The 62,777-nt window shown below is 39.7% G+C and overlaps 1 protein-coding gene across 1 annotated transcript; it reads right to left on the reverse strand.

Moving 5' to 3' along the window:
• Nucleotides 1-36,048: 36,048 nt before the first annotated feature.
• LOC137622224 (transketolase-like protein 2) lies at nucleotides 36,049-59,942 on the reverse strand. Its single transcript, XM_068352715.1, has 9 exons — nucleotides 59,791-59,942; nucleotides 55,149-55,338; nucleotides 54,038-54,272; nucleotides 52,154-52,424; nucleotides 48,054-48,192; nucleotides 41,493-41,640; nucleotides 40,804-41,046; nucleotides 39,991-40,222; nucleotides 36,049-36,621 (listed from the first exon to the last, which is right to left on the reverse strand). The coding sequence occupies exons 1-9, from the start codon at nucleotides 59,912-59,914 to the stop codon at nucleotides 36,449-36,451; spliced, it is 1,755 nt and encodes a 584-aa protein (XP_068208816.1). The 5' UTR covers nucleotides 59,915-59,942; the 3' UTR covers nucleotides 36,049-36,448.
• Nucleotides 59,943-62,777: the final 2,835 nt, after the last annotated feature.

Consider the following 62,777-nt stretch of genomic DNA (forward strand, 5'->3'; position numbering starts at 1 on the left):
AGGACACTGTTTAAACCCAATTTGCACTGTTGTGAAAAGGACACTGTTCAAACCCAATTTGCACTGTTATGAAAAGGACACTGTTTAAACCCAATTTGCATTGTTGTGAAAAGGACACTGTTTAAACCCAATTTGCATTGTTGTGAAAAGGAAACCGTTTAAACCCAATTTGCACTGTTGTGAAAAGGACACTGTTTAAACCCAATTTGCACTGTTGTGAAAAGGACACTGTTTAAACCCAATTTGCATTGTTGTGAAAAGGACACCGTTTAAACCCAATTTGCATTGATGTGAAATGAAACTGTTTAAACCCAATTTGCACTGTTGTGAAAAGGACACTGTTTAAACCCAATTTGCATTGTTGTGAAAAGGACACCGTTTAAACCCAATTTGCATTGATGTGAAATGAAACTGTTTAAACCCAATTTGCACTGTTATGAAAAGGACACTGTTTAAACCCAATTTGCATTGATGTGAAATGAAACTGTTTAAACCCAATTTGCACTGTTGTGAAAAGGACACTGTTTAAACCCAATTTGCACTGTTGTGAAAAGGACACTGTTTAAACCCAATTTGCACTGTTGTGAAAAGGACACTGTTTAAACCCAATTTGCACTGTTGTGAAAAGGACACTGTTTAAACCCAATTTGCACTGTTGTGAAAAGGACACTGTTTAAACCCAATTTGCATTGTTGTGAAAAGGACACCGTTTAAACCCAATTTGCATTGATGTGAAATGAAACTGTTTAAACCCAATTTGCACTGTTGTGAAAAGGACACTGTTTAAACCCAATTTGCACTGTTGTGAAAAGGACACTGTTTAAACCCAATTTGCACTGTTGTGAAAAGGACACTGTTTAAACCCAATTTGCATTGATGTGAAATGAAACTGTTTAAACCCAATTTGCACTGTTATGAAAAGGACACTGTTTAAACCCAATTTGCATTGATGTGAAATGAAACTGTTTAAACCCAATTTGCACTGTTATGAAAAGGACACTGTTTAAACCCAATTTGCACTGTTGTGAAAAGGACACTGTTTAAACCCAATTTGCACTGTTGTGAAAAGGACACTGTTTAAACCCAATTTGCATTGTTGTGAAAAGGACACCGTTTAAACCCAATTTGCATTGATGTGAAATGAAACTGTTTAAACCCAATTTGCACTGTTGTGAAAAGGACACTGTTTAAACCCAATTTGCATTGTTGTGAAAAGGACACCGTTTAAACCCAATTTGCATTGATGTGAAATGAAACTGTTTAAACCCAATTTGCACTGTTATGAAAAGGACACTGTTTAAACCCAATTTGCATTGATGTGAAATGAAACTGTTTAAACCCAATTTGCATTGTTGTGAAAAGGACACCGTTTAAACCCAATTTGCATTGTTGTGAAAAGGACACTGTTTAAACCCAATTTGCACTGTTGTGAAAAGGACACTGTTTAAACCCAATTTGCACTGTTGTGAAAAGGACACTGTTTAAACCCAATTTGCACTGTTGTGAAAAGGACACTGTTTAAACCCAATTTGCATTGTTGTGAAAAGGACACTGTTTAAACCCAATTTGCATTGTTGTGAAAAGGAAACTGTTTAAACCCAATTTGCATTGTTGTGAAAAGGAAACTGTTTAAACCCAATTTGCGTTGATGTGAAATGAAACTGTTTAAACCCAATTTGCGTTGATGTGAAATGAAACTGTTTAAACCTAATTTGCATTGTTGTGAAAAGGAAACTGTTTAAACCCAATTTGCATTGATGTGAAATGAAACTGTTTAAACCCAATTTGCACTGTTGTGAAAAGGACACTGTTTAAACCCAATTTGCATTGATGTGAAATGAAACTGTTTAAACCCAATTTGCATTGATGTGAAATGAAACTGTTTAAACCCAATTTGCACTGTTGTGAAAAGGACACTGTTTAAACCCAATTTGCACTGTTGTGAAAAGGACACTGTTTAAACCCAATTTGCACTGTTGTGAAAAGGACACTGTTTAAACCCAATTTGCATTGTTGTGAAAAGGAAACTGTTTAAACCCAATTTGCATTGTTGTGAAAAGGAAACTGTTTAAACCCAATTTGCGTTGATGTGAAATGAAACTGTTTAAACCTAATTTGCATTGTTGTGAAAAGGAAACTGTTTAAACCCAATTTGCATTGATGTGAAATGAAACTGTTTAAACCCAATTTGCACTGTTGTGAAAAGGACACTGTTTAAACCCAATTTGCATTGATGTGAAATTAAACTGTTTAAACCCAATTTGCATTGTTGTGAAAAGGAAACTGTTTAAACCCAATTTGCATTGATGTGAAATCAAACTGTTCAAACCCAATTTGCAATGATGTGAAAAACTGTTTAAACCCAATTTGCAGATGTGAAAAACTGTTCAAACCCAATTTGCAATGATGTGAAAAACTGTTTAAACCCAATTTGCACTGTTGTGAAAAGGAAACTGTTTAAACCCAATTTGCATTGTTGTGAAAAAGAAACTATTTAAACCCAATTTGCATTGTTGTGAAAAGGAAACTTTAAACCCAAAATAACATTGACATTAAAATGAAACTAGGTCTAGAAAACAGAACTGTTTATTAAACCACATCTCCATTGACTTGAAAATAAAACTTTAAACCAATTGAAAATAAAACTCGCTCTAAACCAAACACTCGACATTTGAAAAAAAAGAAATGAAACTAAGTCTATCATGCACCACCCAAAAGGATTCGAATAATTAAAACACGTAAGACTTACACAAGCAGTAGTAATTATGTTCAAGGTTAAGGCTATATAATTGCAGTCTCCATATATCTGCAGTCACGTGACCTAACTATGTATGTGAGAGACGATAAGATAATCACAAAAAGAGTTTGATAATAAGTATATTAAGGTCCAGTCACACATGCATGTTTAGGCCAGCCGTATTATCACGTATCAAAAAGTGCACGTATAACGTCAGTACAACGCAGTTCGCTGGTTCGTGCAACGCAGTAATTGTGGAAACGTCCCAGCAACCTAGGACGTACCTTGCCGTATGAACGGTACCTCGTGGATACCTAGCGGTACGGTGAGGGCCACGTATATTGTGGTCAGCTCACAATATACGTGGGTCGTCACGTATCCGTGATTGTACTTGACTATACGTTGGGCGCACGGGAGGCCAACCTAGGGGCAACCGGAACATACGTGAACATACGTAATGTATAACGTCAGTGCTAAGGAAGCCCAACGCCATCTTCACGTATTGTGGCTGTTTCCCCGCCAAACACGCCAACCCACACCACCGCCAGGTAGCGTTAAGGCAGCGGCGCGGCAACGTGGCTTCAGTGTGACAGAGAGAGCCGTACGGCTGGCCTAAACATGCATAAAAAAAACCCTAAAACACGAAGAAACAAAGGAGCTACCAAATATAGTAAAACCAGAGCAAGTGTGAAACTTCATCCCGATAATAACCATTCGATTTCGGTTATTATTATTATTATTATTATTATTATTATTATTATTATTATTATTATTATTAAATGCTAAGCTACAACCCTAGTTGGAAAAGCAGGATGCTATAAGCCCAGGGGCCCCAACAGGGAAAATAGCCCAGTGCGGAAAGGAAATAAGGAAAAATAAAATATTTTAAAAATAGTAGTTGGATGGTGAATGACTGTCAGGTACCGCCCAGCACCCTTTTTATACCTGGGAGTATAGAGGAGGCATGCCTGGCACCAACCTCGCGCTGATATACCTCTGACGTAGCTCTGACGGCACTTGACGTACCACCTACGTCACCATACCTAGTAAAGACGTTATGCTTGCGTGACCCTTCACGTACTACCTGGAAGTATGTCCATACAGTAGGTCCACATAACGTATGCACAACGTAAGTACAACGCACAACGGCTGCCACTCACGCACTACGTCACACTAACGCAGTACTAACGTCATACTGACGTGCGTAGGTGCAACGTAGGTGCAACGTTGTGCGGCACAATTCAATACCTGTGTGGGCGTGGTTAAAAACGCACGTTTGGCCGCGTATGGGCATACGGGAGGACATACCGGGTGAGAACATGCATGTGTGACTCTACCTTTATGATTTAAACAAAAGTTATGCACAATTTCACGCAATATACACTAAGGATATGTAGTAGAAAATGATGAAAAAATTAAGTAGTTTGTAAGACAGTTTTATATATATATATATATATATATATATATATATATATATAAAATGTGTGTATATATATATATATATATATATATATATATATATATATATATATATATATATATATATATATATATATATATATATATATATATATAATGTATATGTGTATATATATATATATATATATATATATATATATATATATATATATATATATATATATATATATATATATATATATATAAAATGTGTGTGTATATATATATATATATATATATATATATATATATATATATATATATATATATATATATATATATATATATATATATATATATATATATAATGTATATGTGTATATATATATATATATATATATATATATATATATATATATATATATATATATATATATATATATATATATATATATATATATATATATATATATATATATAATAAATATATATATATATATATATATATATATATACATGTACAACTACAACATGGCAGTTTAGGAAATTCATGGGAGATTTTGGTTTCTCAGTCTACCTCCCTCTCCCCAGGGTATGACTACCCCCTCTCCCCCCTGCTCGAGGGATGGGGAGAGACCGAGTAGCCATACGTTTGGCAATACCACTCAGTGTTTAAAGGAGGCTCATGAATGGCAGATGCAAGGGACAGTGACATTGTCCTATCAAGCAGGACAATGCCCTAGAGACTGACCATATAGACCATATGATCAGCGCTAAAGCCCCCTCTCCATCCAAGCTGGGACCAGGGGGAACCAGGCAATGGATGCAGAAGACTCAGCAGACAGACCTACAGGCTCCCCCCAAACCCATCCCCCTTCCATAACTCACAAGAATGGTGAGGCTGCAGCGACCACAGGAACTAACGAGTTTGAGCAGAACTCGAACTCCAGTCTGGCAATCACCAGTCATAGACGTTACCACATCGGCCACCACAACGGGAAAGGATATATATATATATATATATATATATATATATATATATATATATATATATATATATATATATATATATATATATATATATATATATATATATATACACAGCAAACAACAATGTAGCCATTTCTAGTCCAATGCAGGACAAAGGCCTCTGACATGACAATTCATGTCTTGGATTTGGCCAGTTTTCATCACCACTCAGGCAAGTGCGGATTGGCGATGGTGGGAGATTTTTGTCTGATCACTCACAGCAAACCAACCTAGTATGGGTGGCCCTAACTAGTACAGCTTCGCTAATCAAGGCGATGTGTACACCCTTTCACGATTTAAGGTATCCCCACTCAGAAATTTATATAAATATGTATATGTATATATATATATATATATATATATATATATATATATATATATATATATATATATATATATATATATATATATACAGTAGAACCTCGGTTTACGAATCTACAGTAATTCGTTCCTAATGCGAACTCGTAAACAGAAAAATTCGTATCGCGAAACGAATTTCCCCATAAGAATGTTATAAAATCGAAATAATTAGTTCATCCCATCTACAAAAACCAATTTTCACAAATTTTTCCTTACACATACAGTACTCTACTGTACTCTACACAAAATTATTAAAATATTGCAGTCATTTAATGATGAAAATATGGATATGCATGCACAGTAAACCTGAACTTTACCTTGAGGAGTGTCGCTGCTGGCTTGATGGAGACGAGAGGAGGGGAAGGAGGAGGAGGGGGTTACTGCATGGAGGGAGAATCTCCCTCCATGAGAACTTCAGGAACGTTGACTGGAGTTCTCTCGCAAGAATGGCGTTCACTATCACTGGTTTTGCGTTTGCGAGACTCTTGGTCGTCGTCTTTCACAGTTCTTTTCTCCCCCTTCACAAGATATTTTTCAATAGACACCTGCTTTTGTCTGTTCTTTAAAATTTTATAGAAGTGACCCACCCCATTATCGACTAATAAATTTATTGCACGGTCTGTTTCAGCCTTATTCGGGACATTTTCCTCAAGAAAACTGTTCACGCCATGCCGAACAACACTATGGATACCCGTTCTCTTCTTGAATTTTTCAAACCAACCACGGCTTGCCTTAAAACTTTGTTTTTCTGCTGATGGGCCTGGCTCACTTCTCACCAAGTCCTCATAAATGGTTCTTGCCTTCTCGCAAATCGTGTTCTCATTTACTGAATCTCCTGCGAGCTGCTTCTCCTTTAACCACACCATTAATAAATTTTCTACGTCATCAAGAATAGGTGGCCGTTGTTTTGACAACAACGATACACCTTTAGCTACTTTAGCGGCCTTTATTTCTTCTTTTTTCTTTAATATTGTGCATATTGTCGACTGCGAGCGATTGAAAAAACTAGCAATGTCTTTCACACGCATGCCTTGGTCATGCTTCTCGATGATCTCCTTCTTCATCTCGATCGTTATCATCAGCTTCTTCTTACTGCTTTCCTTCTTCGACATCTTAGGAGCCATTGTTTATCACAATAATACACAGTACAGTACTGTAATCACAAATGAGTGAAAATAAAACAAATCACAAACCACGTGTAAAAATCACAAAGAAATCGTCCACGAATTCACTAAGTATGTATGCTATCGAGACGGCGGATACTGAAATAATGAACGAGTGAAGGGGGTAATAAAGGGGTTTAGGGGGTGGTAGGTATGCGTGGGAGGAGTCACGTGACTCCATTGTGAGATGCTGTCGTTAAGTTATTTCCATGAAAAATGCGATCGGGAAGCGCGGCGTTAACACTTTTCCACAAAAAAACGGCGCGTGGGAGGGAAATTTAAATTCGTTAACCGATACAATATTCGTTAACCGAGACAAATTTTTCAGAGAAAGTCCCTTCGTAAACCGAAAAATTTGTAAGCGGAGTCGTTCGTAAACCGAGGTTCTACTGTACAGGTGTGTGTGTGTGTGTGTGTGTGTGTGTGTGTGTATATATATATATATATATATATATATATATATATATATATATATATATATATATATATATATATATATATATATATATATATATATATATATATATATATATATATATATATATATATATATATATATATATATATATATGTACACACACACACACACACATATATATATATATATATATATATATATATATATATATATATATATATATATATATATATATATATATATATATATATATATATATATATATATATATAATAAGAGTAAAAATATCAATAAAATAAAAATACAGTATCAACAAAAGTCGTTTCTCTAAAACACTATATTCACTGCCACATTCACCTAACCATTTTACAACTGAATCTTGGATGAAACACATGTGCGGTATAATTCCACAATATTACTACATACAACTACACTTTTGAATCACACGCCCTTTTCCCTTACACATCTCCCATTCTTATCACATAACTAAACCACCTCAAGATACCGATTCATCCTTTCACCTACGATAATTCTATTCTGAATTCTTTACACCACATATAATACACAACAGTTAACTCTCCCTATCATTAGTATTCAATACACAAAGTTCATTAGCTCAAATACTCAATAATACATTCCCATCTTAGCTTCCATATAGATTCTAGAGCTTTCATATATGCAGCCCTAAGACTATATAACAATCTCCCACTATACATCCGAAAGACCGAAAAAATTACGGCTCTCAATAAGAAACTGAAGACAAGGTAGTCTTCAGTTTTTCTAAGTGATTCGATAACGTGGATTTGACTATAGCACGGAATACACGGCGATACTTTAAATACCGGTACGTAAGAATGTATACGACAGATCTTGTAGGTCCTCGATGGCAGAGGGTTTCTGTGTGTATAAGGACCAGGAAATCAGACATTAAATTAAGTACTCACCAATCTTTCGTACACATCCTGCTACCTTCTGTGCTGACCCTATTCTTGGAATATCCTCTTTCCCCCATCTATTATATTTCACCCACTTCAATTGAGTCTTTCAGTCGAGAAACATGCCAAGCGCCATTTTTAAAAAGTCAGAAATCGCGATTGAAAATTGCCAATTTTCAATCGCGAATTACTCTGTAAATATAATAGCTAGGAGTTTCATATTTGTTATAAATATAAAATTTGCTACTATTTATAACAAATATGAAACTCCTAGCTATTATATTTACAGAGTAATTCGCGATTGAAAATTGGCAATTTTCAATCACGAATTACTCTGTAAATATAATAGCTAGGAGTTTCATATTTGTTATAAATATAAAAATGTTATTTTCATTAGTAAAATAAATTTTTGAATATACTTACCCGATAATCATGTAGCTGTCAACTCCGTTGCCCGACAGAATTCTACGGGAGGGATACGCCAGCTATCACTATACTAGAAGGGGGTGTACTCACAAGCGCCACCTGTGGCCAGGTACTACAGTACTTGTTGTTGACGCCACCTCACTTTTTCCTCGGTCCACTGGTTCTCTATGGGGAGGAAGGGTGGGTCAATTAAATCATGATTATCGGGTAAGTATATTCAAAAATTTATTTTACTAATGAAAATAACATTTTTCAATATTAAACTTACCCGATAATCATGTAGCTGATTCACACCCAGGGGGGTGGGTGAAAAACCAGTGTACAAGACTAAAGGATAGCTAAGTATCCCGTATTTCATATAATCAGTTATCCACAATAACAATGAAATAATAAGTACCTGGTAAGGAAGTCGACTTGAACCGTTACTCTGCCTTTAATAAGATCGTCTTCCTTACTGAGCGCAGCGTTCCTCTTGGAAGGCTGAATCAACTCAAAGGTGCTAAAGTATACAGGGCTGCAACCCATACTAAAGGACCTCATCACAACCTTTAACCTCGGCGCTTCTCAAGAAAGAATTGACCACCCGCCAAATCAACAAGGATGTGGAAGGCTTCTTAGCCGACCGTACAACCCATAAAAAGTATTCAAGAGAAAGGTTAAAAGGTTATGGGATTATGGGAATGTAGTGGCTGAGCCCTCGCCTACTACTGCATACGTTGCTACGAATGGTCCCAGGGTGTAGCAGTACTCGTAAAGAGACTGGACATCTTTGAGATAGAATGATGCGAACACTGACTTGCTTCTCCAATAGGTTGCATCCATAACACTCTGCAGAGAATGGCTCTGTTTGAACTCCACTGAAGTAGCCACAGCTCCCACTTCATGTGTCCTTACCTTCAGCAAAGCAAGGTCTTCTTCCTTCAGATGAGAATGTGTTTCTCTAATCAGAAGCCTGAATAGTAAGAAACTGAGTTCTTAGAACTTGGAAAAGAAGGTTTCTTGATAGCACACTATAAGGCTTCTGATTGTCCTTGTAAAGGTTAAGACCTTTTTAGATAGTACCTAAGAGCTCTAACTGGGCAAAGTACTCTCTCCAGTTCATTCCCCACCAAGTTGGACAGGCTTGGGATCTCGAACGACTTAGGCCAAGGACGTGAAGGAAGCTTGTTTAGCAAAAACCGAGCTGCAAGGAACATGTAGCCGTTTCAGATGTGAAAACAATGATCCTGCTGAAGGCGTGGATCTCACTTACTCTTTTAGCTGTTGTCAAGCACACGAGGAAAAGAGTTTTTAATGTGAGGTCCTAAAAAGAGGCTGATTGGAGAGGTTCAAATCTTGATGACATAAGGAACCTTAGGACAACGTCTAGATTCCAGCCTGGAGTGGACAACCGACGTTCCTTTGAGGTCTCAAAAGACCTAGGGAGGTCCTGTAGATCTTTGTTGGTGGAAAGATCCAAGCCTCTGTGGCGGAAAACCGCTGCCAACATACTTCTGTAACCCTTGATCGTAGGAGCTGAAAGGGATCTTACTTTCCTTAGATATAACAGGAAGTCAGCAATCTGGGTTACAGTGGTACTGGTTGAGGAAACTGCATTGGTCTTGTACCAGCTACGGAAGACTTCCCCTTGAGACTGATAGATTCTGAGAGTGGATGTTCTCCTTGCTTTGGCAATCGCTCTGGCTGCCTCCTCCGAAAAGCCCCTAGCTCTTGAGAGTCTTTCGAAAGTCTGAAGGCAGTCAGACGAAGAGCGTGGAGGTTCGGGTGTACCTTCTTTACGTGAGGTAGACGTAGAAGGTTCACTCCTAGAGGAAGAGTCCTGGGAATGTCGACCAGCCATTGCAGTACCTCTAAGAACGATTCTCTCGCGGGCCAGAGCGGAGCCAACCAACGTCAGCCGTGTCCCTTTGCGAGAGGAGAACTTCTGAAGTACCCTGTTGACAATCTTGAACGGCGGGAATGCATACAGGTCGAGATGGAACCAAACCAGCAGAAAAGCATCCACGTGAACTGCTGCTGAGTCTGGAATCGGAGAACAATACAATAGGAGTCTCTAGGTTATCGAGGTAGCGAACAGATCTATGGTTGGCTGACCCCACAGGGCCCAAAGTCTGCTGCAAACATTCTTGTGAAGGGTCCACTCTGTGGGGATGACCTGACCCTTCCGGCTGAGGTGATCTGCCATGACATTCATACCGCCCTGAATGAACCTCGTTACCAGCGTGAGCTTTCGATCTTTAGACCAGATGAGGAGGTCCCTTGCGATCTAGAACAACTTCACGAAAGAGTCCCTCCCTGCTTGAAGGTGTAAGCCAGGGCTGTGGTGTTGTCAGAGTCCACCTCCACCACTTTGTTAAGCTGGAGGGACTTGAAGTTTATCAAGGCCAGAAGAACCGCCAACAACTCCTGCATTTGATGTGAAGTGTCCTTTGCTCCTGATTCCATGTTCTCGATCATTCCTGTCCGTCCAAAGTCGCACCCCAGCCCGTGTCTGATGTGTCCGAGAGGAGACGGCGGTCGGGTTTCTGAACAGCCAAAGGTAGACTTCCTTGAGAAGAAAGCTGTTCTTACACCACGCGAGAGAAGACCTCCTCTCTTCGGAAACAGGAACTGAGACCGTCTCTAGCGTCATGTCCTTTATCCAGTGAGCAGCTAGATGATACTGAAGGGGGGGAGGTGGATTCTCCCTAACACGATGAACAGGGCCAGCGATGAAAGTGTCCCTGTTAGACTCATCCACTACCTGACTGAGCATCGGTTCCTTCTCAGCATGCTCTGGATGCATTCTAGGGCTTGGAAGATCCTTGGGGCCGACGGAAAAGCCCGAAAAGCTCGACTCTGAAGATCCATACCTAGGGAGACAATGGTCTGGGATGGGATGAGCTGAGACTCCTCAAAATTGACCAGGAGGCCCAGTTCCTTGGTCAGATCCATATTCCATCTGAGAATCTCCAGACAGCGACGACTTGTGGGAGCTCTTAAAAGCCAGTCGTCTGACGGAGCCGGACACAAGATCATGGTACTGCTGCACAGTCTGTGAACTGTCAACCATGGGGAAGCGAGGAAGTACAGTGACAACCCGAAGCTGTCTAGACTGTCTGGGTCGTACAGACAACTCCTTATCGGGTTGCTGAGGTTGCCGCACTGCGTCACAACAAGTCACTTCTGCTGGTGAACGTCTTCCCAGTGACACACTGACTCCGTAAACAAAAAATCCTTTAACAAGGACTAAGCTTGGACTGCATGTCATGCAACACAGCTCAAGGTCTATGGGAGCAGGTGTGGTAACAGACGGGGTTAGTGACTGAAGTGGAACCATTACCTTCCCTGGAAGCATGTTATGCTTAAATAAAAGTCCAAAGGAGGCTACGCAGCTAAAGGCTCCTCTCCAAATGACAGAGTCCTCAAGGGAATATCAGAAGGAGGGAGAAAAGCACTTTCTCATCTACAGGGACCATATCCGAGAAAAGTTAAGTTCTCTCAGTGAGGGTTTCAATGGTGCAAAAGCAGCAGACTAGAAGGCAACATTATGAAACTGCTTGACAGTCTAGTGAGTTGGCAACAACCAAAGATGTATGACTGAGAAGCATGCGGTAAGGTATGCAGAGCATGTTGTATGCAGAGCATGCTGTATGCAGAGCATGCTGTATGTAGAGCATGTTGTATGCAGAGCATGCTGTATGCAGAGCATGTTGTATGCAGAGCATGCTGAATGCAGAGCATGCTGTATGCAGAGCATGTGGTATGCAGAGCATGCTGTATGCAGAGCATGTTGTATGCAGAGCATGCTGAATGCAGAGCATGCTGTATGCAGAGCATGTTGTATGCAGAGCATGCTGTATGCAGAGCATGCTGTATGTAGAGCATGCTGTAAGGTAAGCAGAGCGTGTTGCATGGCGTTAAACATTTCTCAGAAATTCCATGACCAGTGCTAGAGTGCTTCATGCATGCTTGCATGGGGTTTTAATATCAACATAATATTTACCTTACATTCATAACTCATGATTCATTTTTGTTTTGAAGATATTTTTGCAATATTCTGCGATATTGTTAAAAATATATTGCAAGGAATACATATATATTTTATATAAGTAAGACAAATAACCTCCATTATCATAATGTTTGTGTAGGCATACTGCAAGTTATGAAAGTAATGAGGTGTTATTATTGTCATTTGTTATTTCTCAAGTTGAGGAGAAAGTAGCAGATGCATGCGTTGAGGTGGCTGACTCATAGCATGAGGTTGCTGCCTCAACAGTTGCGCTTGCTGTAAGGTTGATGGATGCGCAGTAGCAGGTTCCTGAGGAACGAGTTGAGGTTCCTGAGGTGTGAGCTGCGAGCGTTCAGGAAGTGGTTGCGCAGAACGCAGTAATTGTCTCGCGAGTTGAGGTTCCTGAGGCGCAAGGCTAAGGTGTTAAGGTTCTCGCCTTGAGGAGGGTTGAGGTCGCTGCAGCGAGAGCTGAGGAGCCTGCCTCATGGATGGGAGAGGTTGTTGTACCTCAAGAGAGTGTTGCCTCACTGGTGGAACCGCAAGTGGAAGCGGAGGAAGTAAGGTAAAAGCTTCCTGTTCCCATTGCTGAGGTTGCCTTAAGGAAGGCGGAGGTAGCTGCACACCGCTGGAAACTGGCAACTCAGTACGTGGTAAGGTATCCTGAGGAGCCTCAACATCGTACGCCTGGCAGACTGGACTGCGGTCAGGCGGAGCGATCGCAGGATAAGGTGTAACCTTCTCCGCCTGACACTCACGCATCAGGACCGCAAGTTGTGACTGCATGGACTGCAGTAGAGTCAACTTGGGGTCGGCAGACACTAAGGTCTGCTGAGGCGAAGCCTTAACAGAAGAGATCTGTTGTGGCAGCACCTTACTCCTTTTAGGAGGAGTGCAGTCACCTGATGACTGAGGAGAGTCAGAGCTAACCCAATGACTGCATCCGGGTTGTTGAACTCTAACTTCGTACGTCTGGCATAGGTCTGGACTTTACGTTTAAGATGTCTTGAGACCTGAGACCAGCGTTTTCTCCCCGAAATTTCTTCTGCAGACGAGCAAATTAAGGGCTCAATCGTCTGCGGGTGGGAGTGACGGTCTCTGAAAGACACGCCCGCAACCACCGAGGATACTTCTGTGCGCCGATCAAGGCCTGCCGAACCCTTTTGCCCTTCGACATTGCTTCTCCCCTGGGCTTGGGAGCTTGCAAGAGGTCCCGGACTGGGAGGACGACTGGCACGCACAGAAGTACCCTCACGCACAACACTGACACACTTTGCGCTAATCACTTATCACTTTTGATTTTCTGTTTGCACTTATTTCACTGAACTCGAAACTTTAAGTGGTTTGTACCTGAAACACGCAATTCTATCCTTTCTCAAAAGTTAGTAATTGCGAAAACAGAATTACAATGTAACAGAAAAATCTAATGAAAGATAAATAATTCAGTGGCTGGAAAGAGACTAAACACTAGATCAAATAAACTACGTTTAAAATCTCTCACCGCATAAAGCTTGAGAACAAGAAAAAACTCTAGAAACGTTTACCTTCTTCCCCTAAAGAGACTAGGGAGAAGAGCAAAAACGATAACAACGTTACTCGCTTGAACGAAACGTTTATCCTCCTCTTTCTCCCTCCGTCTCTATCTCTCTCTCTCTCTCTCTCTCTCTCTCTCTCTCTCTCTTGACTTAGAACCTGAGAGAAGAGCCCAATCATATATATCGTTAAAACATATTATGTTAAAGGAAAAAACTGAAATATTTCCCAATTTATTAGAATTAAAACCATTAAGTTAAGAAAGAATGAACAAAACGCTAGACACGGTTACTCTTACTGCAACGTGACACCGTGAAAATTCTCTCTCTATCGTGACGATAGAGCGCAAGTTGAACGTTCTGAACGTCAACAACTGCAGAGACAAAACAAAACGTTAGTTCAACTTTGAAAACAGTACGAGACTATCAAAGAAATTCTTTCAAAAACATTAAAATAGCAAAATATGTTAACAGGTAAAACCGAAATGACGGACTCAATGTTAATTAACTTCGGTACCAAGAAAAGACCGCCTACTATTAGGAAAGGTCGAATATAAACAAATATAAAAATTAATTTTAATAAATTTATAATAAAAGGAAGTTAATCGAAGAGGCCTATAAAAGGCGGAGAGATATAAAATAAATCTATAACTTTTGTTAAGCAAAATTAAGAAAGAGAGTCTATACTCTCTTAGACACCAACACTTCCGTCTAAGGGAAGGGTCGGCCATTTAAAGGTGAAAGAGAGTTCATACTCTCTTCGTCACCATAATTAAATTAATTCCAAAAGCTAACTAAGCTAATATAGAAGTTTCTAGTATAGCGAATAGCTGCAAATTTTAGAGAAATACTTCACCAAACCGTGAACAATACTCCAAAATCATAAGCGTATCCAAGAACGTCTTGCCGGAAGCACGACAGAGGAAAAAGTGAGATGGCGTCAACAACAAGTACTGTAGTACCTGGCCACAGGTGGCGCTTGTGAGTACACCCCCTTCTAGTATAGTGATAGCTGGCGTATCCCTCCCGTAGAATTCTGTCGGGCAACGGAGTTGACAGCTACATGATTATCGGGTAAGTTTAATATTGAAAAATGTTATTTTCATTAGTAAAATAAATTTTTGAATATACTTACCCGATAATCATGTAGCTGTCAACTCTGTTGCCCGACAGAATTCTATGGAGGGATACGCCAGCTATCACAATACTAGAAGGGGGTGTTCTTACCAGCGCCACCTGTGGCCAGGTACTCAAGTACTTCTTGTTGACACCTCCTCAATTATTCCTCGGTCCCACTGGTTCTCTATGGGGAGGAAGGGAGGGTCAATTAAATCATGATTATCGGGTAAGTATATTCAAAAATTTATTTTACTAATGAAAATAACATTTTTCAATATTAAACTTACCCGATAATCATGTAGCTGATTCACACCCAGGGGGGTGGGTGAAAACCAGTGTACAAGATTAAAGGATAGCTAAGTATCCCATATTTCATATAACAGTTATCTCAAATAACAATGAAATAATAAGTACCTGGTAAGGAAGTCGAATTGAACCGTTACTCTGTCTCTTTTTTAAGTTCGACTTCCTTACTGAGCGCAGCGTTCCTCTTGGAGGCTGAATCAACCCAAAGGTGCTAAAGTATACAGGGCTGCAACCCATACTAAAGGACCTCATCACAACCTTTAACCTCGGCGCTTCTCAAGAAAGAATTGACCACCCGCCAAATCAACAAGGATGTGGAAGGCTTCTTAGCCGACCGAACAACCCATAAAAAGTATTCAAGAGAAAGGTTAAAAAGTTATGGAATTATGGGAATGTAGTGGCTGAGCCCTCGCCTACTACTGCATTCGTTGCTACGAATGGACCCAGGGTGTAGCAGTACTCGTAAAGAGACTGGACATCTTTGAGATAGAATGATGCGAACACTGACTTGCTTCTCCAATAGGTTGCATCCATAACACTCTGCAGAGAACGGTTCTGTTTGAAGGCCACTGAAGTAGCCACAGCTCTCACTTCATGTGTCCTTACCTTCAGCAAAGCAAGGTCTTCTTCCTTCAGATGAGAATTTGCTTCTCTAATCAGAAGCCTGATGTAGTAAGAAACTGAGTTCTTAGACATTGGTAGAGAAGGCTTCTTGATAGCACACCATAAGGCTTCTGATTGTCCTCGTAATGGTTTTGACCTTCTTAAATAGTACTTAAGAGCTCTAACAGGGCAAAGTACTCTCTCTAGTTCGTTCCCCACCATGTTGGACAGGTTTGGGATCTCGAACGACTTAGGGCAAGGACGGGAAGGAAGCTCGTTTTAGCCAAAAAAAAAAACGAGCCGCAAGGAACATGTAGCCGTTTCAGATGTGAAACCTATGTTCCTGCTGAAGGCGTGGATCTCACTTACTCTTTTACCTGTTGCTAAGCACACGAGGAAAAGAGTTTCTAATGTGAGGTCCTTAAAAGAGGCTGATTGGAACGGTTCAAATCCTGATGACATTAGGAACCTTAGGACCACGTCTAGATTCCAGCCTGGAGTGGACAACCGACGTTCCTTTGAGGTCTCAAAAGACCTAAGGAGGTCCTGTAGATCTTTGTTGGAGGAAAGATCCAAGCCTCTGTGGCGGAAAACCGCTGCCAACATACTTCTGTAACCCTTGATCGTAGGAGCTGATAGGGATTTTACGTTCCTTAGATGTAACAGGAAGTCAGCAATCTGGGTTACAGTGGTACTGGTTGAGGAAAACTGCATTGGCCTTGCACCAGCTTCGGAAGACTTCCCATTAAGACTGATAGACTCTGAGAGTGGATGTCGTCCTTGCTCTGGCAATCGTTCTGGCTGCCTCCTTCGAAAAGCCTCTAGTTCTTGAGAGACTTTCGATAGTCTGAAGGCAGTCAGACGAAGAGCGTGGAGGTTTGGGTGTACCTTCTTTACGTGAGGTTGACGCAGAAGGTCCACTCTAGGAGGAAGAGTCCTGGGAAACGTCGACCAGCCATTGCAGTACCTCGGTGAACCCTTCTCTCGCGGGTCAGAGGGGAGCAACCAACGTCAACCGTGTCCCTTTGTGAGAGGCGAACTTCTGAAGTACCCTGTTGACAATCTTGAACGGCGGGAATGCATACAGGTTGAGATGGGACCAATCCAGCAGAAAGGCATCCACGCGAACTGCTGTTGGGTCTGGAATCGGAGAACAATACAAGAGGAGCTTCTTGGTCATCGAGGTAGCGAATAGAACTATGGTTGGCAGACCCCACAGGGCCCAAAGTCTGCTGCAAACATTCTTGTGAAGGGTCCACTCTGTGGGGAAGACCTGACCCTTACGGCTGAGGCGATCTGCCATGACATTCATATCGCCCTGAATGAGCCTCGTTACCAGCGTGAGCTTTCGATCTTTGACCAAATGAGGAGGTCCCTTGCGATCTTGAACAACTTCCTCGAATGAGTCCCTCTCTGCTTGGAGATGTAAGCCAAGGCTGTGGTGTAGTCGGAGTTCACCTCCACCACCTTGTAAGCTGGAGGGACTTGAAGTTTATCAAGGCCAGATGAACTGCCAACAACTCCTTGCAATAGATGTGAAGTGTCCTTTGCTCCTGATTCCATGTTCCCGAGCATTCCTGTCCGTCCAGTGTCGCACCCCAGCCCGTGTCCGATGCGTCCGAGAAGAGACGGTGGTCGGGGGTCTGAACAGCCAAAGGTAGACCTTCCTTGAGAAGAATGCTGTTCTTCCACCACGTTAGAGTAGACCTCATCTCTTCGGAAACAGGAACTGAGCCCGTCTCTAGCGTCATGTCCTTTATCCAGTGAGCAGCTAGATGATACTGAAGGGGGCGGAGGTGGAGTCTCCCTAACTCGATGAACAGGGCCAGCGATGAAAGTGTCCCTGTTAGACTCATCCCCTGCCTGACTAAGCATCGGTTCCTTCTCAGCATGCTCTGGATGCATTCTAGGGCTTGGAAGATCCTTGGGGCCGACGGACAAGTCCAAAAAGCTCGACTCTGAAGATCCATACCCAAGGAAACAATGGTCTGGGATGGAACGAGCTGAGACTCCTCAAAATTGACCAGGAGGCCCAGTTCCTTGGTCAGATCCATAGTCCATTTGAAAATCTCCAGACAGCGACGACTTGTGGGAGCTCTTAAAAGCCAGTCGTCTGACGGAGCCGGACACAAGATCATGATACTGCTGCACAGTCTGTAAACTGACAATCATGGGCAAGCGAGGAAGTACAGTGACAACCCGAATCTGTCTAGACTATCTGGGTCGTACAGACAACTCCTTAACGGGTTGCTGAGGTTGCCGCACTGCGTCACAACAAGTCCCTTCTGTTGGTTGTTGAACGTCTTCCCCGTGACACATTGACTCCGTAAACAAAAATCCTCTAACAAGGACTAAGCTTGGACTGCATGTCATGCAACACAGCTCAAGGTCTATGGGAGCAGGTGTGGTAACAGACGGGATTAGCGGCTGAAGTGAAACCATTACCTTCCCTGTAAGCATGTTATGCTTAAATAAAAGTCCATAAGAGGTTATGCAGCTAAAGGCTCCCTCCAAAGGACAAAGTCCTCAAGGGAATATCAGAAGGAGGGAGAAAAGAACTTTCTCATCTACAGGGACCTTATCCTAGAAAAGCTAAGTTCTCTGAGTGAGGGTTCACTGGTGCAAAAGCAGCAGACTAGAAGGCAATGTTATGAAACTGCTTGACAGTCTAGTGAGTTGGCAACAACCCAAGATATGTTGAGAAGCATGCGGTAAGGTATGCAGAGCATGATGAATGCAGAGTATGCTGTATGCAGAGCATGCTGTATGTAGAGCATGTTGTATGCATAGCATGCTGAAAGCAGAGCATGCTGTATGCAGAGCATGTTGTATGCAGAGCATGCTGAATGCAGAGCATGCTGAATGCTGAGCATGTAGTAAGCAGAGCCTGCTGTAAGCAGAGCCTGCTGTAAGGAAAGCAGAGCGTGTGCATGGCGTTTAACATTTCTCAGAAATTCCATGACCAGTGCTAGAGTGCTTTATGCATGCTTGCATGGGATTTAAAAATCAACATAATGTTTACCTTACATTCATAACTCATGATTCATATTGTTGCCATGGTTAGAAAATGGAGGTAAGGTATGCTGAACAGCAGAGTCAGAACGAGCTGGAACAACAACAGTGGAAGGTGCAGAATCAGGGTGCACGGGTTGAGCTCGGTGCAGCAGCTGAGGAGACTGACTCACAGGTGGAAGAGGTTGTACCTCCACCGAGAGTTGCACCACCGGTGGAGCAGCCAGGGGAGGAGGAGGAAGAGTGGGGTAATCCTCCTGATCCCAAACCGAAGGTTGCCTTAAAGAAGGCTGAGGCTGAACAACACTGGGAACAGCGAACACAGAAAGAGGTTCAACATCGTACGCCTGGCAGATGGTGCTGTTACTGGGTGCAGCGAGTGCAGGCGGGTAGAGCACAGGCTGAAAGGGTGCAGGGGAGGTGCAACACTCTCAGCCCGACACTCACACAACAGGTCCGAAAGCTGTGCTTGCATGGACTGTAGTAGAGTCTACAACATCGTACGCCTGGCAGATGGTGCTGCGACTGGGTGCAGCGAGTGCAGGCGGGTTGAGCACAGGCTGAACGGGTGCAGGGGAGGTGCAACACTCTCAGCCCGACACTCACACAACAGGTCCGAAAGCTGTGCTTGCATGGACTGTAGTAGAGTCTACAACATCGTACGCCTGGCAGATGGTGCTGCGACTGGGTGCAGCGAGTGCAGGCGGGTGCAGCACAGGCTGAACGGGTGCAGCCGGTTGGTGCACCACCGGTGCAGGCGGGTGCAGCACAGGCTGAACGGGTGCAGGCGGTTGGTGCACCACCGGTGCAGGAGGAGGAGGAGGTGCAACACTCTCAGCACGACACTCACGCATCAGGTCCGAAAGCTGTGCTTGCATGGACTGTAGTAGAGTCCACAACATCGTACGCCTGGCAGGTGGTACTGCGATCAGGCGGAGCGAGCATAGGGGGGGGGAGTGTAGGCGCACTCTCAGCCCGACAAACTGATGACTGAGGAGAGACAGAGCTAACCCAATGACTGCATCCGGGTTGTTGAACTTTACTTCGTACGTCTGGCATAGGTCTGGACTTTACGTTTAAGAGGTCTTGAGACCTGAGACCAGCGTAACTCTGCCTTTATTTTCTCCTCTAAATCTCTTCTGCAGACGAGCAAAATAAGGGCTCAATCGTCTGCGGGTGGGAGTGACGGTCTCGGTAAGACACGCCCACAACCACCGAGGATACTTCTGTGCGCCGATCAAGGCCTGCCGAACCCTTATGCCCTTCGACATTGCTTCTCCCCTGGGCTTGGGAGCTTGCAAGAGGTCCCGGACTGGGAGGACGACTGGCGCGCACAAAAGTACCCTCACGCATAACACTGACATACTTTGCACTAATCACTTATCACTTTGATTTCTGTTTGCACTTATTTCACTGAACTCGAAACTTTAAGTGGTTTGTACCTGAAACACGCAATTCTATCCTTCTCAAAAGTTAGTAATTGCGAAAACAGAATTACAATGTAACAGAAAAATCTAATGAAAGAAAATTCAGTGGCTGGAAAGAGACTAAACACTAGATCACTCTAGAAACGTTTAGTTTCTTCCCCTAAAGAGACTAGGGATAAGAGCAAAACGATAACGACGTTACTCGTACGCCTGGCAGGCTTGAGGGAAACGTTTATCCTCTTTCTCCCTCCGTCTCTATCTCTCTCTCTCTCTCTCTCTCTCTCTCTCTCTTGACTTAGAACCTGAGAGAAGAGCCCAATCATATATATCGTTAAAACATATTATTGTTAAAGGAAAAAACTGAAATATTTCCCAAAAAGAAAAGTTCCTTATTAGGATCAAAACCATTAAGTTAAGAAAGAATGAACAAAACGCTAGAAACGGTTACTCTTTACTGCAATGTGAAACCGTGAACATTCTTTCTCTATCGTAACGATAGAGTGCAAGTTGAAACGTTCTGAACGTCAACAACTGCCGAGACAAACAAAACGTTAGTTCAACTTTGAAAAAATACGAGACTATCAAAGAAATTCTTTCAAAGACCTTAAAATAGCATAATATGTTAACAGGTAAAACCGAAATGACGGGCTCACGATAATTAACTTCGGTACCAAGAAAAGACCGCCTACTATTAGGAAGGTCGAATATAAACAAATATAAAAATTAATTTTAATAAGTTTATAATAAAAGGAAGTTAATCGAAGAGGCCTATAAGAGGCGGAGAGATATAAAATAAATCTATAACTTTTGTTAAGCAAAATTAAGAAAGAGAGTCTATACTCTCTTAGACACCAACACTTCCGTCTAAGGGAAGGGTCGGCCATTGAAAGGTGAACGAGAGTTCATACTCTCTTCGTCACCATAATTAATCAAATTAATTCCAAAAGCTAACTAAGCTAATATAGAAGTTTCCAGTAAAGCGACAGCCGAAATCAAAGAGAAATACTTCACCAAAGTCGTGAAAATACTCCAAGAACATAAGCGTATCCCAGAACGTCTTGTCAGAAGCACGACAGAGGAATAATTGAGGAGGTGTCAACAAGAAGTACTTGAGTACCTGGCCACAGGTGGCGCTGGTAAGAACACCCCCTTCTAGTATTGTGATAGCTGGCGTATCCCTCCATAGAATTCTGTCGGGCAACAGAGTTGACAGCTACATGATTATCGGGTAAGTTTAATATTGAAAATTTGCTACTATTTATAACAAATATGAAACTCCTAGCTATTATATTTACAGAGTAATTCGCGATTGAAAATTGGCAATTTTCAATCGCGATTTCTGACACTTTTTAAAAATGGCACTTGGCATGTTTCTTGACTGAAAGACTCAATTCATCTACCTTCCTGGTTTCTATTTACTCTAATTACCTTACTCTTGCTCACCTCTACTGTCAACTGTCTCTACTGACAGCATAAGCTTTAAAACTCTAAACAGTTTCTGCAGTTTCTCATCACCGTTTCCAATCGGTAAATGAGCAGTACGTGATATGAAATGCAGAATACTCTGAACGAACAAGATAAAACAAGTGGAGGTTCTGTAGAGTACGGTTCCCCTGCTGTACGGAACCGGAAAAGCTGCCGTCAAATTAAGTAAGCCGACGACAAGGTAAGTAATTAAAAATAACCAATGCACTTCCCAATCACAACTCTTTTTCTTTTCCCACAGATGCGTGCCTAGATCAGCTGGCATTTCTCTAGCCTCTCACGTCACTCCCTAAAAATGCCGAACAGCTCTGAACATAACACACCCATGTCTCAGATCAGAAGATTTACAGCATTTATGCTATAGAGCCCAGAATTGAGAAGCTATTTAGTAAAACAGAGCAAATGGGGGAAAAAACCAATACTGTAGTTCCACCATGAAGTGCATCTTGAAAGAAGTTGCGACAGAAAAAATAGAAGAACAGAAGTGGGAACAGTGGTAAGGAGGGGGAAAAAAAACCAGTACTGTAGTTCCACCATGAAGTGCATCTTGAAAGAAGTTGCGACAGAATAAATGGAAGAACAGAAGTGGGAACAGTAGTAAGGAGGGGGAAAAAAAACCAGTACTGTAGTTCCACCATGAAGTGCATCTTGAAAGAAGTTGCGACAGAAAAAATGGAAGAACAGAAGTGGGAACAGTGGTAAGGAGGGGGAAAAAAAACCAGTACTGTAGTTCCACCATGAAGTGCATCTTGGAAAGAAGTTGCGTGAGAAAAAATGGAAGAACGGAAGTGGGAACAGTGGTAAGGAGGGGGAAAAAAAACCAGTACTGTAGTTCCACCATGAAGTGCATCTTGAAAGAAGTTGCGACAGAAATAATGGAAGAACAGAAGTGGGAACAGTGGTAAGGAGGGGGAAAAAAAAACCAGTACTGTAGTTCCACCATGAAGAGCATCTTGGAAAGAAGTAGCGTGAGAAAAAATGGAGGAACGGAAGTGGGAACAGTGGTAAGGAGGGGGAAAAAAAACCAGTACTGTAGTTCCACCATGAAGTGCATCTTGAAAGAAGTTGCGACAGAAAAAATGGAAGAACAGAAGTGGGAACAGTGGTAAGGAGGGGGAAAAAAAACCAGTACTGTAGTTCCACCATGAAGTGCATCTTGAAAGAAGTTGCGACAGAAAAAATGGAAGAACAGAAGTGGGAAGAGTGGTAAGGAGACCAAAAGGACTTGGCAAAAGACCCTTAACCCTTTTACCCCCAAAAGGACGTACTGGTACGTTTCACAAAAGCCTTCCCTTTACCCCCATGGACGTACCACTACGTCCTTGCAAAAAATTGCTATAAAAATTTATTTTTTCATATTTTTGATAATTTTTTGAGAAAATTCAGACATTTTCCAAGAGAATGAGACCAACCTGACCTCTCTATGACAAAAATTAAGGCTGTTAGAGCAATATAAAAAAAATATACTGCAAAATGTGCTGGGGAAAAAATACCCCCTGGTGGTTAAGGGTTGGAAATTTCCAAATAGCCTGGGGGTAAAAGTGTTAAGTAATGCCTACAGTCCACAAAGTGAAGTGTAATGAAAGAAATATTCCATGACGCACATTCCCACCAAAACCTCTCAACCTTCTGCCCGCACATACCAACGTGCGCTTCATCTCATCGAAAGACATTGAATGGTTCTTAAGAATGTACCCTACACATTGTCTCTCAACCGATGCCAACACACAGCTTTTTCCTTTACTTTCAAACTTCTTTCATAACTACCGCTAGAGAGTTATGGGGTCCTTTGACTGGCTAGACAGTACTTCATTGGATCCTTCTCTCTGGTTACGGTTCACTTTCCCTTTGCCTACACATACACTGATTAGTCTGGCATATTCTTTACAGATTCTCCTCTGTCCTCGGGCACACTATTTTATCTAATTTCTCTTCCTCATGTTTTGTTAAAGTTTTTATAGTTTATATAGGAGATATTTATTTTAGTATTCTTAAAATATTTATTTTTTCCTTGTTTCCTTTCCTCACTGGGCTATTTTCCCTGTTGGAGCCCCTGGGCTTATAGCATTCTGCCTTACCAACTAGGGTTGTAGCTTAGCAATTAATAATAATAATAATAATAATAATAATAATAATAATAATAATAACGGTTTAATGACAAAAAACTTGATCAGGGCATGTTTATATCATAATGACTATTATTTTGACCTTGTTTATAACTTTAATGACTGTTAAAGGAAAATGTGTCTGGTTTCACTTCCAGTTCCATCAGAATAGATGATCACCAGAACATCACCCGGGCAAGCCCACTGTGGTGCCCAACCACAACAGTGACCTCCTCAGTAAACAGCTTAAACTCACGGTCCCGGGCAGGGATCGATCTGCTGCCATGCGAATGCTAGGCGAACATGTTATCATTGTACTAGACAGGAAATTGCAGTTGATTTACTATAATTTCATGAGGAGTATTTTTCTAACATTTGATACATTAAATCTCACATTGTGAAATAATTGGCCAAACAAAAATAAAAAAACGAGAGGGGTTATATACCATAAACATCATATGAAAACACACCAATGAAACTAAGTAGCTTACTTCACCTATAGTCAATTTCTTTTAGCGAGGCAGATTTGCACCGACTCGCAGCGGTGCCCTTTTAGCTCGGAAAAGTTTCCTGATCGTTGATTGGTTGGACGAGATAATTCTAACCAATCAGTGAACAGGAAACTTTTCCGAGCTAAAAGGGCACCGCTGCGAGTCGGTGCATATCTGCCTCGATAAAAGAAATGGACTATAGTATGGGTTAGCCCAGTTAAGGTTAGATTTCTATGTAATATAAGTGTAACAATGTATCAAAAAAAGGTACAGTCCGACAGCAAAGCTAACTCTCTTGTCAATGGTTAGGTTAAGTTAGATGAAGTCAGATCAGGTCAGGTTGAGCTGGGATGGATAAGGTTAACTGTAGAAAGCATGGTCTCTTTGTTTAACTTTTTCCTCTAGAATCTAAGCATTTCATCCTTTACTCCAGTAGACAATGGAAAATAATACCACCTTAACCTTAGGTTAGGTTAACCTTTAGGTTAGGTTAACCTTTTACCCCCAAAGGACGTACTGGTACGTTTCACAAAACTCATCCCTTTACGCCCATGGACGTACCGGTACGTCCTTGCAAAAAAAGGCTATAAAAATTTTATTTTTCATATTTTTAATAATCGTTTGAGAAAATTCAGGCCTTTTCCAAAAGAATGAGACCAACCTGACCTCTCTATGATAAAAATTAAGGCTGTTAGAGCAATTTAAAAAATATATACTAAAAAATGTGCTGGGGAAAAAATAACCCCTTGGGGGTTAAGGGTTGGAAATTTCCAAAGAGCCTGGGGGTAAAAGGGTTAATGTCCTGCATAGGATAGTAATAGAGGATTGATTTAATGGATGCTACCCGGAGTCATACATTCGCCAATCATTATCGCTTGAACATTATACATAAAATGTAATTTCTTTTTCTATTAAATGTGGGTAAATTTATAGAAAAACATGGGACAACATTTATAAGAGGAAAATAAACTTTAACTACAGTAAATAATGTGCTTTCAACAAATTTAAACATTGTTTCCACTGCAAATAAGCCGTTCTACTGTTATTGACACTTCGCCCTTCCTGAAGCACACAGGTGGGAACCTGGGATTTTTGGGTGTGTGAGAACAGAACAAATCGTGATTATTTAACACTTATGATTCGTAAAAAGGTACAGAACCTAACAAAACCACCTAACCTAAACTTGTAGTTCCCAGATCACAAAACATAGCCAGGGGCAAGCCCCCAGACCTCACTTTCTCGGTCACAAAACACTTGTTATATTCTTAAAAGGGTACAAAACCTAACAAACCCACCTAAACTAACATAGTAGTTCCAAGGACACACCCCTAGCCAGGAGCAAGCCCCGATTCCCACTGGGTGTCCCCCATTACGGTACGATATGTTCTCCATATATTGTGTAATTTTTCCTGGTTTTAATACGCATCCCAGAGAATAATGTAAACAGAAGAAAAGGTTAGTTATTTCATTATTTATCGATTTGCCAGTATATTTTCCACACCAAAAAACCCTGGTTTTCACTGGGTGTCCCTCATCACCATTGGATATATTAGGGTATAATTATTAACTACTTATTTGCGAGGGGAATACAGGTCATATTCGGAAGAAACGGGCGTTTTTCTATGAGGAATAGTTGGTTTTTACTAGGAATGGTTTCCCCGACCGTAAGTACAGTAATAACAAAAAAAAAAAAAATAAAAATAATCAAGCAGTTAAGAGATTAACATCTGATAATTGAAGGAAAATACCAAGAAAAATGCCTACCTATGTTGGATATGGCCAAGTAATGCATATATATTTGTAATTAAAGCCAATTTTACTTTTAATTTATCCATTTTGGAATTTTGGGTTAGCCTACATGATAGTGAGTAGAGTCGATTTCGAATAAAGAACATCATTACTGTAATTTTAGTAAACTCAGTTGATAAATTTGGTCAAAAGTACTTTCTACACATATATAATTACCTTTTGATTAAATATAATCCAAGTTGAAGTTCTACTGAACATTATTTTCGTATTTTTATCACTAAATTTGAAGATATCACTTCAATCAAGTAAAACTACACGAAAATATTGGAACTTCAGGATCACGTGATTTCACGTCTGAATTTAATGCAAATCTACAATAAAATTTTAATATATTGTATATTTTATACATATAAATATACTGAATTAATAAAGGTAATTTTAAATAACCTTTTTACAATAAAAAAAAAAACTGATAGACTTTCCTTGTTATTTTAAAGACTTTATTTTTGCAACCAAGATTCTAAGCTAAGGGATAAACATTATGAATAAATATATCTCAAATAAATATTTATATTGGTAAATATATTGTATATATATTGTAAAAGACTGTTCTATTTAATTTACCAATAATTATATAACCTAAGATAATTATTAAATTTAAAATTGGGGAAATATAAGCCTTTAGGTTTGTAGCATCTTGCTTTTCCAATTAGGGTTGTAGCTTGGCTAATAATAATAATAATTAATAATAATAATAATAATAATCCACTATGAACATATCTTCACATTAAGTCCATCATGTGATTGCAAAAAACCACGTGATTGCAGTAGCACCTTGCAATCGACTTTCTCTCTCTCTCTCTCTCTCTCTCTCTCTCTCTCTCTCTCTCTCTCTCTCTCTCTCTCTCTCTCTCTCTCTCTCTCTCTCTCTCTCTAATGTCATTTACCGGCTAAATAAATCCGATATATTTAAGCAATATCAGGCAAACTCATCTCTCTCTCTCTCTCTCTCTCTCTCTCTCTCTCTCTCTCTCTCTCTCTCTCTCCGATTGCCAGTCTATCTATAGTAGGCAACATTATCCAGTTGATATGATTGCCATTTTACTATGGCAATCATATGTTGCTTTTCCTCTATATTTTTTTTAATTGAAACTTATTTTATAAACCAAATTACGTCACATTTTCAATTGAGTTTGCAAGTAGCAAGGAAAGGCTGCATTTATATATATATATATATATATATATATATATATATATATATATATATATATATATATATATATATATATATATATATATATATATATATAATGCAGCCATTTCTAATCCACTGCAGGACAAAAGCCTCAGACGTGTCCTTAGTCATGATTAGGGTTTGGCAATTTCATCACCGTGCCAACTACTGTAGATTGGTGATGGTGGGAGACTTTATATATATATATATATATATATATATATATATATATATATATATATATATATATATATATATATGTGTGTGTGTGTGTGTGTGTGTGTGTGTGTGTGTGTAGAGAGAGAGAGAGAGAGAGAGAGAGAGAGAGAGAGAGAGAGAGAGAGAGAGAATATACACGTACTAAATAATTCTAAAAGGCTATCGACACACACAACCGCACCCAGAATAAAGATATGCATTTAGAACGACTGTCAGACAGAGAGAGCCTGTTGCATGTCAATTCCCTTTACAAGAAAGAGTGTGTGGCTCGCATGTGGAAAAGTTGATAATGAGAAGTATGCAGAGAACGAAGAATTGATTGGGGTCACTACAAACCGTTAACCACTTTCATGTAATCCCTTTCCTGTGTTAGAATCAATGTTGGGGTTTTTTTTTTAACGTGTGTAAAGACAGGGATGGTTGTCATGAGGGAGTTTAGTTCTGCATTAATATTATTAGGGATATTGGTCTAGTTACAGCCCTAGTTGGAACAGCTGGATGCTACAAGCACAAGGGCTCCAATGAAGATAGGAGTTGGTCTGGTTACAGCCCTAGTTGGAACAGCTGGATGCTACAAGCACAAGGGCTCCAATGAAGATAGGACTTGGTCTGGTTACAGCCCTAGTTGGAACAGCTGGATGCTACAAGCACAAGGGCTCCAATGAAGATAGGAGTTGGTCTGGTTACAGCCCTAGTTGGAACAGCTGGATGCTACAAGCACAAGGGCTCCAATGAAGATAGGAGTTGGTCTGGTTACAGCCCTAGTTGGAACAGCTGGATGCTACAAGCACAAGGGCTCCAATGAAGATAGGACTTGGTCTGGTTACAGCCCTAGTTGGAACAGCTGGATGCTACAAGCACAAGGGCTCCAATGAAGATAGGACTTGGTCTGGTTACAGCCCTAGTTGGAACAGCTGGATGCTACAAGCACAAGGGCTCCAATGAAGATAGGAGTTGGTCTGGTTACAGCCCTAGTTGGAACAGCTGGATGCTACAAGCACAAGGGCTCCAATGAAGATAGGACTTGGTCTGGTTACAGCCCTAGTTGGAACAGCTGGATGCTACAAGCACAAGGGCTCCAATGAAGATAGGACTTGGTCTGGTTACAGCCCTAGTTGGAACAGCTGGATGCTACAAGCACAAGGGCTCCAATGAAGATAGGACTTGGTCTGGTTACAGCCCTAGTTGGAACAGCTGGATGCTACAAGCACAAGGGCTCCAATGAAGATAGGACTTGGTCTGGTTACAGCCCTAGTTGGAACAGCTGGATGCTACAAGCACAAGGGCTCCAATGAAGATAGGACTTGGTCTGGTTACAGCCCTAGTTGGAACAGCTGGATGCTACAAGCACAAGGGCTCCAATGAAGATAGGACTTGGTCTGGTTACAGCCCTAGTTGGAACAGCTGGATGCTACAAGCACAAGGGCTCCAATGAAGATAGGACTTGGTCTGGTTACAGCCCTAGTTGGAACAGCTGGATGCTACAAGCACAAGGGCTCCAATGAAGATAGGACTTGGTCTGGTTACAGCCCTAGTTGGAACAGCTGGATGCTACAAGCACAAGGGCTCCAATGAAGATAGGACTTGGTCTGGTTACAGCCCTAGTTGGAACAGCTGGATGCTACAAGCACAAGGGCTCCAATGAAGATAGGACTTGGTCTGGTTACAGCCCTAGTTGGAACAGCTGGATGCTACAAGCACAAGGGCTCCAATGAAGATAGGAGTTGGTCTGGTTACAGCCCTAGTTGGAACAGCTGGATGCTACAAGCACAAGGGCTCCAATGAAGATAGGAGTTGGTCTGGTTACAGCCCTAGTTGGAACAGCTGGATGCTACAAGCACAAGGGCTCCAATGAAGATAGGAGTCCAGTGCAGAAATGAATTGGAGATATAACTAATAAAACTATTATTATTATTACTTGCTAAGCTACAATCCTAGTTGGAAAAGCAGTATGATATAAACCCAGGGACCCCAACAGGGAAAATGTCCCAGTGAGGAAAGGAAAAATAAAACATCTTAAGAACAGTAACATTAAAATAAATATTTCTTACTTAAACTCTAAAGAAAAACAAGAGGAAGAGAAAGTAGATAGAATAGTATGCCTGAATGTACCCTCAAGCAAGAGAATTCTAACCTATTACAGTGGAAGACCATGGTACAGAGGCTATGGCACTACCAAAGAATAGAGAACAATGGTTTGATTTTGGAGTGTCCTCCTAGAAGAGCTGCTTACCATAGCTAGAGTCTCTTCTACCCTTACCAAGAGGAAAGTAGACACTGAACAATTACAGTGCAGTAGTTAACCCCTTGGGTAAAGAAGAATTGTTTGGTAATCTCAGTGTTGTCAGGCATATGAGGACAAAGGAGAAACTGTAAAGAATAGGCCAGACTATTCGGTGTCTGTGTAGGCAAAGGGAAAGAACCGTAACCAGAGAGAAGGATCCAATATAATACTATCTGGCCAGTCAAAGGACCCCATAACACTCGCGGTAGTATCTCAACGGACGGCTGGTGCCCTGGCCAATCTACTACCTACTTACAACAGAAGTAGCCTTATAAATTCATTAAACATTTCTAGGTTAGTAATATTGTTTAAATAAATCAGTCATAAAAAACATAAATAGACATATCAATATGGTTAACATTAAAGTATTAGTAAGGTTTGAGCTTCCAAAGTTCCACCAATTCAACAACCAGAATAGGAAGATCATTCCACAATGGAATAAAATGTGTAGAATATTTTGTTGTATTGAATCTTATGACAGGATTGTTAAAATTAACTGCATATCAAGTACTACCAACTGGATTGTACCTTCTGGGAAGACCTGAATGTAAAGGATAGTCAGAATCATAAAAAAATATGCAATTTACTTTTACTTTTTACTTCCACTCCCAGGTAGGCTTTCAGCCTGTCAGTGGAATCAGTTGTCTTCTCCTACCAGACGCGTCCCCCGGGTGGCGGATGGGGGAACCCCTAGGAATTAAACTCTCTTAGGGATGCTCCGAGTATGTTGAATAAGGAGCCGTGGACCAAACGACTGAGGTGCTGACAGTATATTCAGCAATAGGTTAGGACAGGCCTAGCAAGCCGCTAACTGAATCTTTAACGCTCGAGAAACTCAAGGAAAAAATATGCAATATACACACAAAAATAATAAAGGATAGTGCCAGAGATTAAAATTCAGATCAGGGATAAGGAAATTAATAGACTATTTGTCCAAACAGCTTAGCTAATGGCTAAAGATTTACTTCACATAAAGTTTAAAGGCCTCTGCATTCTAAAGCATGTCATGAAATATTGATAAAACTGACTATTTTACTACGAATATTGATTCAAGGAACTTAGGACACTGCCCAGCAGTGGGGCTTAGAAGGCCATTCACCAATAAAGTGCAACTCAAAAAAACCAGAAAACCCATAATAGCACTTAATAAAGGGAGGTGAAATGGCAGAGTTGAAGGCTATAAAGTGGGCACCAGCTTAAAGACAAAGGGGTGTTTCCAAGACCTTAAAAGTAATTCATTCAGATAAGTGTTCTTAATGACAGATCAATTTTCTATCAACTAGTTTGAAGGCCACTCATAAATGGCAGAAGAAAGGGAGTGAAATTATCCTACAGACTGACCATATATACATATGATCGGTGCCCATGTAGCCTCTCCATCCAAGCTAAGACCAGGGAGGGCCAGGTAATGTGTGCTGATGACTCGGCAAGTAGACCTACAGGCTCCCCCAAATGCCCCCTCCTTAGCTCACTAGGATGGTGAGGTTGAAGACACTAAAGAAGCATGACAAATTTGTAATCAATTTGTATTTTTCCTAATGTACCAATCTTTAGCTATTTAATAGGTATTGTCTTCCAGTTTCGTCAAAATATAATCCCTATTAAACAGCGTTATGTTCGTTAGTGAAGGAACAATATCAAGTTTGACCGGGAATCAAACACCAGTCCGGCGAGCGTCAGGCAGTGACACATCCAATTGGCCATCAAAACCTTAGTCTTACTATTATCTACTTGAAGAGGAAAGTTAATGCCCCAGCCAGTAATGATGGTGGGCCTGTAAGAAAACAATTTCTCCAAGACCTGAGTGTTTTAAAGACTAACTTAAGTGTCAAAGTATGGCAGTCAGCACCCCCAGACTTCAGGTCAGGACTCCCTCCCATCCAGTCATCACAAGAAGGTTCTGGCTGCATTCATCTCATCATCATCTTATCTGTCTTTTGTGTTCTCATACCGATCCAGCATGATTATCATCCCGACTCTCATATGAAGATCCTTTGCAACATATGCAGATTCATGCACTGCATATTCGTCAGGCTTTTAACGCAAGAGTCCGTCCGTGTCCCACACAAGTGAAGAGCTATCTTTACCTTCCTACTTAACCCCGTTATCAATACATTGCCTTATAGAAACTGTCATTTTACACATGTAAAGATACTAGTTTGAAAAAGTAGATCAATGAACAGGAGTATAAACTTACAAATATGTAAGAAACCTGTGAAATAAAAGAAATAAAATTAAGAATAATTAGATTAGATTCATTAATTTAGGCCATGTAATATAGTGTACTGGGTTTTTAAGGCCATTCAGCACCCCACTGCTAGAGCAAATTAACGAAAATCATTCAGTCACACTTTTATAGGCAGTAGGTTGGCCAGGCCACCAGCCGCCCGTTGAGATACTACCGCTCGAGTTGTCGGGTCCTTTGGTTGGCCAGACAATACTACATTGGATCCCTCTCTCTGGTTACAGCTTATTATCCTTTAGCCTATACACACACCGAATAGTCTGGCCTATTCTTTACATACAAGTATTCTGTTGTCATTGACCTGACAACGCAGATTACCAAACAATTTCTCTTCACTCCAGGAGTTAACTACTGCAATGTAATTGTTCATTGGCTATTTTCCTCTTGGTAAGGGTAGAAGAGACTTTTTAGCTATGGTAAGCAGCTTATCTAGGAGGACGACACTCCAAAATCAAACCATTGTTCTCTAGTCCTGAGTAGTATAGTCAGAGTAGTGCCATGGTCTTCCACTGTCTTGGGGTAGAATTCTCTTGCTCGAGGGTATACTAGGGCATGCTGTTCTGTCTTTTCTCTCTCTCCTGGTTTTTTTAAGTTTTTATAGTTTATATATAAAAGATCCAAGTTAATGTTGATATTGTTAGTGCCAAAAAACCAAAGGCATGAATCTGACGACAAACATTTCCACTGGATCTTACTAAAGCTCTCTCCATACGATCGAGCATGCCCGACTAACAAACAGTGATGCCAGACCACAATAGTTGGTGAAAATGAGGGTTAATGACGTCAGAAGCCGGAAAACCAGACGGATCTGGCATAATACAGTGTTGCCAGATCCCTGCCTTTAGTTTTCCCACTTCTGAAGTCATCAACCCTAATTTTTGCTAACTATTGTGGCCTGGTATCACTGTTTGCCCGTCGGGCATGCTTGATCGTGTGGACAGGGCTTCAAACCCATGGTCTCTCTTCTCTACTCACTCACCAGATCAATTTGAATACAGTACCTACCTCTACACAGGTCCTCGACTAAAGTTAAAACTTTTGAAATAAATAGTTTGTGGTTTCAGTCCAAGAAAATCAGATATCATTGCCATTGAGATCAGCGAGATTAAAATGAAGATATAAAAAACTACATTGACATTATAAATGCTATACATACATACATATACCAAGGCACTTCCCCCAATTCTGGGGGGTAGCCGACATCAACAAAGAAACAAAAACAAAAAGGGGACCTCTACTCTCTACGTTCCTCCCAGCCTAACAAGGGACTCAGCTAAACTTTTAAATAATTGCTATGAGAACCCATTTAACAATTTTGAATAAAGTTCAAGATTACTATGGATCATTCTTCAAGTAAACGAAAATTAATCCCATCGTATTTTATGACAATTTTAGAGTGCAACCACTTATAAAAAATACAATCACTTGTAAAAATTTGTTTTACTTATATTATTAATAGCTAAACTACAACCCTTGTTGGGAAAGCAGGCTGCAACAAGCCCAAGGCTCCAAAAGGGACTTGTCCTGTCCGAAAAGTATCCCAGCTAACAAGCAGAAATTAAGAAGTCAACCATTTAACGTATTGAATAAAAACTATAGAATATTGTTAGGTAGTAGGTTGGCCAGGGCACCAGCCGCCCGTTAAGATACTACCACTAGAGAGTTATGGGGTCCTTTGACTGGCCAGACAGTATTACATTGGATCCTTCTCTCTGGTTACGGTTCTTTCCCTTTGCCTACACAGACACCGAATAGTCTGGCCTATTCTATACAGATTCTCCTCTATCCTCATACACCTGACAACACTGAGATTACCAAACAATTCTTCTTCTCTCGAGGGGTTAACTGCTAAACTGTATTTGTTCAGTGGCCACTTTCCTCTTGGTAAGGGTAGAAGAGGCTCTTTAGCTATGGTAAGCAGCTCTTCTAGGAGAAGGACACTCCAAAATCAAACCATTGTTCTCTAGTCTTGGGTAGTGCCATAGCCTCTGTACCATGGTCTTCCACGGTCTTGGGTTAGAGTTCTCTTGCTTGAGGGTACACTCTGGCACACTGCTCTATCTAGTTTCTCTTCCTCTAGTTTTGTTAAAGTTTTTATAGTTTATATAGGAAATATTTATTTCAATGTTTTTGCTGTTCTTAGAATATTTTATTTTTCCTTGTTTCCTTTCCTCACTGGGCTATTTTCCCTGTTGGAGCCCCTGGGCTTATAGCATCCTGCTTTTCCAACTAGGGTTGTAGCTTAGCATTTAATAATAATAATAATAATAACCATATTTTGCCAACTAATTTGATTTACTTTGTTCCAACTTCTACATCCCATTTGAATAAACATTCAGGAGACCTAGATCTGGGAATTAAAACTGGCCTGGTCACTTCATTGATAATGTAACTGGTGTATGATACATTCTCTTAATCTGTTCAATGTAATGATGGAATATCTCACAAGAGCTTTTAGTTACTTTTAGCAAGGTTTATACACCCCTCTGCTCTTCCAAGATTAGCATTTGTGATATGACTTCTTTCTGTACTTGCATATTAGCAGTATTTTTCAACAAAAATACAGTACTGTAATTTGTAAATATTCACAGTAGAGGCCTGGAACATGAAATTAGATTATGGAATTACTGCATGTTGCAATACTATACTGTTTAATGTGAAAAGTCCTCCCAGTACAGGGTTCTTAAAATATCCCTACAACTATCTTCTTGCAATGAATATTTGGGACAAGCAAAATCTGCAATTGGGTATTCACACTGATATCTTAAATCAAATCTAATCCTTCAAAGATTTCTTTGGGAACAGATTAGGTTAATAACCAATTATAAGCTGGATTGAGAAAAAGACTAACGTGGAAGTTCTACAAAAGATCGATATCGAAAAAAGATTACTTGACATTTTGGATGAAAGAAAACTTAACTTTTATTGGACACCAGGTTCGGAAACACAATACTCTGGAAAGAACACTACTAATTGGATCAGTCTATGGTACAAGAACGAGAGGAAGGCCTAAAACTAGATTGAGTGACAATATCATGGAGATGTGCGGGCTAACGATGGTCAAGTTGGAAAGGAAGGCTCAAGACCGGAATGAATGGAGAAGTTTTGTGCAGAGGGCCACGGCCGTTCGACATCGAACACCCCGTACTTGATGATGATATAACACATGAGCATCAGATAACATTATCGTCTGAACATGTCTGGACCACTGATCAACAGAGGTGAACTAATATTGCAAATTTCAGATCCTGTGGTTGCAACTATTTACTATTCAACATGGGTAAATGTACAATATGTGAGGGCCTACTGTCAAGAAGGTTTGATTGATCGATTTAGAATAATCTGGCATCCAGACAGAGGTCATAGAGGCCGTAATGTCAAAAAGGAGTCTCGAAATCTTTCAAATAAATATTAAAAACATTAATAATGCTGCCTCCGATGCCTTAGATGACCGCGGAGGTAGCGACAGTAGGGGATTCAGTATTATGAAGCTTCATCTGTGGTGGATAACGGGGGAGGGTGGGCTGTGGCACCCTAGTAGTACCAGCTGAACTCGTTTGAGTCCCTTGTTAGGCTGGAGGAACGTAGTGTAGAGGTCCCCTTTTTTTTGTTTTTGTTTCATTTGTTGATGTCGGCTACCCCCCAAAATTGGGGGAAGTGCCTTGGTATGTATGTATGTATCATAAGGAACTGCCAAAATATTTTTTAGAATTTTCCAGTAAAATTAGAAAAATCTTACATAAAGATTCCAAAATATAATTAAAAAGGTAATATAAACAGACATATATAACAACATTTATTCCAGTTAAATAGAATTTTCTAACAAATACTTTATAACCTCTAATAATTCATGAAAGCTTCGAACAAAAAAGCTAAAATCTATAATTTCCAATAAGCACTTTATTTCCTCTATCACACTGGCCCTACAGGGCCAACACTATGCTTCTTACTACCATTAAGGCAAGTTTCATCGTAAACTACATTAAACAGGTCACTGCAAAAAGCCTTAAACCTAATAGTGAAGTGAACCCTCTTTTCACAGGAATGACTCGAGACCAGTAAAGCAATTCACTGGCACCAGTTCCATGGAATGCATTCTTCTTATAATAAAAAAAGGTGCTAAAATAAACAAACTTCTTGAAAAATAAAATTTCCATTAAATATTTCAACGCAACAACAAGCACTAGATTGACTGCACTTCCTTAACAGCATTGACTACAGCCTTGGCAGAAATGCCAAACATTTCCAGGAGCTCGTCGCACTTTCCGGAGCGTGGAATGCGCGGTACGGCGAGGTGCTTCACCACAATGTCCCTTTCCATCGCTACGGCAGATTTCACAGCTTCGCCAATACCACCTTGAAGATGAAAAAGATATTTATAATATACCGTACTTTATTTCCTGTGTCAGACGTACTTTTTCCCGACAAAAGCCCCTAAAAATCATCCTGCGTCTTAATAGATAAAGTTGTCTAGGGGAGTTTGATAAACCTCAAACACCCTATTAATGACATACAAACACTCGCTCACCACTCAAAATATTGGCCTAAAATTATCATTCATTTGTAGCTGAACTCGGTTGAGTCCCTTGTTTGGCTGGGAGGAACGTAGAGAGTAGAGGTCCCCTTTTTTGTTTTTGTTTCATTTGTTGATGTCGGCTACCCCCCAAAATTGGGGGAAGTGCCTTGGTATATGTATGTATGTATGTAGTAAAGGTCAATTTATTTTCATAAACCTTAGCTAATTAAGGTAACAAGAGATTTGTTTATTTTTATCAGCTTATGACCCGTCAACGTCGTCTACATGCAAAGATACCTAACGGCATTATAGCAGATGACGCCAAGGTGTATTAGTTGTTTACGCAGAATTAACCATTTTCCCCCATGGACGTACTGGTACGTTTCACAAAACTCATCCCTTTACCTCCCATGGACTTACCGGTACGTCCTTGCAAAAAAATGCTATTTAAATTTTTTTTTTTTTTTGCATATTTTTGATAATTTTGAGAAACTTCAGGCATTTTCCAAGAGAATGAGACCAACCTGACCTCTCTATGACAAAAATTAATGCTGTTAGAGCAATTTATAAAATATATACTGCAAAATGTGCTTGAAAAAAAATAACCCCTGGGGGTTAAGGGTTGGAAAGTTCCAAATAGCCTGGGGGTTAAAGGGTTAAGTTCTCATATTTTGCAAATAAAAGATTTTGAAAATGACATTCGTCCAAGTTCAGAAATAATAAAAACTAATAGACGTTGAACGCGTCCTTGAAAAAAAATCTCACTGAGAGTTGAAAGAGTTAGCAGAAACTAACTAGAGCTAAAGTCTCACAAATAGCAGAAAAAATATTCCACCGAGTGGAATTCCGCGAGAATTCTTAATTTCATCAATGATTAATTTTGTATGATAATGTATACCAAATTTTGATCAGGAACATATAGCAACACTGCTTTCATGTAAACACACACTTTAAAACATTGTTACACATCGTTTAGTGATTTTTTATATATATATATGCAATAAAATTAGGATAATCTGTGTACAGCTTTTAACCTAACCCTTTACATACTACATGCACACCCAAAATATGAAAATTTATTGCAAGACTCAAAATTGTACAGTAGAATCACCAACTAGAAATTCCTACTACAATAGTTCGTAAAATCTTTCATGTTCATTTTATCCAAAAATTGCTAGGGTATTTATAGGTTGCGTCTTGCTACTTGTGTCTTATGACATGGGAAATACGATGGTTTTTAAACAATGCTCTTGATCAATGGGACCTTTAAATGCTATATCTATATGGGCTGAAAATTTTCATACAAAACCGTATAACTTCTCTTAGAAAATGAAAAAACAATTACACAGGATTCTTATGTAGATTTTATGAACTTCCCTGGATTACTAATGGCTACAAGAAACTATAAAAATTAAACAATAGAATAATAGCCTACCATAACCCCCTAAGTCTGTTCACCATTTATCAGTTATGACCAAGTCTCTCATTGTTAAATATGAGATACAAAAACAAAACCCACATCATGCCAGTGTTTTACCCAACCTTACATCTGGAGAAGTACAAGAGGAAGACCAAGGTTTGGGTGGATGGATGAAGTGAAGGAAGCTCTGGGTGATAGGAGGATAGATGTGAGAGGCAAAAGAGAGTGCTAGAAATAGGAATGAATGGCGAGCGATTGTGACGCAGTTCCAGTAGGCCCTGCTGCTTCCTCCGATGCCTTAGATGACCGCGGAGGTAGCAGCAGTAGGGGATTCAGCATTATGAAGCTTCATCTGTGGTGGATAATGTGGGAGGGTGGGCTATGACACCCTAGCAGTACCAGCTGAACTCGGTTGAGTCCCTTGTTAGGCTGGGAGGAACGTAGAGAGAAGAGGTCCCCTTTCTTGTTTTTGTTTCATTTGTTGATGGGATGTCTGCTAACCCCAAAAATTGGGGGAAGTGCCTTGGTATATGATGTATGTACGTATTCATCAATATACTGTACAGTATCTAATACCTGTCATTGCGGTGTGTGGATTACGTTCATATTTTAAGGTTTCGCTAGAGAAACTGCAGGAATATTCCCAATACCAATAACAGCAATTCCAGTGACCCTGTTAGTTGCTGTAGGCATCACAGACATGCACTTCAATACTTTTGTTACACAGTATTTCTTAAATTTGCTTGATACAATCAAAGCACAGCTACTGCTATATCGGAAGTCCTTTTTAATGCCTTTAAAATTTCATCCAGCTTTAATTTAATACTTAAAAATATCCATTCTACTTTGAGATTACTAAAATATAAATAACAGGACAGTACAGTATGTATATTTACTGACAAGAACATTCATATTGCGTATCAACATTTTCCAGTTGCTAAGGGATTTTGACCGACTGCTATAATGAATTGTAGGGAGAAAAAAAATCATAACCCAAAAGTCTAGCTACTCTGGTACTCACTGCTGTACTGTATTAATAGATTCCCATCCTTACCTTTCACAATATAAAAACATACAGTGAACCCTCGCTACTTCGCGGTTCGAACATCGCGGATTCACCACTTCGCGGATTTTTTTCATAACCCATATACATATACATATTGGTAATAACAAAATCAACATACTGTACTGAATAATCAATATAATCGATGCAAAAACTAACCTATACACAGATGTGTACAGTAAATGCTTTTGTTTCTTCATTATGATCAGAGAAACAAACAAAACATTGGTTGCCATTTTTTATCGTGCTTTTTGGCGTGTTTAGGAAAGGCATGATATAAAATCGCCTTTAATATTTGTGCCTGTTTTAGTTTAGGGTACTGTAGTACATGCATTAAGTGTTCTGTACATTAAAGGGTAGTTTGTTAACAGTACTACGTACAAGGGAAGGTTTTAAAAGTCTGAATATACATGTTGAATAAATAGGTAAATATGGTGTCACTACTTCGCGGATTTTCACCTATCGCGGCCGGGTTTGGAACCTATCTACCGCGATAAAAGAGGGTTCACTTATATATATATATGTATGTGTGTGCTTGTGTGTGTTTATATGTCTGTTTTATGTCTGTGAAGACAGGGCAACACACAAACAGCTAACTAATAATTTGTTAATGTACCATGAAGTCGAGCAGACTTTACTTCCATTCCAACCATAAACATCCTATTATTTAAGACAAGACTTGAAATTTCTAAAATTCATAAATCCATTTATTTAGGAGAAACTTACCTTCTGGGTAGTGATCTTCGACCACAACAATACGGCCACCGCACTCCTTAGCATTGCTAATAATGGCCTTCTCGTCAATGGGCTTTATTGTGAAGAGATCCATAACCCTAACGTTGATGCCTTCTTTGGCAAGGGTATCGGCAGCTGTCATTGCTTCACGCAAGGTAATGGCAGCACCAATGACAAGAGCCTTGTCTGTTCCAGACGACCGCAAAACATTGGCTTTTCCAATCTATAAATAAAAGGACAGAATTAGCATTGTTCACTGTAAAATCAAATTAATATTCTCGTGAAATTGCCTTGAACATCTAGAAACTCGAGTTCAAAGCACATATCACAGCCTTTAACATATCGGCACCAAATCTGAAACCAGTTTTAACCCTTTTACCCCCGGGTTACTTGGAAATTTCCAACCCTTAACCCCCAGGGGGTTTTTTTTCTTCCCAGCAGATTTTGCAGTGTATTTTTTTAAAATTGCTCTAACAGCCTTAATTTCTGTCATAGAGAGGTCAGGTTGGTCTCATTCTCTTGGAAAATGCCTGAATTTTCTCAAAAAAATATCAAAAGTATGAAAAAAAAATTTGTATAGCATTTTTTGCAAGGACGTACCGGTATGTCCATGGGGGTAAAGGGATGAGTTTTGTGAAACGTACCAGTACGTCCTTTGGGGGTAAAAGGGTTAACATTTATATTTAAATGGGCAACTGACTGACAATACACTTAAATTTTTACTTTACAGTTAACAGCCAAGCCTAAAACATATTTAATTAATAATAAACATCCCTAGAGCTTAAAAAGACACATTAAACTAACCTGGAACTGGTGATCATTGTCGTAAACTACTGCAGTTCCTGGACGAGAGGTACGGATGAAGCAGATGCCCTCCTTGTTGGCAGCCAACTCGCAAGCCCGTTCAGTCGAAACTGCATCGGATGGATAGAAAACTGTACATCCAGGAATAGAACGGAACATCGCCAGATCCTCGAGGGCCATCTGACTAGGGCCATCTTCACCAATACTTACGCCAGCATGAGAACCAACACAATTCAGGTTTGTCTGAAAGGATACATTATAAAATCAGTATTTGCATAACTTTCATGAGACGGAAACTTTCTTTCCACAAATATTTCTAGTCTCTAGATACAGCCTTTCAAACCATCAAAAGGCAAGGACTGCAATCAGCCTGAAGATACTTACCATACCAATTAAACACTTCCACACATACATTTCAAAATAAATACTGTTATATACTGTGCATACAGTAATTGAAAACCAAGTTGAATACTGTTAACCTAATTAAAAATTTCCACATGTGCAGGTTCAAAATTAATAATGTACTGTATAAACAGTACTCTCATTGAAAATCACAGAGTTGAATATCACTGCTATAAAGTAACTACAGTAATTTACATTGGTACTGTACTTTATACCAAACCACCATATACCAGTACCATACAGCAGTCATAATAAGAGTCTTTATGATAATTCCATAGGTCACGAACCTGTGAAATTGCTCCCATACGCAGCTGGTCAAAGGCACGAGTAAAGAAAGCAGCAAAGGTTGAAACGAAGGCCACAGTTCGGTCACGGCAAGCTGTGCCAATACCTACACCAACCAAATTCTGCTCGGCAATGAAGCACTCGATATACCTAGAAAAAAAAAAGTCAAGATAAAAAATAAAGCAGATATATCTACTTATAAACCAATTCATCTTCAAATAAAAACACTTCACAGAATTTTTCAAGAGCAAATACAGCCCTATAGCAATTGAAATCTTCCATATCAGACAGCATTAGCTAATAATACTAAGCAGTACTCGAAGTTTTATTCCAGCTGTTACCAAGTTGTGGAATGATCCTCCTAATCGGGTAGTTGAATCAGTAGAACTTCAAAAGTTCAAAGTTGGAGAAAATGCTTTTTTGTTGACCAGGCGGACATGAGTCTTTTTATAGTTTATATATGACATATTTGTTTTTGATGTTGTTAATAGTTTATATATGACATATCTGTTTTGACGTTGTTGCCTTTTTTAGAATGATATATTGTTAATTTATTCTCATCACTTATTTATTTCCTTATTTCCTTTCCTCACTGGGCTATTTTTCCCTGTTGGAGCCCTTGGGCTTATAGCATCTTGCTTTTCCAACTAGGGTTGTAGCTTGGATAGTAATAATAATAATAATAAATATTTTAAGTATACTGTATCCTCAACATCAAAATTTTAATTTGTATTTTTCCTAACAACTTACCGAGAACTACTTTCTTACGAGTACCTGGAATCTCCTCTCCTCCGACCAGAGTTTTGTGTAGTTTACACTACTTCCGTTTTCTGTGAGGACTACCTCAGGCGGAAGGATACGTGCCCTGAGGCTAATCCCGAGTCAGGCCGCGTGCTAGCTTGGGTCTCGACCAACAACTTCCCATGCTCCCATTAACCCTTTTACCCCCAGGCTATTTGGAAATTTCCAACCCTTAACCCCCAAGGGTTATTTTTTATTCAAGCACATTTTGCAGTATATATTTTTCAAAATGCTCTAACAGCCTTAATTTTTGTCAGAGGTGTCAGGTTGGTCTCATTCTCTTGGAAAATGCCTGAATTTTCTCAATCATAAAAAAAAAAAAAAAAAAAAATTAAAAAAAATTGTAAATAGCATTTTCTGGGTCGATCAGCGACGGCCGGTGAAAAGGGTCCTTCTTTACACTTTTCTAATATAAATCATCCAAATATACTAGAGAAAGATAAAAGCATGGAATGCAGAGGTTACTACCCTCGCGCGAGCACCTTGTTGGTGTCGTATATCTAACAAAGGCGTGTAAACCACTATTCACAGGCTGTCTTCCATTTAGATAATCCCTTCATCAAAGGGGAGGGCCGTGAAAGGCCCTATAGAATACAGTTGGGCTACTCCACCGACACCTACTACTTAAATAGCATTTTTTTGCAGGGACGTACCGGTACGTCCATGGGGGTAAAGGGATGTGTTTTGTGAAACTTACCAGTACGTCCTTTGGGGGTAAAAGGGTTAACTTGCAGAACATCTGGTTCTTCAACTAAGGAAATATTTCCCCTACTTTTTGGCCTTCTCAACTTCTCCAAGAATAAAGATCTAATTCCAAGTTACATTCAACTCGAAATGCCAAGTATATAGCCTCACTGCCTAAATCTACAGCTGACAAACGGCAGCTTAAATCTCATTAGTACATTCTATGTATTCAGTTCCTACTTGATCCATACAAATTTCTCATTTATCTTAATGGTGAAAGACTTTTCCTAGAAGTCAAATTAGCTGTATTGCCCGAGGGTACACTCAGGCACACTATTCTATCTTATTTCTCTTCCTCTTGTTTTGGTAAATATTTTATCATTTATATAGGAAATATATATTTTAATGTTATTGTTAGAATTTTTTTTCCCTAGTTTCCTTTCCACACTGGGCTATTTTCCCTGTTGGGGACCCTGGGCTTATAGCATCCTGCTTTTCCAATTAGGGTTGTAGCTTAGCAATTAATAACAATAATAACATAACAACAATGATAATGTGCTGTAATAATAACCAAATCCTGGACCAATACTAGTGGATATGGACAGGATCTATGAAATTGGGCTATTAAACATGGTGTTGGGGCTTTTGAAACCATTCAGTACTATAGTGAAACTGGAAAACACTGCAGTTGCATCAAGAAGTTAAATGTTGGAAATCAAAGAGGAAGAAATGCAAAAGTCAAAGGATATAAAGTGGAACTATGAACCAAACAAATCAGTACTGCAAATGTACCTACGTAATGTCTACAGCGCACCATCGATGGCACTAACTGTCTATGGGACAGTGAAGATTAATGTTTAAGAAATACATGGGAGATCTGATAAGGGCAAAGACAGGAATACGTAAAAATTAGAATCACGAAAAGATAAGAATGATACGGGAAACCCGTGCATTGAGCTTCGTAACATATCAAATTGTTCAGCTATAAAACACGACAATAGCTTCATAACTCAAATGAAAATTTTGGCTTGATATTAGCAGCAAAAGATCAGGCCCTAAGAACACGGCCTTCAGAAGGTAAACTGAACCAACAGGAGGTCTTGTCGGTTGACTTCCGCTGGCCGGCGGACCGAGCTCGGACCGAGCTGACCGGGTGCCCTTCCGCGGAACGGGCAAGGTTCTGCAAAGTATAATCGCGTCGAGACTCGGGGCGGAGCGCGGCTCTCGGGCCGTGCGAGGCCCCAGATGGAGACGTGTATACATTACTCCGGCTGGCAGCCTAGCTACCAGCTCAGAACTGGCACGGAAACGTGGAATCTCTACTGGCGTTATCCTTTCAGTAGGATGCTCCCAATCATGTGTCATAAACACGTTTAGCAAAAATACTGTTAATTCTGGTACGTTCTGAATATCAAGTCAGTCAGTCTCTCTCTCTCTCTCTCTCTCTCTCTCTCTCTCTCTCTCTCTCTCTCTCTCTCTCTCTCAAATATACAGAGCAAATACTGTACAGAATCTGCATAAAAAGAAATAATGTGATAAGTCTCCCGGGTTTGTTGAAATATTAGATACCATACAACAGAGTGGTACGAACAGCAACCATGAGGAATAATTAAAAAATAAATGGGAAAAACTACTCTGGAGATAAAATATTAGCAGAGAATAGGTGATAGAAGTCCATCTACAAGACTTGACTAATAGACATAACTAAGAAAATGGTACTCTGACGTTGCAGTACTGTAGAGGAAAAAAAAAAAATAGAAAAGACAATGGTGTAAGCCAGCGGAGGTAGCGTCCATAATCACCGGAGCACTCGGCACCATCCTGAAATCTCTAAAATGAAACCAATAGATTGGAAGGAAAAAAAAATGCAGGGCAGTTTGTGCAGCTCAAAACAACATGAACTGCAGTAAAATTAATAGAATCTTAAATAAGACCGACTAAATTTCACATGCTTCAATTTTCCGTTAAATCCAGAACAAACTTTGATATTCGCAGCCTCGGTATGAAGTTAGTTCATAACCAGGTATACGCCAGTTAACCCTTTTACCCCCACCATAAGGTTAAATTTCGAGCACATTTTGAATTGCTCTAAAAGGTTTAATTTTTGTCCTAGAGAGGTCAGGTTGGTCTCATTCTTTTGGAAAATGCCTGAAGTTTTTCATAAAATTATCAAAAATATGAAATTAACAGTGTTTTGCAAGAACGTACCGGTACGTCCTTTGAGGGGTGATAGGGTTAATTAAATGCCAACTTTCCCTGCACCAAGATCAGTTGTCTCACATTCTGACTTTCCAAGGGATTCGATGGCGAATAATATGAACCCATTACAACTACTTCATATACTGTATACCGTACTTTCTAATAAATCGACTTTAAGTACATTCAATTTCCATAAAATAATAGCATGTTAACATGAATTGGTGCATCTTAACCCTTATACCACCAGGCTATTTGGAACTTTCCAACCCTTAACCCCCAGGGGTTACTATTTTTTTCAAGCACATTTTGCAGTATATATTTTTAAAATTGCTCTAACAGCCTTAATTTTTGTCAGAGAGGTCAGGTTGGTCTCATTCTTTTGGAAAATGCCTGAAGTTTCTCAAAAAATATACATATATACATAAATACATTCATACATATATATATATTACTGTATATATATGGGTTATGGAAAAAATCCGCGAAGTGGTGAATCCGCGATAGTCAAACCGCGAAGTAGCGAGGGTTCACTGTATGTCTCATTACCATAAAGATTCTGGCAAAGGCAACAAACATTGAACCAGTTTTCAATTAAAGTAAAACCTGCCCCAAAATGAAAAAGGAGTTTTATTGAAGGGGATTCCCCCTACCATGACTCCTCCCTTCCTACCCTCAATGCCATCCACTTACGCCGTCACATTTCAACCAAAAAGGAAAGTTTTCTTATGTGAAAATTACTTGCATGTTTTTAATTTTGAGAATTATGTTATCTTATTTACATACAGTACATACATATACCAAGGCACTTTCCCCAATTTTGGGGGGTAGCCGACATCAACAAATGGGGGAAAAAAAAAAAAAAAAAGCCTAACAAGAGACTCAACCGAGTTCAGCTAATATTGCTAGGGTGTCACAGCCCACCCTCCCACATTATCCACCACAGATGGAGCTTCATAATGCTGAATCCCCTACTGCCGCTACCTCCGCGGTCATCTAAGGCACCGGAGGAAGCAGCAGGGCCTACCGGAACTGTGTCACAATCGCTCGCCATTCATTCCTATTTCTAGCACGCTCGCTTGCCTCTCTCACATCTATCCTCTTATCACCCAGAGCTCCCTTCACTCCATCCATCCACCCAAACCTTGGCCTTCCTCTTGTACTTCTCCCATCATCTCTTGCATTCATCACCTTCTTTAGCAGACAGCCATTTTCCATCCTCTCAACATGGCCAAACCACCTCAACACATTCATATCCACTCTAGCTGCTAACTCATTTCTTACACCTGTTCTCACTCTCACCACTTCGTTCCTAACCCTACCTACTCGAGATACACCAGCCATACTCCTTAGACACTTCATCTCAAACACATTCAATTTCTGTCTCTCCATCACTTTCATTCCCCACAACTCCGATCCATACATCACAGTTGGTACAATCACTTTCTCATACAGAACTCTCTTTACATTCATGCCTAACCCTTTTTTACTACTCCCTTAACTGCCCCCAACACTTTGCAACCTTCATTCACTCTCTGACGTACATCTGCTTCCACTCCACCATTTGCTGCAACAACAGACAACAGGTATTTAAACTGATCCACCTCCTCAAGTAACTCTCCATTCAACATGACATTCAACCTTGCACCACCTTCCCTTCTCGTACATCTCATAACCTTCTCTTACCCACATTAACTCTCAACTTCCTTCTCTCACACACACTTCCAAATTCTATCACTAATCAGCCAAGCTTCTCTTCTGTGTCTGCAACCAGTACAGTATCATCCGCAATTTGTAATGGGAATTATCATATACTGTATTGCGTATTTATGTAGTTTTTACTAGCAAAAATCTCAACGTTAGAAATACATAACATTAGGAAGTCAAAATTTTCCAATAAAGACTGAGCCGCATCACATCTTGTTTTGTCCAATCACAGACTGGCTGTGGTCACCTGTCCTGCTTAGTTGTTGTCCTGTCAGACGACAAGTTTGATTTGACAGCTGTCAAAACTCTAAACAAACACAACCAGGATTTAAGTTTTATTTGTCCTTGAATCATATATTATTATTATTACTATCCAAGCTACAACACTAGATGCTATAAGCCCAAGGGTTCCAACAGGGAAAAATAGCCCCGTGAGGAAAGGAAATAAGGAAATAAATAAATGAAGAGAACAAATTAACAATAAATCATTCTAAAATAAGTAACAACGTAAAAACAGACATGTCATATATAAACTATTAACAACATCAAAAACAAATATGTCATATATAAACTATAAAAAGACTCATGTCCGCCTGGTCAACAAAAAAGCATTTGCTGCAACTTTGAACTTTTGAAGCTCTACTGATTCAACAACCCGATTAGGAAGATCATTCCACAACTTTCGGCTTACACTGTCAGTCCTTATATAATTTTACAGACCTCAGGAATCAAGTAAGGAAAGGAAGAAGTCAATAACATATAATGATAACATATAATGATTCCGTATTCAAACTAATCTGTATTCACCATTTTTGGGGGAACGAACTAAGGTAGAATAGCAAGGTATCAATGTACAGCACAATCCAACAGTTAACTGAAAGCCCCTAAATAAGAATCTGTCCATCCTTCTTTTAGAACTTATAAAAAAAAAAAAAAAAATCTTTTTTTTGTTCTAAAAGAAGAATGGACAGATTTTTATTTAGGGGCTTTCAGTTAACTGTTGGATTGTGCTCTACATTAATTACTATTCTACCATAATTCGTTCCAAAAAAAATGGTGTATACGGATTAGTAAAAAAAAAAAAAAAAAAAAAAAAAAAAAAAAAACCACACACACACACACACCGCCAAGTATAAATAAATTAATATAAATAAATATATAAATTACAATCTTACCTGGCAGGATCAACCTTCAACATTGTATTGGAGAATGTGGAGTTTTTGGTGTCGCCATCCAAAGCAATAACACGGGGGTTGCTTTCTGCTAACTTCGCCAAGGCGGTACCATAAGCCTGTCTTGTTGCTACTTTGTCACCTGAAAATGAAAAAATTAAATCAAATTATAATTATAACTTTACAAAATAGATGATAAACCATAATTCTTAATCATTCACAACTCAAAACATACTAATGAAACTACCAAAATGGCCATAAAGTTACGTAGCAAGCTGCAATGGAAAATAATGGCCATAAATTAAAATTTCAATATATTTAAAACTCAAAACAATTAACCCTTTTACCCCCGGGCTCTTTGGAAATTTCCAACCCTTAACCCCCAAGGGGTTCTTTTTTTCCCAGCACATTTTGCAGTATATATTTTTTAAATTGCTCTAACAGCCTTAATTTTTGTCATAGAGAGGTCAGGTTGGTCTCATTCTCTTGGAAAATGCCTGAATTTTTTTCAAAAAATTATCAAAAAATATGAAACAAATTTTTATAGCATTTTTTTGCAAGGACATACCGGTACGTCCATGGGGGTAAAGGGATGGGTTTTGTAAAACGTACCAGTACGTCCTTTGGGGGTGAAAGGGTTAAAAGACCTAAGTAATAAAAAAATATATTACCTGAAAGGTAACTAAAGCCAAAACAACAATCGACTCTTGAAATTCTATCAGTCCAAAATGTGTCACACAACTGTGTTCCCTTCAACAACTGAATAATGTACATATGAGAATTTTATGTCTTGACGGATTTCAATAGGGAGCCAAAATCTGATGTCACGTTACCACGTGCTATAGTCAATTTCTTTTAGCGATGCAGATTTGCACCGACTCGCAGCGGTGCCCTTTTAGCTCGGAGAAGTTTCCTGATCACTGATTGGTTGGACGAGATAATTCTAACCAATCAGCGATCAGGAAACTTGCCCTTTTAGCTCGGAAAAGTTTCCTGATAGCCGATTGGTTGGACGAGATCATTCTAACCAATCAGCGATCAGGAAAATTTTCCTAAGCTAAAAGGGCACTGCTGCCAGTCGGTGCAAATCTGCCTTGATAAAAGAAATGGACTATAGTTCACAACTGATTCAGGCACTCACAGATCTAGGACTTTACCAGTGTTCTAAAAAAGCCACCCTTTAACTTTACTTTTTCAGTCACTAACTCACTTGAAAAGGAAAAGAACACTGTGCAATTGCAATCTGAACTGTAGTGGTTTTTACCACACATGTATTGGCATCAGTGTAGTAGGAAATCTACTGCATTATGCTGAAAGCAGCCATCCCTCAAAAGGACACTTCTGAACAACGTTTATGCTTGAACTAGTTTAGCCGTTACCATGGTAACTGATATGATTTCAGCTCCCTAATACTCCCATGAGTTTGTTATCTTTCTAGTTAAGAGACAGGAGTCATCAGAAAAAAAAACTTTAAATGTAAGAACCTTTGAATAAATTTTTTTTTTCTCAGAGCAAAACAGAATAAAAATTAACTTTTTAGAAGTATTTCATTATAGAGAAATAGCAGTAAGAATTAAAACAATAGAATTTAGTTCACTAGTTCAAGAAAACCCAGCTTACTGACAAGCTAAAAAGTTTTGAGCAGGATGTCAAAGTCAACCATATTTGTTTAAAAATAATTTTACCGTAACAACCACTTTTTTCATACACCTCAGTGTAGGAAACTTGTGGTAATAAAAAAAATGTAACTTCAAGATCGTTGCTATTATTGTCATCAAAATGGTTGAAATGTTTTATAAATTCGGAAACATGTTATTGTAACAACGATCACAAAACTTTACCCAACATTTAAGGCTCTAAGAGTTCACATGTCAAAATGTCTCCTCCTCACCTACACCAAAACCTTCTCAAAAGACTAGTTACCACAACTAACTTCAAGATTAAAATTCTTCTACTGATAAACACTAACACTTCTCTTCATTAATGCATCTATTATTCTATCATTCAGCCCCATTTCCTGGTGCATAGTTATTGATGTTTTGCACTAGATAGGTTGCCACATTTATTACTCTTAAATTTACTAGATTATAATATTCAAGCTGTAATTCCAAAAAAAAAAAAATATAACTCAAGGTCTGATTCATCAGGATATTTCTATGAACTCTTACAAATTGAGAAGTCTATTACAGTACTGTACTGCAATGTTAAATGTATTATTATTATTATTATTATTATTAGCTAAGCTACAACCCTAGTTGGAAAAGCATGATGCTATAAGCCCAAGGGCTCCAACAGGGAAAAATAGCCCAGTGAGGAAAGGAAACAAGGATATAAACTAAAAGTAATAATCAAAATGAAAAAAAAATAAGCTATATTTATATATAAACTTTAAACACTTCGTAAAAACAAGAGGAAGAGAAACAGGATAGAAAGAGCGTGCCTGAGTGTACCCTCAATCAAGAGAACTCTTTAACTAACCAACTGCTTTTACACAATATTACCACCTCAAACCCTTTCTTGGCCACTTTTTCAAACTACATTATCTTATCTCAAATTTGCTTGTAAAATCTCGAGCTTTTATCTAGATAACTTGAAAGAAATACATATCACATAACTGTATATAAAATTTAGAGAAACCTTGTAATATGCTTCATTTCCCTTCATAATGTCATATTTGTTCCCAAGCTCAAATATCCATTCTCACAATCTAGTCTAAATTGATAATCATTTTATCCTTCAGTTTTATCCAATTAATTCTCATTCTCAAAATATTACACCACATACCAAAAATTCATCAAATAATCCGCTCTTCCACAATTTTCATTACATTTAATTCTTCAACCCCAAACAAATCTGATGTATCACTAATATAGCTTCCCAAGGCAATTTTCTACAGGGGACCAATATCTATCATTCACCTTTATACCAAACATTAAATTATCTTTGCAGGCTTATTATATTTATTATAAATTTATTTTCAAGTTTAGTAAAATTGCTCTAACATAGGTTATTTGTCTAGATACTGTATACTGAAAGTTACCAATGACACTGTCCTTCCCAAAGTTAAAAGATTACCATATATCAAATTTTGTGCCAGTCTAACTTCATCCCACACTTTAGCCCTTCAACAACATTTGCACCCATTCTTTAATATGAACAGAATGCCCAAATGATAACCTATTTTATTTTCCTCTAATGTGAAGGGGCCTTTGATATTTTATAATATTTCAACTTAAAAATAAAGTTAACATCTTTAATGCTGGTAATCTTCACAAAGCTGTATAGTATCCTATTGAAGCTTGATTTCATTTAGTGCATACATCACTCAAAATAAACAGCATTGAATTTTACTTTTTTTTTTTTCACAGGATCAGTGTTACACAAAACTGGTTAGTCTTTAATGCTACGAATTTTCTAACTAATAATTTTTATTAGTTCATCTATCTACTAAGGCACTTCTGAAATTTTGGGGGGTGCCCAACGAATAAGACTCTGTTCCTCCTGGCCTGATGAGGGATTCAGCCAAGTTCGGCTGGTACTGCTAGGGTGCCACAGCCCACCCTCCCCCATTATCCATCACAATCAAGCTTCATATGCTGAATCTCCTACTGCCACTAGTGGTCACCAAGGCGACTGGAGGAAGCAGCAGAGCCTATTTGATACGAGTCAAAGTCACTCGCCATTCATTCCAATTCCTAGCATACCCTTTTGCCTCTCACATCTATCCCATCACCAAGAGCTTGCTTTAAATAAAATATACCAGAGTAGCACTGATAGAACTAAACAACCGTCACTTAACAACCTGTGTCCTGATACCCAAGCTAGTATGCAGCAACATGTCCACTTAAATGTAAACCCCTTTTACTTTAATTCTGTGAATATTAAAATTACAAAGTTCAGTGTGCATAGTTTAAAAAGTTATGTTTATGATGCAGTTTAAAAAAAAAAATCAATAGTTTCAATTGTTACCTGCAATTCTGCAAACAGGAAGTTCTTTACACTAACCTCACAAACTAGTAAGGTAATATGCCACACTGACAAATACAGCATGTACCAAAAAAAGGTTTTCTTGTGGGAAAAAAAAGAAAAAAAAGTTAACTTACCCATGTTATAGCTGGGTGGTGAGCTAAGTTTGATTCCCTTCAAATCTACTGCAGGGGCATCTTCTTTCAATGGCTTCTGGGGTACTAGTTGATTTGGACCGGCATTCTGAATCTGAGCCTCCACGGCAGCGATGACTTCTTCGGCCTTTCCTCCCAGGGGCTTCCCGTGCCAGTTCTCTTCATCCTCGATTGCTGGGAAACCTTTCCCTTTGTAGGTTTTGGTCAAGATTGCTGTGGGTTTTCCCTTAGCCTGTCCAGCTTCATGGAATGCCTGGAAAGTACAGTTTATGTAAGATTCAACAGTTCAGGACATACATACATATACCAAGGCACTTACCCCAATTTTAGGGGGTAGCCGACATCAACAAAAGAAAACAAAAAAGGGGACCTCTACTCTCTACGTTCCTCCAGCCTAACAAGGGACTCAACCGAGTTCAGCTGGTACTGCTAGGGTGCCACAGCCCACCCTCCCACATTATCCACCACAGATGAAGCTTCATAATGCTGAATCCCCTACTGCTGCTACCTCCGCGGTCATCTAAGGCATGGAGGAAGCAGCAGGGCCTACCGGAACTACATCACAATCGCTCGCCATTCATTCCTATTTCTAGCACGCTCTCTTGCCTCTCTCACATCTATCCTCCTATCACCCAGAGCTTTCTTTACTCCATCCATCCACCCAAACCTTGGCCTTCCTCTTGTACTTCTCCCATCAACTCTAGCATTCAACACCTTTAGCAGAGCCATTTTCCATTCTCTCAACATGGCCAAACCACCTCAACACATTCATATCCAGGACATATATTACCTTTATCCATAGTCATCGAAACAAGAGAATTAAAAAATATTTGACTGGCGCTAGTCATTGGTGGAGTAAGATTTCAACCATTTTCACTTTAATGACAAATTGCTGTAGCCAAGATGAACTCACAGCTTGAAATTGCTGGATATCATCTAATAGACTGACTAAGGATGCATAAAGAAGGGTACAAAACTAAACTAGTTGAGTAAAATGCCCAGAATAATGTTTATTACACCAAGAGCTTAAATATTTGAAAAGAGGGCGTCTAGAAATCTGCCACTCATTCTATTCAAGATAGGTTTCACTACACTTCACAACCTCGAAAACTATTTTGCACCTCTTGTTGACAAAGATAAGAAAAAAATCAGAAATAACGCATGAAAAATAAAATTAGAACAAAAATTTAAACTATTCAAGTATTGAAAATTCAGTAGTATTTCGAAATGTTAAAATCGCTTCCAGATGAATAAAATGAATGCAAAAACTCCATTGAGACAGCATCTGAAACGTTAAAATCGCTTCTAGATAACTAAAATGAATGCAAAAACACTGTTGAGACAGCATCTGAAACGTTAAAATCGCTTCCAGATGAAATTTACATGCTAAAAAATCTAAAAAAAAACACACAAGGTCACAAATCCGAAACTGTAGATATTTATATACTTCTAAGTAGATTAAAACATCTGATACTATCCCACTCCCAAGTGTCATCTTTCCCTTGGTCATCAAATCATTAGTAAATCCTGCTGCTTCCTCCGGTGCCTTAGATGACCGTGGAGGTAGCAGCAGTAGGGGACTCAGCAGTATGAAGCTTCATCTGTGGTGGAAATGTGGGAGGTTGGGCTGTGGCACCCTAGCAGTACCAGCTGAACTCGGCTGAGTCCCTGGTTAGGCTGGAGGAACGTAGAGAGTAGAGGTCCCCTTTTTTGTTTAGTTTCTTGTTGATGTCGGCTACCCCCCAAAATTGGGGGAAGTGCCTTTGGTATATGGATGGATAACTAGTTTCATAAACTTTGCACCAATGAAAAAAAAAACTTAAATCTAATTGTCAAAAGTATTCAACATTTTGTAAATAAACTAACCTTGCACAGAGCTTCAACATCGTGTCCATCCACAACAAGTGTGTTGAACCCAAAGCTCTCTAGGCGCATTCGGTACATGTCCATGTCGTGCTGGAATGCCGTGGGCTCAGACTGTCCGAGACGGTTGATGTCGAAGATGGCAACCAAGTTGTCTAGCTTTTTGATGCCAGCGAAGCTAAGAGCCTCCCAGATACTTCCTTCGGCACTTTCGCCATCACCAATCAAACAGTATGTCCTGAAGAAAGGTTAATCATTACTATAATGAAATGTCTATTAACATCATTAAATAATACAAAATTTACTGACTGCTTTGCTTCTCACAGCACACTAGAGATATTGCTTTAGATTATTTAGTGGAGTTTATTAGACTTTTAAAACTATTTTATTCTTTTACCGTTCCCTCTAATCTCCTCAACTCACTGTTAAAAAACAGACTCCTGATTTCCCAACGTACAACAGGCTGTGGCACCCTAGCAGTACCAGCTGAACTCGGCTGAGTCCCTGGTTAGGCTGGAGGAACGTAGAGAGTAGAGGTCCCCTTTTTTGTTTTTGTTTTTTTGTTTTGTTTCTTGTTGATGTCGGCTACCCCCCAAAATTGGGGGAAGTGCCTTTGGTATATGTATGTATGTACAACAGGCAAATCCTTTGAAGCATTCCAAAAAGTCTAAAGATTGTTTAAGTAAATTACAACACTTAACCCTTTTACCCCCAGGCTTTTTGGAAATTTCCAACCCTTAACCCCCAGGGGGTTATTTTTTTCCCAGCACATTTTGCAGTACATTTTTTTTTAAATTGCTCTAACAGCCTTAATTTGTGTCACATAGAGGTCAGGTTGGTCTCATTCTCTTGGAAAATGCCTGAATTTTCTCATAAAATTATCAAAAATATGAAAAAAAAAAAATTTTAAAGCATTTTTTTTTGCAAGGACGTACCGGTACGTGCATGGGGGTAAAGGGATGGCTTTTGTGAAACGTACCAGTACGTCCTTTGGGGGTAAGTGTGTTAAGAACGACTGACCCATGAATAAATACTGAATTACAGTAAATGCTTCAATATATTTTGGAAATTACTTCCACAGCCAACGACCAACCCAAAGAACACCAAGCCTTACCTGTAAGATGCCTTGTCATAGTACTTCCCAACGTACGCCATACCACAGGCAACTGACAATCCCTGACCGAGGGATCCTGTGGCGACATCGACGAAGTTGAGCCTAGGTGTTGGGTGACCCTCCAGGTCGTTGTCAATTTTACGAAGATTCATCAGCTCCTCTTTGGGGAAGAGCCCGGCTTCAGCCCAGGCTACAATAAGGAAATAAATCTTGAAAAAAACCATCATTACACACCGATATCAGTCAAGCATTTATTATCATCATTACTGTATTGCTTGCTAAGCTACAACTCTAGCTGGCAAAGCAGGATGTTATGAGCCCAAGGGCTCCAACAGGGAAAAATACCCCAGTGAGGAAAGGAAATTAATTATTAAACTACAAGAGAAGTTTGATCACAATAACAAAAATCTCAAATATATAAATATAACAGCATAATAGGATAAAAAAAGAATAGTGCGCCCAAGTGTACCCTAAGCATGAGAAATCTAAACCAAGACAGTGGAAGGCCATGGTACAGAGACTAAGGCACTACCCAAGATTAAAAACCAATGGCTTGATTTTAGCTTCCTCCTCCTAAAGGAGCTGCTTACCAAACTTAAGTCTTTTCTACCCTTACTAATTGAGTAGTTAACCCTTTTACCCCCGGGGGATTTGGAAATTTCCAACCCTTAACCCCCAGGGGGTTATTTTTTTCCCAGCAAATTTTGCAGTATATTTTTTTTAAATTGCTCTAACAGCCTCAATTTTTGTCATAGAGAGGTCAGGTTGGTCTCATTCTCTTGGAAAATGCCTGAATTTTCTAAAAAAAAATTATCAAAAATATGAAAAAAAAAAAAAAATGTTATGAGCATTTTTTTGCAAGGACGTACCGGTACGTCCATGGGGGTAAAGGGATGGATTTTGTGAAACGTACCAGTACGTCCTTTGGGGGTAAAAGGGTTAATTTGGATTAAAGAGTAAACCTATTCTGGTATAAATGAGGAAAAGACCTCAATATAAAAGGCTTTAACTGACATTTACAAACGCAAGTTCTAGTACAAATCTATGCAACCAATAGAACTAAAAATATTCAAAAGTAATGTGCAGTTGCATTAGCTTTTCATGTTACATACAGGAATGTTTATGTTAACATTTGCTGACTTCTGGGTTTATAAACATAAAATTTCTTACATAAAACTAAAAATTCAATAGATATAAGCTCTGACTGGGCTATGTGGTTTGATATTACAGTATATTTAAATTTCCAAACATTGTAGCTTTGTGGGTTCAGTAACCAAACAAGCAATAAAAGTGTTAATAATAAATTAACGGAGCTTAACATTTGGGCTAAGAGCAGAGTATGTACATTCATATCAAATGGTTTTCATACATACACACATACATATACCAAGGCACTTCCCCCAATTTTGGTGAATAGCCAACATCAACAAATGAAACAAAAACAAAAAAGGGGACCTCTACTCTCTACGTTCCTCCCAGCCTAACCAGGGACTCAACCGAGTTCAGCTGGTACTGCTAGGGTGTCACAGCCCACCCTCCCACATTATCCACCACAGAAGCAGCTTCATAATGCTGAATCTCCTACTGCTACTACCTCCGCTGTCCTCTAAGGCATCGGAGGAAGGAGCAGGGCCTACCGGAACTGCGTCACAATCGCTCGCCATTCATTCCTATTTCTAGCGCGCTCTCTTGCCTCTCTCACATCTATCCTCCTATCACCCAGAGCTTCCTTCACTCCATCCATCCATCATACCATAAATAAATAGATAAATAGACCAACAAGCAATGGAAACTAATTAATTTCTGCAGAAAAAGGACACTTATTAGTCAACCTGCAGGAAGGTATACTAAAAGTAGCATAAAAGAACCTTTGCTGGAACTTTTTGGCACAATGCCAAAAAATCTTTCACAGAACCTGCACTATTTTTCAAGGTAAGACTATCTGTAAATGGACACTAATAGGGGCTATTCAGCAAAATTTTCCAGTAGAAAATTATACGCATTAAAAAAGAAGGTGATGAATGCAAGAGTTGATGGGAGAAGTACAAGAGGAAGGCCAAGGTATGGGTGGATGAATGGTGTGAAGAAAGCTCTGGGTAATAGGAGGATAGATGTGAGAGAGGCAAGAGAGCGTGCGAGAAATAGGAACGAATGGCGAGCGATTGTGACGCAGTTCCGGTAGGCCCTGCTGCTGCCTCCGGTGCCTTAGATGACCGCGGCGGTAGCAGCAGTAGGGGATGCAGCATTATGAAGCTTCATCTGTGGTGGATAATGTGGGAGGCTGGGCTGTGGCACCCTAGCAGTACCAGCTGAACTCGGTTGAGTCCCTGGTTAGGCTGAAGGAACGTAGAGAGTAAAGGTCCTTTGGTTTTGTTTCATTTGTTGATGTCTGCTACCCCCCAAAATTGGGGGAAGTGCCTTCGGTATATATATGATGTATGTAAAAAAGCTAGTATAATACCAACCTTACGCCTAATAGAAACAAATTTTGAAGTCCGAGTTGAGTTCGTTACTAGGACCAAGTCTAATAATTTCAGGTAGTGTATGAAACCTCTCTCTCCTTGTGAGCTAGAGATGGGAGTTTTCAGTGGGACAATGGGTCTACCTGCCGAGTAATGAGCAGCCATTGTCTGGCCCTCCCTGGTCATAGTTTAGGTGGAGAGGGCCTTAGGTACTGATCATGTATATACAGGACAGGTCTCTAAGACACTGGCCTGTACCTTGCCTCTGTCACTCATGAGCAACCTTTTAAGTCAGAAGTTTGAAAAACTGAAGAGAAGTCTTCGGCAGAAATAAAGGCTACAATATTTAGTGGCAACAAGAGTAAAAGAGCTTTCAATAATAGCTATTTATGACAATAATACACTACCTACGGGTAAATACCGGTATCTAATATATTAAAGGGGAAATTCTAGTTAAGAATTATTTTATAACATGCAGATTCTTTGATAAATTCTTATCCAACAAAAGGTTTTTAACTCATTTCCAATGGGATTGTCCTCCAATGACCTGGTTATATTTCCCTTGTTGTAATATAAAGCTACCAACCTGCTAGTTTCAGACAATCTCCTAGTTCCTTCAAGATTAAAATTACGAACATCCAACCCACTAGTACTTAACCCTTTTACCCCCAGGCTCTTTGGAAATTTCCAACCCTTAACCCCCAAGGGGTTATTTTGTCCCCAGCACATTTTGCAGTATATTTTTTTTAAATTGCTGTAACAGCCTTAATTTTTGTCATAGAGAGGTCAGGTTGGTCTCATTCTCTTGGAAAATGCCTGAATTTTCTGAAAAAAATTATCAAAAATATGAAAAAATAAATTTTTATAGCATTTTTTTTTCAAGGACGTACAGGTACGTCCATGGGGGTAAAGGGATGAGTTTTGTGAAACGTACCAGTACTGTATGTCCTTTGGGGGTAAAAGGGTTAATATTCCCTGTAACAAATTCAAATTTTTTTTTACAATGACCAGTACTGTATATTGATAACTTATGTAAGCAACCCCTCAAAAAGACAAATATTTATTGATGCGCACACATCCTCTCAATAAGATAGGACTACCCACTATCCCCCAAATATTTTTTATTTCTAGATAAGCAACAACCTTAGTTGGAAAAGCAGGATGCTATAAGCCCAAAGGGGTTCAACAGGGGAAAACAGCCCCGTACAGAAAGAAAACAAGGAAACAACAGTGCCTGAGTGTAGGCTACCCTCGAGCAAGAAAACGAACCCAAAGGACAAGTAGGGGAAATGCTGCCGAGCGACGGGAAAAAATAAGCTTTATATATATATTATATATATTGTATATAAATCTATATATACATTTATTATTATTATTACTTGCTCAGCTACAACCCTAATTGGAAATGCAGAATGCTATAAGCCTAGGAGGCCCAACGGGGAAAATAGCCCAGTGAGGAAAGGAAACAAGGAAAAATAAAATATTTTAAGAACAGTAACATTAAAATACACATTTCCTATACAGTATAAACTATACAAACTTTAACAAAACAAGAGAAACAAGATAGAATAGTGTACCCGAGTGTACCATCAAGCAAGAGACATCTAGACAATTACTATTATATAGGGGAGATAAGCCAAAAAGTGTACAGACCCTTTTCTATTCAATTTAATTGAACAAATCAATATGACAAACTATAGTCAATTTCTTTTAGCGATGCAGATTTGCACCGACTCGCAGCGATGCCCTTTTAGCTCGGAAAAGTATCCCGATCGCCGATTGGTTGGACGAGATCATTCTAACCAATCAGCGATCAGAAAACTTTTCCGAGCTAAAAGGGCACCGCTGGGAGTCGGTGCAAATCTGCACCGACTCGCAGCGATGCCCTTTTAGCTCGGAAAAGCATCCCGATCGCTGATTGGTTGGACTAGATCATTCTAACTAATCAGTGATCAGAAAACTTTTCCGAGCTAAAAGGGCACCGCTGCGAGTCGGTGCAAATCTGCACCGACTCGCAGCGATGCCCTTTTAGCTCGGAAAAGTTTCCCAGTCGCTGATTGGTTGGACGAGATCATTCTAACCAATCAGTGATCAGAAGACTTTTCCGAGCTAAAAGGGCACCGCTGCGAGTCGGTGCAAATCTGCCTCGATAAAATAAATGGACTATGGAACCTGCTTACCTGCATACAAGATGGGAGCAGCGTGGCCCTTGGAGAGGATGAATCTGTCTGAACTGGGGCATTTTGGGCTGGACACCTTGTACCTCATGGTGTGGAAGAAGAGGACAGACATCACTTCGGCCATGGACGCACATGATGTGGGATGTCTGAAACCAAAATTAGATTTCATTAGCATATTTTGAATTTTTGTTTCAAATTAGGTTGTTTACCCTAAGAGGTGGTGTTCAAATTGGGTTGTTTACCCTGAGAGGTGGTGTTCAAATTGGGTGGTTTACCCTAAGGGGTGGTGTTCAAATTGGGTTGTTTACCCTCAGAGGTGGTGTTCAAATTGGGTGGTTTACCCTAAGGGGTGGTGTTCAAATTGGGTGGTTTACCCTCAGAGGTGGTTTTCAAATTGGGTGGTTTACCCTAAGGGGTGGTGTTCAAATTGGGTGGTTTACCCTGAGAGGTGGTTTTCAAATTGGGTGGTTTACCCTAAGGGGTGGTGTTCAAATTGGGTGGTTTACCCTAAGGGGTGGTGTTCAAATTGGGTTGTTTACCCTAAGAGGTGGTGTTCAAATTGGGTGGTTTACCCTAAGAGGTGGTGTTCAAATTGGGTGGTTTACCCTCAGAGGTGGTGTTCAAATTGGGTTGTTTACCCTCAGAGGTGGTGTTCAAATTGGGTTGTTTACCCTGAGAGGTGGTGTTCAAATTGGGTTGTTTACCCTTAGAGGTGGTGTTCAAATTGGGTTGTTTACCCTAAGAGGTGGTGTTCAAATTGGGTTGCCTACCCTAAGAGGTGGTGTTCAAATTGGGTTGTTTACCCTCAGAGGTGATGTTCAAATTGGGTTGTTTACCCTCAGAGGTGGTGTTCAAATTGGGTTGTTTACCCTAAGAAGTGGTGTTCAAATTGGGTTGTTTACCCTAAGAAGTGGTGTTCAAATTGGGTTGTTTACCCTGAGAGGTGGTGTTCAAATTGGGTTGTTTACCCTAAGAGGTGGTGTTCAAATTGGGTTGTTTACCCTAAGAAGTGGTGTTCAAATTGGGTTGTTTACCCTGAGAGGTGGTGTTCAAATTGGGTTGTTTACCCTGAGAGGTGGTGTTCAAATTGGGTTGTTTACCCTAAGAAGTGGTGTTCAAATCGGGTTGTTTACCCTAAGAAGTGGTGTTCAAATCGGGTTGTTTACCCTAAGAGGTGGTGTTCAAATCGGGTTGTTTACCCTAAGAGGTGGTGTTCAAATCGGGTTGTTTACCCTAAGAGGTGGTGTTCAAATTGGGTTGTTTACCCTGAGAGGTGGTGTTCAAATTGGGTTGTTTACCCTAAGAGGTGGTGTTCAAATTGGGTTGTGTACCCTGAGAGGTGGTGTTCAAATTGGGTTGTGTACCCTAAGAGGTGGTGTTCAAATCGGGTTGTTTACCCTGAGAGGTGGTGTTCAAATTGGGTTGTGTACCCTGAGAGGTGGTGTTCAAATTGGGTTGTTTACCCTGAGAGGTGGTGTTCAAATTGGGTTGTCTACCCTGAGAGGTGGTGTTCCAATTGGGTTGTCTACCCTGAGAGGTGGTGTTCCAATTGGGTTGTCTACCCTGAGAGGTGGTGTTCCAATTGGGTTGTCTACCCTGAGAGGTGGTGTTCCAATTGGGTTGTCTACCCTGAGAGGTGGTGTTCCAATTGGGTTGTCTACCCTGAGAGGTGGTGTTCCAATTGGGTTGTCTACCTTGAGAGGTGGTGTTCCAATTGGGTTGTCTACCCTGAGAGGTGGTGTTCAAATTGGGTTGTTTACCCTAAGAGGTGGTGTTCAAATTAGGTTGTTTACCCCGAGAGGTGGTGTTCAAATTGGGTTGTTTACCCCAAGAGGTGGTGTTCAAATTGGGTTGTTTACCCCCAAGAGGTGGTGTTCAAATTGGGTTGTTTACCCCCAAGAGGTGGTGTTCAAATTGGGTTGTTTACCCCAAGAGGTGGTGTTCAAATTGGGTTGTTTACCCCAAGAGGTGGTGTTCAAATTGGGTTGTTTACCCCAAGAGGTGGTGTTCAAATTGGGTTGTTTACCCCAAGAGGTGGTGTTCAAATTGGGTTGTTTACCCCAAGAGGTGGTGTTCAAATTGGGTTGTTTACCCTAAGAAGTGGTGTTCAAATTGGGTTGTTTACCCTAAGAAGTGGTGTTCAAATTGGGTTGTTTACCCTAAGAAGTGGGATGTCTGAAACCAAAATTAGATTTCATTAGTACCCTAAGAAGTGGTGTTCAAATTGGGTTGTTTACCCTAAGAAGTGGGATGTCTGAAACCAAAATTAGATTTCATTAGCATAGTTTGAATTTTTCTTTTCCAAATTATGTTGTTTACCATACTGTATGGTAAACAACCTAATTTGAAAAAAAAAAAAAGTGGGACAGAGGTAGATGGAGAAAGCTGGCCAGAAACATCGACCCCACATAGAAGTGGGAAAAGATGCAGACAAAGAAGAAGATGGATGTGGCAGAGATGAGAATATTAAGATGGATGTGTGGGGTGACAAGAAGAGATAAGCACACAATGGGGAAATTAGGGGTAGCACAGGAGTTAGAAAACTATCAAAGATCCAAGAAAGTAGACTGAGGTGGTATGGTCATGTCATGAGAAGAGATGAACAGTATATTGGGAGGAGAGTGATGGAAATGGAGGTACAGGGAACAAGAAGGAGAAGGAGACCAAAGCAAAGGTGGATGGACTGTATCAAGGATGACCTTCGATCAAAGGGATTAACCGGTGATGAAGTGTGGGACAGAGGTAGATGGAGAAAGCTGGCCAGAAACATCGACCCCACATAGAAGTGGGAAAAGATGCAAAACTATACTTAGTATATCAAATTATCCAAGGTCTTTTTTAGGCTTAAATTTACCATAAACATTAAATTATCAAAGCAATTATTCTCTTTACTTGACATATTTCTTTAAAATAACCAATACATAATTTTACTATCCACCAAAATCACAGACCATTTAAATAAAGGACAAACTTGTGCCACATCTCAG

Source organism: Palaemon carinicauda, chromosome 29 (genome assembly GCF_036898095.1).
Source record: "Palaemon carinicauda isolate YSFRI2023 chromosome 29, ASM3689809v2, whole genome shotgun sequence".
Lineage (NCBI taxonomy): Eukaryota > Metazoa > Arthropoda > Malacostraca > Decapoda > Palaemonidae > Palaemon > Palaemon carinicauda.

Coding starts and splice junctions, on each gene's coding strand:
- LOC137622224 (XM_068352715.1), bottom strand. CDS start 59,914: ATGGCCGAAGTGATGTCTGTCCTCTTCTTCCACACCATGAGGTACAAG. Junction 41,047..41,492: donor GTATGGGAGCAATTTCACAG/GTTCGTGACCTA, acceptor GTATCCTTTCAG/ACAAACCTGAATTGTGTTGG. Junction 36,622..39,990: donor CGAAGATCACTACCCAGAAG/GTAAGTTTCTCC, acceptor TTCATCTTCAAG/GTGGTATTGGCGAAGCTGTG.